Source organism: Humulus lupulus, chromosome 2, assembly GCF_963169125.1.
Source record: "Humulus lupulus chromosome 2, drHumLupu1.1, whole genome shotgun sequence".
Classification (NCBI taxonomy): domain Eukaryota; kingdom Viridiplantae; phylum Streptophyta; class Magnoliopsida; order Rosales; family Cannabaceae; genus Humulus; species Humulus lupulus.
In genome coordinates, this window is record NC_084794.1 from 276054444 (window position 1) to 276126532 (window position 72089).

At 35.9% G+C, this 72089-nt stretch overlaps 2 protein-coding genes across 2 annotated transcripts; both read left to right on the forward strand.

Annotated features, from left to right (window-relative positions):
* Positions 1-37714: 37714 nt before the first annotated feature.
* Positions 37715-49455, forward strand: LOC133819479 (glyoxysomal fatty acid beta-oxidation multifunctional protein MFP-a). Its single transcript, XM_062252744.1, has 18 exons — positions 37715-37997; positions 38925-38996; positions 39090-39158; positions 39239-39295; positions 39376-39443; positions 39524-39605; positions 40036-40091; positions 40209-40511; positions 40602-40688; positions 41350-41524; positions 47244-47365; positions 47449-47612; positions 47700-47954; positions 48065-48186; positions 48296-48417; positions 48530-48678; positions 48765-48903; positions 49118-49455. Exons 1-18 carry the CDS (start codon positions 37895-37897, stop codon positions 49151-49153), a joined length of 2181 nt encoding a protein of 726 aa, XP_062108728.1. The 5' UTR covers positions 37715-37894; the 3' UTR covers positions 49154-49455.
* Positions 41531-46977, forward strand: LOC133819478 (uncharacterized). Its single transcript, XM_062252743.1, has one exon. The coding sequence runs from the start codon at positions 42048-42050 to the stop codon at positions 44706-44708; it is 2661 nt and encodes an 886-aa protein (XP_062108727.1). The 5' UTR covers positions 41531-42047; the 3' UTR covers positions 44709-46977.
* Positions 49456-72089: the final 22634 nt, after the last annotated feature.

Sequence of the window (72089 nt, forward strand, 5' to 3'; positions counted from 1 at the left end):
CTATAGATAGGGTTGAACATTTTTTGTTTACAACTCGTTCGAAAAAATTGAATAGCTCCGATTAACAGAGCTGCACAACTCCAAAAAGCAGTATACGCCGAACAGTAATACACTCAAATAAAAGCCAGCTTATAGGTGAGTGTCAAAGGCTCGAGATTAAAGGTTGCTTGGCTCAACTAGGTTGTCTATACAAAAGAAAAGTGTTAGGTGCTCGAGATTAAAAGTTGCTCGGCTTAGCCACTTTGTTCAGGCATAAAGGAAAGAAGTTCAAGAACATGAAACATTAAAAGCAGAAAACAGATAGAGTTAGTTAAGAGCCCTGGATTTTTTGGTCGGGCTCAACGACAGGGGTTTTGGCTGGGTGGCTGCTGGACTGGTTGTCAAGGGCTGGAGCCTTAGTTGAAGCACTCAGACCGAAGGGCAAGGTATCCTCTTCAGGGTTCGTGATAATTGGCTCGGTGTGTGGCACGATAGACTCTGGCTCGGAGACTAAAGGCTGCTCGATCAAGACAGTCGAGGCCTCGTTCTTCTCCAGCTCAGTGCAGTAGTGAATGAGCTCATCATAGGCCTCTCCCAAATAGCTAAAGTCTGTTGCCTTGTTGCAAACCCAAAAATTGTAGAAGGTGCTCCTACTGAAGTCCTCCAAACTTTAGCATCAGCGGCCCTATCAGTTTTTCTTTATCAAGGGCCCCTTGGCATGGTGATGAGCATAGCTAAGAGCCAGCATGCCCTGCAACACAAAATGAAGGAATTTAGAACAAGTAACAGAGAAGAAAAATTAGTTGAACACCGAGCAGATCAATTACTTACCCTGGCAACATCCTGGAGGCCGGTACTAGTAATGTACTCCAAGGATTTGGTACCTAAGGCATCCATAAATTCATCTTGAGAGGAAGACACCATGGCCCTCTTCAAGGGCCCATGGACCTCTTTGGTAGGGTCCTCAATAACGCTTTCTTGGGCTCTACTCGAAGCGGAGGGGTCTTGTGCAGAGGTAGTATGGATAACCTCCTCGGCATGGAGTCCTTTGTTCTTGCTAGATTTGCATGATGGAGTTGCGCCTTTTTCCGAGAAGGAGTCTTCTCAACCTTCTCGGTAGCTTCATAAGGTAAGTCAATTTTCTGGTGCTTAGCTGGGGCAACCTTGCTGCTTAGACTGTTGGTGTGCTTCTGGGCGAATTTATTAAGAAAAGACGGATGAAATATCTGCAAAATAAAAGCAAAGGATTAGTGAAGGTGTCGAGTAGGGTTCGAACAAGCAAAAAATCATAATTAAGCAAAAGTAAAAAAAAAGTTATGAAAAGAGAGTTAAATCACCCTCTTCAGCTCCCCCCGAGCATCCGGTTGCCCCGAGCATGAGATCCTCATCACTGTCTGATGAGTCTGAATCTATGTGCTCTACTTTGGCTAGCTTCCCTTTCTAGGCTGGGGGCAGCGACAGTGTTGGGAGCACTATACTCGACAGGCTCCCTGATAATGACTCCAACCAAACTCCTTGTTTGGTGGACTACATTGGGTCTGGATGGGGGGATAAACAGTTTGGTCTGATTTTTACTGAGTGATGGCAAAGTGGGCAACCTAGTGTTGGGCGAGTGCTTCCTAGGCGACTGCCTGGTGGGGGTACCACACTTAACTTGCACCTTGAGACTGAGATAAAGCCCAGCATTGGTCAATTACTCTGCGGTGGTCAAAGCCACCAAATCTTTGAGGTTGGAGTTCATAGCGGTCAATTTACGGGCCCGCTTGGTCATCTCCCGGGTAGGGGCTAGACAGCTAAATAGGCCATTGCGCCAAAAAGGACAGATAGGTAGCGGTAATGTTTTTCGTAAGGAAATACTGGCTAGCATACTCCCTAACTTTGGAGATGCCTTCAGTATTGGCCAGATATACATTAAAGTCTCTATGGCTAAAATAGTAGTGCCCCGAACGTCCTTATTGGGGACTGGATTTGAGGTTAAAAAAGGTAGTTGATTTCATGGGTGGATGGTACTAGCCAACTTAAGGATTTATACAACACGTAAAGGGCAGAAAGAAAACTAATGCCCTTGGGACTGATCTGAGTAGGGAAAATCCCAAAATAATCTACCACACTTTGAAAGTATGGCTTAAGAGGAAGAGTGGCCCCGGCAGTCATATGGAACCTGCTCTAAGCACATAATTTTTCTCCAAGGTTATCAGCAGTCTGCGGGGCAGAGGGCTTGATGATGGACACTTCCTTGAGTTTAAAATGCTCTTTCACATTTTGGATTTGCATATCCAAAATGGTGTTCATTGGGGCCACATATAAATGGCCCTCCTCCTTCTTAGCTAAAGGGTTAAGGAACACCTCGGTATAGATCTTTGTAGCATACTCGATCTCAGGCTCCTCTTCTTGCCCTGAGCTGTTGGGCTCCTCTTCGGGAGGCAAAGACTCCTGGGTATCCCCGGCGACAGCACGCCGTGCTACATAGGGATCCTCTCCATTAGTACCTTGAGTCGTCTGCTTGGTGCAAGACATTTCTTGAAGAAAATCTTACTACACACACAAGAAAAAGGGGAAAGATGAGGTGAGAGCACCGAACAGTACTGGTTGGTATGAATGTCATAGACTATACCAACCTGCCCAGAGTAAACATGGTACAATGTACCGAACAGCAGGTAGATCAAATCCAAAGCAAGGAAACCCGAGAAAGTGAAGGGTTTTCCAAAAAAATTCTCAAAATATGTTCTTGGTGTTCTTCAAAAACACCAAACATAAATCAACAAAAATGGGACATCAAAACTCAATTTTTACGAAATCAAAGGCTAAAATAGGTTACCCATGCCGAGAGCTACTCAAAACAGTCATCTATTTATAGATTCAAGCAATATGCATTCAAGAAACCTAGGGATTTATCAAAAATATTACCCACGGCCACAACGAAAAAATGCAAAGAAAAAGAGACGCATCTTTGCATAGATTATAGAAATAGCATAGGGAAAAATGGAGAACTTACTGGTATCGAGCATGTAGAACGAACACAGAGCGAAGAACTATGATAGAGCACGGCTGGGCACTGGTTGGTGTGGGAGCTTGAAGTTTGAAGGAGCTCTAAGTGTTTGTAGTATCTAAGAAAAAGATAGTGCAAAGTGGTAACAGGGAAGGAGAAACCTATTTATAGGCCAGGCACAACACCCTCTCTTCTCCCACAAGAATTGATGAACTGTCTCTTCAACTGCTGTAAGCACGCCTCCCCAGACACGTCAACATGCCTGTCAACATATCTCTCCAGTCACCTCGCCTCAACCACAGAATAAGTCAGGCACTCTTCGGTAACTGCACAAACCGATGGTACAGTTAATGGGAGACCATTATGGCACTTTATGGTTTCAAAAAGAGGCGGGAAAGAGTGAAAAACCATTTCTGGTAAACTAGGAAAAGTGTAAAGGTATTTAGCTAAATCAAATGAAGACGCCACATGTCAAAGAGAACACACCCCCCCAACCAGGCTGGATGGTATGGTATTCAGAAGAAAAGTTTCCATGCTACTCATCACCACTGCAAACTTGGGGGGCAAATGTTATCCCAAAAAAATTGCACATATGATGTGGCATTACACTGTGGACACATTGTAACACCCAACATTTTCATAATACATTTTTTATTATAAATCAGAATTTCAATACATAAAATGTACAAGTTTACAAATTTAAGAAACAGTAATGGAAAAATAGTGTTTAAAATATAATTTTATGTTATTAACGAGATTAAAGAGAGAGAGAAACTAGAGTAGTCAAGTATTTGACCCAAATGTCATATAATTTTAATTGGGGATTTTTATAAAATTAAGAAAATTTTGTTAAAGGGATTATTGAAAAGAATTATAATATTTTGGGGTCCAAATATAATTTCAAAAAAAAGAAGAAAGCCTTCAGCCTTATTTACCCGTAGCCTCTCTCTCTCCCCTCAAAAAATTTCTTCTCTTTCTCTCTCCTTCTCTTCCTCTTTCTTTCTCTCTCTTTTTCCTCTTTGTGTGCTACTGTTACCGACGATGAACGACCACTTTTCGGCCGCCACATATAGCCACGCGCTGGACCGTTGGATTCAGAGGCCTCCGAACTATCGACTACGCGGGAATCTAGAGCTCACTCGCCAGTTAAGTACCTCAACAGGTCGATTTAAGTTCGGCCACCGTGCGACTTCAAAGTTGCGATTCGGCCACCTCGAGCATCCGTTTGCCGATCCGTCACCACCATCGTGTTCCTCGTGTTGTGGGCTTCAAAACCCAATAACTTGTTCCCACGTCTACAATAGTTGGGTGGTTGGCCCACCACGAGCCATCGTGATCCATCGTAGACTGACGGTCAAAACTTAGTTTCGAGGTTCCGGAGTTCGTTTTGAGTTTCAGAAAATCATTGTTTGGCTTGTTGTGAAACCCGATCATTGTGGTATAATTTCTTTGACGTGTATTGTGATTAATTATAATAATTGTTATTATGTGTATATATTCTTGATGTACTGAATATTTTCTATAATTATATTGGTTATCTGGGATTATATGTATTTTTTATACATGTTTTGATTTTGGGTTTGTCCATTTTATAGCTGTTGTGCTGCCCAATTTTATAGAAAATAATAGACAATTAATAAATTTTAAAAAGACATATTTAATTTATTTTCTATTAATAGGGAAATTATTACGATTAATTAATTTTAATTATTATTGTTATTATTTTATTAAGTAAATCAAGAATATTGTTTCATGTATACATATATATATGAAATATGTGATTTATAGTAAACCTATTATTTAATAATTATTATTGTATATAAATATTTTCGTTAATATTTGAATATTAAAATAATATCAAATATTAGTTTCTTACAGTTATTGATATTTGTAAGACCAGTGAATTTTGGAGAAAGTATATTTATTATATCACTGGGATTGATATTATGACTAATTAATAATAATATAAGTATTTATATTTATATTATTATCATTATATCGATTATTACAATTTTATGTTAAAAATATGATTTTTTTTATAGAATGACTATTTGAATATATACATTCACATATGTATTGTTATTGACGTATTTTGTTATTAATATTTAAATAAGTTTATTTATAGACAAAAACTATTATTATTATTATTATTATTATTATTATTAATGTATCATAAAAATACATTATATTATGAGTAAGGCCTAAAGCAGTGTTTTGTAAAGAGGATTATGATGCATGAAGAGTATTAGCAGTATGATGATAATAATTATTATTATCATTTATGTGGTTTCTAATATTGTTAATATGCACCATCAATAGTGTATATTTATGATTTTTATAAAATTTAATAAATGATGTACGTTGAATAGGATCTGTATGGATTGGATTGATTAACTCTTGGTGAGAAGTTTTAAAATAAGCTAAGGACCTAAGGTAAGTAAATTTCACATTTTGTGCTTAAGTGTGAGATGTATGAATACATTGATTGTGTATGTCTGATGAGTTAAGTATGGGATGATGATGCATATGATGAGTATGTTATGAATGGTTATACAAGTTATATGTGGTGCGTATATCATAATGGATTATATGATATATAATAGATGAGTTTCGTGATATGTGAAAGTTGTCTTAATTGGTTAGGTTTAATCTGAGTTATGTGCAAATATGTGTTCTCATGTTGATGAATACGTGGATTACCTTCTATGTTCATGATTTTGTTACATGTTATGATATATGAAGCCTTAAGTTTTTAGGCTGGAAACCTTAGACCTGAGCCATAACTCTACGTTAAGGTATAACAACGCCACCAACCCAAAGCTTCATGTATTATGACTATAGATGTTTTGAGTTATATGAGATGTGATACAATGCCTTGATTGAATACCATCAAACATGAATCATGAACATGAACATTAGCATTTCAGCATCAACATGTATGCATGGCATGTACAGTTATGTGATACATTATTATGTGATATAAGACCATGCATATGAATATGAGAAAAGTTATGAAATGCCTTGAAAATTCTTATGTAAAGTTAAACATTTTAATCACACAAGGCTTAAGCAAAGTGATAATAAGATGTTTAAAAAAAAAAAGGTGTCACTGTTTCGATGAAGCAATTAAGTAAGTTCAGTAAAGAAGACGAAGGTCTTTAAGGCTTATAGTGGCTGCCCACTAGTGTGGGCTAGGTCAGAGTTGACCATTCAGATATGTTTGTCGTGTTCCCATCTTTCTCCTCCATGTGTGTAATAAGTATGGTAGCTACGACAACGATGAAATGATCATTATGATGAGCCTAGCTGCGATGATGGCTAGCCGGAGAAGAACCCATGGGATTTTATATGATATGTGTAACAAGTCCTGCAAGCATTGGCCGAATCAAACAGTGTGCACAAGTGAAATTAGGCCCATAAAAATGTGAAAGTAAAAGAAAGAGCATAAAAGTAAAGTTTGAAAGTACATGAGCAATAAATGAAATGCATAAGTATATAAGTCAGCATATTAGTATATGTGCACTTCAAACTCGTGACATTCATGTGTATGTGTATGCATGAGATTTACTTACTGAGCGTTAGCTCATTATGTTATTTTCCAACATTTTTCTAGGTGTGGCTTTAGATGTTGAGCAACTTGTGGAGCACGGACTTAGTAGCAATGCAATAGTGGTTTAGGGTTTTTTTTCATATTGCTACATTAAATTTAAAGTATTCATACATGTAATCATTTTTATTAATAAGTTTATATAAAAGTTTTAAATTTTTATGTATTTCTTTCATTTTATTTAATTCATTTGGTCAAGTGCCTAACATACTCGTAAACCCTGGAATTACAAGTATGTGGCAGACGTACCCTACCTTAGGGGCGTCACACACATGGCATCCAATAGTCGGTACAGGCTGGTCAGAGTACACTTGACAAATGAATAACAGTCACTGCTCGGTGCGCTTGCCATGAGAGTAGCTGGTCAGTATGACGAACAGACACACCTGCACGGACGAAGACAGTTACACTCGCCCTGCGCCTAACAGCCATAAAAACTCGGTCAAAGCTCCTGAGGAATAGGACAACAACCACTTGCGAGAATGTAGGGATATTTCTCCATCAGTTATGCTCAAGCACAACCCTCGGATGAGAGGGACAGTATAAATACAAACCCTCCACCACAGTGGAGGGGGTTCACAAAAATATCCTACCGAACAGCACCAGAAACATACCGAGCAGCCTGGCTTAATACTTAGTAGTGATTCTGCCATTCTGTATTGTCTTTTACACCTAGAAATCTACATGTATTCACTGTTTATCTTGTGTAAACCCTTAAGATCAATACAAATCTAAGAGGAAGTAGGTCATTACCATTTCTTGGGGTCGAAACTCTATAATTATGGTGTTGTTTGTCATTTATTGTTCATAGTTATTAGGTTTTTGGCTTATTTATGGTTTATTGATTGTCTAATTGAAATCTCTCTAATTAATTAATTTAACTCCACGTTAGTTGACCAAAAAGACAATCAACAATAACTATAAGAAAACAAAGCTTGTTTTATCAAAATAAGTAATTTTACTCTGCTTAAAGGTTGTTTGGTCGAAAATATTTAACTTGTGATTCATCATACTTACTCAGTAACCTCGAGGAGCTCTAGTAAGGTGTTGGAGATCACCTCAAAACCTTCAAATCTACCTGGGAACAAGTTTAACAAAAAAAATAATAATAAAAACATAAAATAAATTCTCATTTCCGAGAGTGGATGAATCATCATGAAACTTCTAGTGAAACTTCTTCCAATTCATCTACCACTCATTCTGGAACTCCTTCTGCCATTCCTTAGTTGATAATAATCCATTCGCAATGGCTCACAATGATGAAATCCAACCAACAACTCTCAATGACTACCTCCATCCTACTCGCACTTCCACGCTTTCATGCATTATCTTCCCTCCTAATATGTTCGTGTTAGACTTTAAACCTGGCATGATTCAAATCTTTCCCACATTTCATGGAATTGAAAATGAAACCCCATGCGTGCATATTAGAGAATTTGAGGAGGTAGTAGCCACGTTCTATAACTGAGCTGAAAATGTCGATTCTGTGTGACTAAAGTTCTTCCCTTTCTCCTTGAAGGACTAAGCCAAAAGCTGGTTATACTCTTTGAGACCTAGGTCTATTGGATATATTTGGGATACTCGGCACGAGGCGATCCTAGGGAGCAAGTTAGCGGAAAATTCACAACGAGACCTAATACTCGACTCGGGGTGAGTCAAGGGGTATTTTGGGTATCTAGTACATTATCGGGCTATCGGGTAATGGGAATAAATATTCGAGGATATATTCAGAGTTAGTGAGATTAGGAGGGAATTCTGGGGATTTTGACCATTTTACCCTCGGGGACGTTTTTGGTACCCCGAGCCTCGGGATTTACTTAGAGTTACTTGAACTCTAAGTAACCTCACAAATATAGAAAACACAAAAACACTTCCACTCAACACTCAGCAAATACTGTCTCCCGTTCATACTCTCTCTCTCTCTCTCGATTTGATGGGAATTCTTGCGATCTAGGAGGAATCGAAGCTAGCTTAGGCTCGAGATCATTTGGGGAGAAGCTTAGCATCATTTGGGGCAACTGAGGTAACATTTTCTAGCCTCAATTCTCTATGTTTCTCTAGTTTTTAGCTGAGTTTAAGAGTTTTAGAAACTCAGTTCTGAATTTAGAGATTTGGTGAGGTTTTGGCCAAGTTTAGGCTTGGGTTTTGTGGGTATTAAGGTGCAAAGTTGATTGGGAACTTTTTTTTGGGGATTTAGCTATGTTTGGATAGGTTTTCAGTGATATTTGGCTTGAAAAATGAAGGGTAAAATTGGGTTTTCATGGCGAGTCACAGCCCTATTCTTGGGGCGTCGCGGCTCTCATGAACGAAGGGAGAAGGAGGTGTTGAACCTCCATTTGAGCCGCGACACTGGTAGGGGCGTGCCGCGGCGTGTGTGGTCCAAAGGAGAGCCCTTGGGCTCTCTGACTTGGGGTGGGCCGCGACTCTTTTGCCTTGGGCTGCGGTGCTTGAAGGGCTTTTGAGCCCCGAGAGGGTTTTGAGTGCAGGAACTCAAACCTAAGGGCTCGGGATCGATTCTACTACCCAGTTTAGTAGAATTCGATGTCTCAGAGGCTAGGACTTGGTATCGAAGCCTTTATTCGCTAGTTTTTGACGGGATTCTATATTATGGTTGTGACTAGGTTATCGCTAGGGGATGGGTACGGAGACCGTACTCAAGGGTCGTTCTTAATATACATTTCACTCGGATCTGAGGTAAGAAAACTGCACCCAATACCTGATATATGTGATTAGGGCTTGGCCTGGTTGTTAAATGTAACTGTGAATAGAGCTCGAACCCCTAAGAATGAACGTGATTAAGGTTATGTTTGTGCTCATTGATTAAGCATGCTTGAATGCTCTGCGTCTGGATAATTGTTTAATGATTGGTTGCTTTGTCTGCATAATTAGGGCTCGGCCCCGTTAAGGAACATGGTTATGACTATGTTTATATTCAATTGGTTGAGATATATGAGTAATATGTATGCATACTTGTATTGTCTGAAGTATGCTTATATGTATATGTATTGTATAGTTATGTGAATATCTGGTTAAGGCCTTGACTTATTAGTCAAGGGCGGCCTAATCAGGGACGTACTTAATGTTGGCTGACCCTATGCTCATTGGAAAACAAAGTGCTTGGCTTGCTCTATGGCTAGTTACTCAGAGTTAGGGCAAAGGGCCCTGGATGACTCTATGGTCACATAGCTAGAGTATAGGGCTCGGATTGACTCTATGGTCATCTATTCAGGGCAATGGGCCCCATAATGATCCTATGATCATTTATTTGTAGTTGTATGCATGCATGAGTAGGTTATTACTTCTGGGCATGCTAGATATGTATCTAGAATCTGTATTACTGTTAATGCACATGTTTAAGTTTTCTTGCTGAGCCTTGGCTCACAGGTGCTATGTGGTGCAGGTAAGGGGAAAGGAAAGTCGGACCAACCATGAGTTGGAGAGCTTCGATGGCGCATGTACATATGCGGTTGTTCGACCACCACGGGGAGGATATCTCGGAGGAACTAGGGTTGTATCTTTTATTTTGCCGCTTAGGCCGGCTGGTTGTAGCCTTTGACTTGTATATACCCTTTTAAACATCTGTTTATATCATTTTGGGATCCCATATATGTACTAAACTTTTAAATGAGAAGTCAACATTTTTTCTTGACCAAAATTTTTAACCCTAACCCTTGATATTAACCTTAGTTACATGTTTATAACCAAATGATTTGATTAGCAAGTCTGACACTATTTAAAGTACACAATGTAATGGTCCTGGGTTAGGAGGATGTTACAACTTTGTATCAGAGCTGCCAAGGTTTAAGGGTTCCTAAAGATTGGCCGGGCATGTACACTCGCCACTAAAGACAAGCTCGACTCAGGGTTTCATAACTGCTTATATGATTAAGTGCTTAGTTTTTTAAATAAATGTATACGCCTTATATGAATTCCTTATTAGGGAGCATGAGATATTATGATAGGGCCTGGCCCTTGACTGTTGCATGAACAATAAAGATATGCCTATTAGCGTTGTTAGTGTTTGATGCCCAAGGTCTTTCAAACTTAATGAGCATATAGGAACAAACTTAATACAGGCCCACTAACCAAATGTTTGACACCCATGGTCTTTCATGGGCATACTGCTCACATGGGTGTTGTCTTATTTGACGATATGCAGTTTTAGTGAGAGTCTGTGTTTTGTATTTAGTTATATTTGATTGACATTATTATACTACTTTATGTATGTTCAGTTTTCTGCATAATAAAGTGGATGATTTTATTATCTTTATTGCTCTGAATATGTTATCTTTCAATTGTTGTTTGACATAAAATTTGAAAATTTGAGGATTGATCTCACTAAGAAATAAATGGCCAATTGAAATAGGCATGATTAAGATCACATTGCATGTAATTTCTATTTACACATCCATTCTTGATCTATGTCGAATCTATTTTATATGGTAATCATTGATAGATCGAGTTACGATAAATGTAACAAATGTCACTTTGGTCTCATATTGGTATAGGAGATGTACCAGATTGATTAAATAAGATGTTTTAAGAATGATTAGCAAGTTTGTGCGCACCTAAGGTTATCAAATGTAATTGTTTGTGGAATTAATTTGTAGCCTAAGTGGGATATTGTTGGGTTATTTTTTAATAACCTAATGTGTGGGCTAACAAATTAAGACAATTTTATTTGAGCTAACATTCTAAATTGGACTAACTAAGTGATATAATTAAAGGACCCCAATTAAGAATCTTAAGTGGTATAAGCTTTGTAATGTGTAATACCCAATAGTAAACCTAATTAAGGTTAATGGGATTCTAATTAGATTACTATATAAGGAATGATACAGGGTTTGGTCCTCAAGGCTAATCTTTCATCAACTCTCCTCCTCTATTCCCATCAATTGATTGAGATTCATAGAGAGAAAAGATTAGTATGTGCATGACCCCTCCCCCATCGCCACCTTATAAAAATGAGCACCTAGGTGGCTCCCTGCCACCGCCAGCGAATGAATTGTTAAGGCAGGACCCACTTGCTTTCGATGAGAAAGGAAATGCTCAATGCTCAAGATGACTCCTAAAAATGGAAAAACCATGAACACTACCAACCAGGAGGCAACATACGGGCTCCCAAACTGCTTTCTTGAGCCCTTGTCGTCATTCAACACTCCACCAGCGGCGACCGTGCTCATCTACAGTGAAAAGATGTGAGAATCGAATCCTCTGATCATAGTTAGCCCACACGGGTACAAGCTGAGCACCCATCCCATCAACAATCCTAGGCATCGAGACACCCATCATTCATTGAGTTTTTGCATAGTAAAGGCAATATGGATATAGTGAACAAGGATTCGTGGCCTATAAATATGAGCTAGTTGTGCGCCATCAGAAATGCAACTTACCCCCAAGAATCCACCTTACGCTCTCAATGACTAGCACTACACAACTCACACAATCCTTGTCAAAGAAGATGATCAGAATACGGGCACGGGTTAGAAAGAGAAAATGGAGGAGAAGCCAACTCCCTCCATGAAGAGCAATCATACGAACAAGAGGCTAGCGGGTCGGGCGATAAACAAGCCATTATCACTCGATGGTTAAATCCTGACTCTCGACTGAGTGAGTGCCTTGGGCCAACCACCTACGGGTGCCCATTAAGGGATTCAGTGAGATGGGGCTTCGACCCGACTCTAGCGGTCCGTTGAAGCCTTTGATCACACTGGAAGTGCACTCCTGCCATCCCGGCCATTCCCCACAAGCGAAGAAGGATGGGGATGTTGGTAACTGGTTTACCATGCACGGGGTGGTGGGCTCAGGGATTTCAAATTTTTTTATTTAAACAATCTTTAAATAATGATCCATTAATATGCGTCATTAATCAAAGACATAGAAAAGATAAAGAATTTACCAGTTGTGGAACTATCAAGATTCCTCGCTATCTTTTTGTATCTCCTACGAACATCCAATTCTTAACCAACCTTCAAAATACTCAGACCAATATCTTCCAAGATGTATCTCTACACCTCAAGACGCGTGTGATCACGAGTTATGGTGGAAATTTTGTGATTCACAAGATATTCTCAACACATGAGATCTTGAAATTTTTCAGGTCTGAGTCAATTTTCAAGGATAGAGAAAAATAGTATGATATAATTTTTCTCTTCGTGAAAAGCTTAGAATTCTCTAGAATAATAATGAATTGTCTTATCTTGAAACTAATTTTCTATCAGATGGATTTATAAATGAATAATAAATTCAAAATTCAAATTATAAACCAATTATTAAATAAATAAAAATATCCAGACCTAGTCTTGGACTCTGTTACACACCAGTCATAGTGCAAACACATTGTGATTGGCATGTAACACATGCTTTTTCAGGGGATGTGTCTTAACCAATTTTATTTATTTGTTATTTCATAATTTATTTATTCAAAAATATTTAAACCTGATAACTAATCTTATCATATTAATTAATGAATAAATTCAAATTAGTTCAAACCAATTTTGAATTATCTTTTCACATTATTTGAATAAATGAAACTAATTAATTCATGATTAATTATTCTAATTATTTAAATGGCATTTTCAAAAATTACCATTTTATTTAAAAAATTATTTTCAAAATTTCAATTATTTAATTGATTTCAAAATTTAATATATTAATTAATTTATTTATCTCATTTACATATTTGACCGTGTAGAACAAATAACTTCCAAATATGTCATTTCCCTTATTTTTCCTGGTTTCAACTATTACCTTGAATAATGTTGATAGAGCCATCTCGGGGACCTATGGACCTATAATTTCAAACTCCAATAAATTTAGATTATTAATTAAAACTCTTTCATATAATAACCTTAATTTATTAATCTCAATATTATTCCACTAAAAATATGAGATTGCACTCTTGCAATTATAGACATTTATTTATTGAGTACTTTTAAAAGATAAAAAGCCTTCGATTTAACCATTACATACAATTTGATCCTCTATTAATGGTTCATAATTAAATTATGGATAAGGTATCATTTTACCTCTTTAATTATTTCTTTTTTCCTTAAGTACCATTAACTTTACTAGTGAAGGTTAATTTATAATTGTTTTATGAATTTGAGCTCAATAATCTTTCAGTTCCAAAGCTAACCCTTAAGAGAACCATTATTCAATTTCTCTTGGAAAGTTATAGATTCCATATTTTTATATTACGTCCCCAGCTATTAAATCAATGAACCCCCAAAATAAAAGTTTTCAGCCTGATCATTTTGACAAACCATAACGAGTAAATCAAAGGACTCAAATGACATAAACACAAGTTCATAATAACTTCAGGATTAAGATCAATTTGTATATGATCATCTTATTGATATTTTAATTAATATTTATAAAACAAATGATATTTAGTTAAGTATTAATAACAATCGGGTTCAATTCATGTATAACCACATTATACAAAGTACATCCACTAAGATGTCCTACTACATCAGTAATCCGGATCTAGATTACATGTATTCATAATAATAGTGAATTGTACTTACAGTATTTAATCCGAAGATTCCATATAACTTTGTTTCACTGCAAACTATTTAAATTCGTTCCTCACAATCTTAATTCTCTCGTACCAATACAAGATTGTAGTCACAAAAACGAACATGAGAATTTTATGATATTCATATAATATTATTCAAATAATAATAATAAACAATCAATAAGTGCAAAAATTCATCTTATTTATTTATTTCATAAAACATTGTCCAACACATATGCTTTCAAGGACACAATTGCAAACAGGGGAGTGAGTAGAAGTTGAGGTCCCAGCGACGAGGACAAGTTTTTTTGGTAGTCTTCTTGAAGAGCTTCAACTTCATCTTTTCCACTCAATGACTCCCCAATCGAAGAAGCCGAGTCCAGAACGAGCCCAAAGATGACGAAGTGATAGACTTCAACAAATGGGCCACCCCTCGGCTATGTAAGTCACCCCCACGCCAACGTGGAGCCTGACTTGGGGAGCAAATGTTATACCCAAAATTTAGCAATTCCACGTGGCGGCCCACGAAGCAATGACGTGTCAAGACAAAGTGTCATGGCACAACAGTCACCACTAGCCGCCGTGAGGAGTGGCCCTCGTCACTCTCCCATACTCAAGAAGAGGTAGGACTCGCCAGAGCTGACCTACTTCTCTCATCGCGTGAAGCCAAATGATCCCCAAATGGCCACGCCAACACCAATCATAAGAAGAAAAAAGCCATAGCCAATCGCCTTAGCCAGACACACAAGTCGGACGAACACACATCACAAGGATCTGCTAAAGTCGCTATTGGCCATAGCTAGACCTCGAGGCCCTCGCCGGTTGCCAAGGCCTTTGCTGATCTCCAGTGGCCCTCGCCACCCGAGTCTTTCCACACTAGAGTGCGCCTTCAACCATTAAATGGACAGGACACGTCGGATTACCATTTTTGGTGAGACACAAACCTGTCTCCAGCCAAGTGTACCAAGATTTAGCCTGATCGGGAAACAAGGTGCCACCATCAGCCCTTCCCATCTCCGCAACTATAAATAGTGTAAACCAAAATGTAACAAAGGGAGAATAACCAGAGAGAGGAACAAGTCAGTAACTGTTCATTTTCGGTGAGAGCTTCTACTCTCCATTACTGTAACTACCCCAAGAACAGGATCAAACTTAGCTTGCTCTTGAGGGTTCAAAGTTTATAAATAATACTGACTAAAGTGGATGCAGGTCATCTTTTTTGGGTCGAACCATTATAAATCTTTGTCTCATTCATTTATTACTACATTTATTTCTCTTTTCTTTAGCTCACTGTTCATCATTAAGATCTGCTCGGAGGTATTACACACAAAACAACTCTTTATTTATTGCTCTGTGCAAGTTGACGAAAAAACGAGTCAACACATGATGATATATTTTATAAGATTTAATATTGTATTGTTTTATAAAAATATGTTTCACTTCTATTATTTTAAATATATTTATTTTTTGACAAAACTTCCCGCAAACACAATATATCTTTTTTATTTTACTCTATTGTTGAATCATTGTTTAAACTTTTAAAATAAAATCGAATTATAAAATTATTATTTAAATATCAATTACTTTTAATACAAAAAATAATTAATATTTTAATTGTCAAGTCTCAACAATACAATATTATATTTGCGGCAAAACCTCCTATTTTTTTACAAAAGCTACGACAAACTCACCAATAAAAAATTTTGGTGGCAAAACCCCCTTCCATTAATGGTTTGTTGCAAGTTACTTATTTTAGGTGTTAAATGTCATGTAAGCAAGTTAAGTGCCAATTAAAATACACGTGACAATATTTTATAGGGCCACATGTCCAAAAATAATTAATTATTATTATTTAAAAAAATAATTTAATTATTAAAAAAATAGAAAAAAATAAATTTTAACTTTTTTCAATTTTAATTATGTATTGGAGGCAATAATACCCCAATTTTTTCTAAAGTTACACTTTAATACCCCAAATCTTTTTTTTTGCGGTAATAATACATAAATCTACAATTTGGGTGCAACTGTTAGTACTTACCGTTAACTGTCCGTTAAATATCCACGTGGCACATTTTCATACTTGTAAATTTAGGTATTAAAATGTAACTTTATAAATGATTTGGATATTATCGCTGTCAATATCCCTAAATTCCTTAAATACTGTAAAAATCATTTTAAAATTTAAAAAATCTAAAAGATTATTAGAAACTAATTAATAAAACTAAAATTTGCAAATTCGAAACAACCCAAATTAAAATTGAAACTCAAAATCATCCCAAAATCCATATTATTAATAAGTTTTTAATAATCTTTTAGATTTTTTAAAATTTAAAATGATTTTTATAATATTTAAATAATTTAGTCTACAATCATCCCAAAATCCATATGTGTCACGTGGATATTTAACGAGCAGTTAACGGTGAGTACTAACGGTTGCACCAAAATTGTAGATTTAGGTATTACTTTAAAAAAAATGGGTATGAAAGTGTAATTTTTGAAAATATTTGGGTATTATCGCTGCTAATTAGACTAATAAAAATGTATCACGTAGATACTTAATGGGCAATTAATGGTGAGTACTAACGAAAGCACAAAAATTATAGATTTATGTATTATTACCGCCAAAAAAAAAGATTTGAGTATTAAAGTGCAACTTTTGAAAATTTTTGGGTATTATCGCCGCCAATATCCTTTGTTTTTAAACATTAATATATTAGAAAAAATAATTAAAACAACTTAAAATAAAAAAAAATTAAGAACTTTTTTCAAATAAATCTAAGTTTTGAAGAAATTTTTTAAATTTATTCTTTGTATTTTAAGTTTTGTTTTAGAGTTTTAATTCTTTTTTCTATTATTTTAATGTTTTAAATAATAATAATAAAACATAATTAAAATTAAAAAAAAACTTAAAATTGAAAAGCTTTTTGACTTTATTTTTTATTAATTAAATATATTTATTTTAAAAATAATAATTAATTATTTTTTGACATGTGACCTTATAAAGTGTTGTCATGTGTATCTTAGTTAAGGTTTGTCACAACTTTTGTAAAAGAATAAGAGATTTTGCTGCAAATATCTCATATTATAACTTGGAAGGCTCGTTTGGCACACTGGACTGGATTGGATTATTAGTAAGGACCACATTGGATTGGATTGAAAGCACTCCCAATAGGTGTTTTACTCTATCTTTTAAAATACCTTACCAAAACGCATATTTCTCTACATCATTTAAGTATTCTATTTTTAATATATTTTATTAATTTAAAAAATAAAATAATTAAATATAATAGTATCACACACATATATATTGATCGTGAAAATATGATACGCAAGTGCACGCAATCAATTCAAGTAATATAGATGATAAATAGAGTATCGTTCCCACGAAGACTGTTTTCCAATTACCAACAATTGTTCTTTTAATTTCTATTTGGCAAACAAAGTTTAGATGAATGAATTTTAATTTTAAAATTATAAATAATTATGAACAATTCTAACTAAAGATGGAAATCAATATTAAAAAGGCCTAGGGTATTAATTTCATCAACTTTTCATTCTACTAATTTTATTAATCAGTTGTAAATTTCTTTCTTCTTATTCTAATAGCGCGTTAACATAAATCGATTCCTATTCTTTTTCAAGATATAAGATCTCATCTTATATGCAGGTTTTCTACATCTCTGTGATTAACTTAAACATATAGCATGCATTAAGCATAGAAACATAATTACGACACAAGCCATACACGTACTTTCGTCCAATATACAACTTATGTCTATATAATGATAGCATATTCAATTCTCATCTTTCGAATTTTGAATCAAAATCATAAATCAAGCAAATATTGATCAGTTATTTACTAGCATTAAGCAAACATTATATAGATTAGAATAAATAAGAAGAATCAATAGAACATCATAATAACATTAAATAGAAATCCAAGTGACTACATTAAACCTAGATAACAAAATTAGTTCATGGAAAAGAATAGAAAAAGAAGCTAAGAGAAGAAAGAGAGGAAATAGAGAGAGGTCAAGAAGAAAGAGAGAGAGAGAGAGAGATCTAAAATAGTCTAAAGCATTCTTTTTATAGTGATAAGGTTGTGAAAAAGAGTTTTCTAGATGTTTCCATTTGTTACTTGATAGTGCTCCAAAATATCTTTATTTGAATTTCAAATCTTGTAACTCTAGCTTGCGTAATCTTGTAGGTCAAATATCACCACATAACGTCCGAATTTAACTTTTCCTGTGAAACAAGCTTTCGTAGGTCTTTGAATAAGCTTTCCAAAGCCACCAAGAACACGTAAATTGGATAAGTGAACTAGGAAATATGGTCAAAATATCGAAATTGTCTCAGATTCAAAATATCTCATATTTTTCCAACAATTTAAGTTTGAATTCTCCTTTACTTCTCCAATCAATTCAAATAAATATCTTTTTATTGTTTTTCTCTTGATTAAAGATAATATTTCAAATAAACTTTTAAATATTTCTCAAATATCCATTTAACAAATGACAACCTGAAAAACACAACAACCGCATATAAAAAAAACTAAAAATATAAAATATTAATAATAAAACTAAGACTAAGACTAAAAATTATTAAAAATCTATCCTATCATACATATATATATTTTTTAAAATAGTAAAATATTTATAGCTCAATAAACAGTAGTTTTCTACATATGGAGAAACATTATTCATTTATGTAAAAAAAATGTATAATAGCTCCATTTTATCTCACCTCCCATTGGAAGATTACTTTAACTATTTTTTCTGTAAATTTTAAAAATATAGGTTGTAATGCCCCAAAATCCCTAATGCAGTTTAATGGCTGGATTAGTAGGCCGGGAGGGCCATAATTATTTTATTATGTCATTAAATGATTATATGGATGTTTATGTGAATTATATTATAATATGATGTTAAATGCATGCATGTGGGTCCACATTTGATTATAAGGGCATTTTGGTAATTTGGCCCGTTGAGGGCATATTTGTATATTTTGGTGCATGCTTGTGATTAGTTGTTGAGGCCACATTATAATGTGGATTTGTTCAAGCTATTTGGCATGAGACGATCTTTGATTATAAACTATCGGTTTGGTCATAACAAGTTTAAGCTCGGGGCTCGCGATGAGTCTCGGGGTGTTTTAGTGATTAGAGTGTTATCGGGAATTAAAGGGTAACGAGATATGAATTATTGGTATTTGAGCATATTGAGAATAACGGGAATTGGAGGGTGTTAATTATGATTAACGAAATAGGTGGGAAAGGACGGTTTTACCCTTGGGAGTCTTTAGAAACCTTTAAATGACCTAGGGGCAAAATAGTCATTTCACCCCTAAGATATATATCAACTTTGTAGATTGTAGAAGCTTACCAAAACAGAGCCAAGTTTCCTTCCTCACGTTCATCATCTTCCTCTTGTTTCCTTTGGAGTTTTTTATCCCAATTTGAAGAACTAAGCTAAGGAATCAAAGTTTTGAGCTTAGGACTTTAGTTCAACCATTGAAGAGGACTTAAATCCAGCTTGAGGTAAGAATCTATCCATAAAACCTTAGTTATGCTATGTTTTTCTTATGGTTTTCAGTTGTGAAATCTAAGGTGTTAAGTTGAGAATTAATGGAAGTTTTTGGAGGAAGTTCACTTGGGTTTTGATGCTTGTATGGTGGGTAAGTTGTGGTAGTAGTTGGGGGCTTTGCTTGGTGATGTTGGGGGAGTTTTAATGAGGTTTTGGATTGATTTCGAAGGGAGGAAAACAAGGTTTTTGACTGAGTTTCAGGTGGGGCCGCGGCTCTGTTCTAGAGTGCCGCACCCCAAGCTTGAGAAAATGGGAGGAAGTGGCTGAAGGGCCGAAGTGCAGCGGCATGGCCAGGGAGAGCCGCGGCCCATGCTGGGAGCTGAAGGGAGACCACCTCTGGTTGAGGAGCGGGCCGGCGACATGGACAGGGAGGGCCACGACCCTTAGTGGCATTTTGGCCAGAAATAGGTTTTTGGCTTGGGGATTCAAGCCTTAGGCCTCGGGATCAATCCTACTACCCGGTTTAGTAGGATTCAATGTCTCAGAGGCTAGGTTTTGGTTTGGGAACCTTTGTTATTCATTTTATTGATGGAATCCCATATTTAGTTATGACCAGGTGACCGTCAAGAAACCAAAAGGTTGATCCTTCTCAAGGGTTGTTCTTATATTAATTCTCACTCGAACTAGAGGTAAGAAAACTACACCCTATATGTGACATGCGGGGTTATTATAGAGGCATGTTGGTTGTTAAATGTGGGCATTGATTGCATATTAAATGCTTAGCAAATCTTGCTTACTTGTGTATGGCACTGACTATTCAGAATCGACACTGATCGCGTATTACTAACCTGAGAGTCAGAAACGGCATAAGCGTCATGAACGCAGAGCCAATAAAAGATTAGGTCTAATCGATATCAGCGTTGAATGACTCTAGGAGCATTAATGCTGGACCGACCCTAAGGTTGATGAAAATTATAAGCGATTGACTAGTCTAAGACTAGTTACTCAGAGCCAGAGCCAAAGGCCTAGGTGACTGCTTGTCACGTGGCTAGGGAGCGGAATCCCATGGTTGTGACTTTATGGTCATGCGGTAGGTTATGTTGGTGACCAGTTCATCAAACACCTATCTTGATAAGCTAGTGAAAGGATCGCTTATTTTTAAAGCCCAAGTGACCCTATCGTCATATGGCTAATGGGAACGGAACCCACTTTAGTGGCTTTTCCAACTGTCACACCTTTATTTTTGGACTGAAAGTCATGAATGATTATTATGATCATTGTTGATATTATATTCATGCAGTTTTGTGTTTTCTTGCTGGGTTTTGGCTCATGAGTGCTATGTGGTGCAGGTAAAGGGAAAGAAAAGCTCACCGAGCCTTGACTGGAGATCTTAGGTGGTGATGTGTACATATGCGGCCGCTTGACCACCACGGCCAAGGAGTTCTCAGAGGAACTAGGGGGTTTACCCTATTTTTGCTGCTTAGGTCGGCGGGTTGTAAATTTAAACTGTAATGACCATTTTGAGTTGTAAATAACTTGTAAATGTTTTGATGGGCCCATGAACAATTTTATGTTTTAAATAAAATATATCATTCCCTTTTGATTGGTTTTCCACCTTAACCTGTTAATAACACCTTTAAGCACGTTTTTAACCAAATAACTCGAGTAGCGAGTTAAATTCACGGTTCAAAGTTCACCGTAACAGTCTTGGAGTAACCAGGGTGTTACAACTTGGTATCAGAGTGTGCCAAGGTTTAAAGTTCCTGTAGACTGGCTAGGCATGTACACTCCCTACTAAAGACAAGCTCGATTTGGTAACTATTTATGTAGTTATATATTTAACTGCTTAAATATAGTATAAATGCTTTACCTATATACATGAGACACCATGTTAAACATGTGCCCTGAATACTGCATCTTCAGCAACCGTGTGCTAATAGTACTGAAATTGATGGAACATACTTATTAGTATTGTCGATTGTGAACTATTATCTGATACATGCTAAGTGTTAAATGTTATAATCATGTATTTATTTGCATATTTTTATAACTGTGGAATATGATAGCTATTTGCTTGTTCTTGGACCGTAAGGCGGCAAGAGGTTTAGTTATCACTACCTGACTCGCCGTATTGACTATTGTTTCAGCAAGGTATAAGTTGATAAGAACGAATCCAGGACAGACAGATACATCAGCTGGCCAGAGTGATCAAGGCCAGAATAATAATAATCAGGGTCAAGAGAATGACCAGGGATAGATTCCACAGCCAGCTCCTACAAACTGGCAACAGTTGTTTAACGATCTGCAGGCTACAGTGTTGAGACAGGGAGAAGAACTCCGCCTCCTGAGACAGCAACAGGTTCCTACAGTGGCCAGTGTATCTGAGGCACCTCCTGTATCGGTGCCAGCAGCTGAGCAGCTGCCAGAGATTGGTAATAAATGGGAGCCTCTCTATGAAAGGTTCAAAAAGCAGCAACCTCCAGTTTTTGAAGGCAGTGCAGATCCTGCTAAAGCTGAGCAGTAGATGAGCATGATTATCACCATCTTGGATTTCATGAGGGTGACTGATAATGAAAGGGTGGCCTATGCCACTTATATGTTTCGGGAGGATGCCTGAGTTTGGTGGGAAGTTGTAACCCAGACCAGAAACGTTAATGCCCTGAGTTGGGAAGAGTTTCAGACTCTGTTCAATGAAAAATATTATAATGATGCTATCAGGGCGGCAAAGGCTGAGGAGTTCATCAGGTTACTTCAGGGAGGTTTGTCAATGACTGAGTATGCCCTGAAGTTTGATCGTTTGGCAAAGTTTTCCATAGAACTAGTGCCCACTGATGGGACCAGGAGGGAGAGATTTCTCCAGGAGCTACAGCCTAGATTAGCCCGTGATATTCGTATTATCACTGTGGCTGGGGTTACTACCTATGCACAGGTGGTCGAGAAGGCACTCACAACTGAGAGTGCAGAGAATAAGATCTGGCGAGATAGTGTAACCAGAAAGGAGTTCAGGAGGACAGGTCCTCCATTTGTGGGTTTTGGTAGGGGTAGAGGCCCCAGTGAGTAGAAAAGGAAGGTTCCTGACACCTTCCCAGTTCCAAGTCCTGATAGGCGACCCCGTGGTATTTCAATGGGTTGTCTAGGTGGTAATGAGGCCTGGAAATCTTATCCTGGATGCCCTAGATGCAAGAGGCGTCATTTGGGAGAATGTAGGGCAAGGGCCTGCTTCTCATGTGGGGCAGTGGGTCATCTTAATAAAGACTGCCCTAAGGCAAGAAGAGAAGAACCCAAGAAAGCGGACAGCTCGGCCCCAGCTCGAGTGTTCGCATTGATACAAGCAGAAGCTGAGGCTTCTCCCTCAGTAGTTACAGGTCATCTTCTAAGTGCTGGAACCCCTTACAAGAGTAATGATATGTGCACTCAAAATATACACCTAAACATTACACACAGTGATGTGGCAGTTTGGCCTAGCCAATCACATTTATTAAAACTGGGACCCACTGTTTTAAAAAGCAGTGACACGTCACTGTGTGTAATGTTTGGGTGCACATATCATTACTCCCCCTTATAATGGTGTGATTGATTATGGTGCTACACATTCTTTTGTTGCTAGTAGAATTATTGATAAACTGTGTAGACCCTGTGATTTTTATGCTGTGAGGTTTGGAACTTTGTTACCCACTGGGGAATTAGTGGTATCCAGGAGATGGGTCAGATCTTTGCCAGTGACAGTGGAGGGCAGAGAGTTATCAGTAGATTTGATAGAGTTAGCTATGACTGACTTCGACATGATATTGGGTATGGATTGGTTGGTGAAGTATGGGGCAACCATTGATTGTAGAAGGAAGATGGTCACCTTTGAGCCTGAAGGTGAGGATCCTTATGTGTTTGTTGGTACTGTGCATGGACCTCGCATACCTATGATTTCTGTTTTGAGGGCTAGAGATCTATTGCAAGGAGGTTGCATTAGATTCTTAGCCAGTGTGGTTGACACCACTCAGGTCGTGCCAGTGAGACCAGAAGAGACCAGATTAGTTTGTGAATTCCTGGATGTGTTTCCAGAAGATTTGCCAAGGTTGCCACCACACAGAGAGATTGAGTTCGTGATAGAATTGGCACCAGGGACGAAGCCAGTGTCTAGAACACCTTACATAATGGCCCTAGCCGAGTTGAAAGAATTGAAAGTACAGCTGCAAGAACTGTTGGATTTGGGTTTTATCAAACCTAGTTTCTCACCTTGGGGTGCGCCAGTTCTGTTTGTGAAGAAGAAGGATGGTTCTCTGAGGATGTGTATTGATTATAAAGTACTGAATAAGCTAACAATCAAGAATAAGTATCATTTGCCAAGGATAGATGATTTTTTTAATCAGCTGCAAGGTAAGAAAGTATTCTCAAAGATTGACCTTCGTTCTGGTTATCATCAGTTGAGGGTCAAGGAGGGAGATATACCGAAGACTACTTTTCGTACTAGGTATGGGTATTATGAGTTCTTAGTTATGTCATTTGGATTGATTAATGCCCCTGCTGCTTTTATGGATCTGATGAACAGAGTGTTCAAGGATTATCTGGATCAGTTTGTGATCATCTTCATCGATGATATCTTGGTGTATTCTTAGTCTGAGCTAGAGCATGAGAAGCATCTGAGGTTGGTTCTACAGAGACTGAGGGAACATAGATTGTTTGCAAAATTCAAGAAATGTGAATTCTAGTTATCTCAAGCATCCTTTCTTGGACACATTGTCAGTAAGGAGGGGATTAATGTAGATCCAGGGAAGATTGAAGCAGTTAGAGATTGGGCAAGGCCAAAGAATGCTTCTGAGGTTAGAAGTTTCCTTGGATTGGCAGGTTATTATAGGGGTTTCGTGGAAGGGTTCTCAAAGATTGGTACTTCGTTGATTGAGCTGACACGCAAGAGCCAGAAATTTGTGTGGTCAGATAAATGTGAGAACAACTTCCAGGAACTGAAGCAGAGATTGATTACAGCTCCAATTCTGAGTCTTCCAACAGATCATGAGAAGTTTGTGATTTACTGTGATGCTTCTCATCAAGGTTTGGGCTGTGTTCTGATGCAATCAGAGAAGGTCATTGCTTATTCTTCACGTCAGTTAAAGGAGTATGAAAAGAGATATCCCACTCATGATTTCGAGTTGGCGGCTATGGTCTTTGCTTTAAAAATATGGAGGTATTATCTTTATGGGGAGAAGTGTGAGATCTATACAGACCACAAGAGCCTGAAAAACTTCTTCACGCAGAAGGACTTGAATATGAGACAAAGGCGTTGGCTGGAGTTAGTGAAAGATTATGATTGTGAGATTTTGTATCATCCAGGAAAAGCCAACGTGGTAGCTGATGCTTTCTTACGGAAGGGTCCGGGGCAGATTTATGGTGCGAGGCTGATAGCCAGAGAGTTAGTTGATGATATGACCAGAGCTGGTATAGAGTTACTGTGGGCCAGTTGGCCATATTACGCTATAGTCTACACTGTTGGAGAGAATCAAGGAGGGTCAGTTGAGTGATCCACAGCTGATCAAGATCAGAGAGGATGTGTTGGCTGGAGCATCCAGAGATTATACAGTGTCTGATTTAGGCTTGCTACGATATAAGGGGCGGATATGTGTTCCGTTAGACACTGCTATGAGGCGAGAGATTCTGGATGAATCTCATAATACACCTTACTCTTTGCATCCAAACACCACAAAGATGTATCAGGATGTGAGATCGTTGTATTGGTGGCCTGGGATGAAGAGGGATGTAGTGGAATATGTGGCTAAGTGCTTGACATGTCAGCAGGTCAAGGCTGAGCATCAGAGGCCAGTAAGGTTATTGCAGCCTCTGGATATCCCAGAGTGGAAGTGGGAAGACATCACGATGGATTTCGTGGTGGGATTACCCAGAAAAGTTGGTCAACATGACTCTATTTGGGTGATAGTGGATCGCTATACCAAATCAGCTCACTTCTTGCCAGCGAGGACTGCATATACAGTTGATCAGTATGTAAATCTCTATGTGAGAGAGATTGTGCGCCTTTATGGAGAACCGAGGTCGATCATGTAGATCGTGACCCTACTTTTACTTCCAAGTTCTGGGGGAGTTTACAGAAGGCCACGAGAACACAGTTGAAGTTCAGTACTGCTTATCATCCTCAGACAGATGGGCAATCTGAGAGGACGATCCAGATATTGGAAGACATGTTGCGAGTAAGTATCTACCTTTGATAGAGTTTTCCTACAACAACAGTTATCAGTCTACCATTAGAGTTGCACCTTATGAGATGTTGTATGGTAGGGAGTGCATATCTCCCATTCATTGGGATGAGACAGGTGAAAGGAGATACTTGGGTCCTGAGGCAGTTCAGAGGACCAGTGAGGCCATTGAGAAGATTAGAGCTCGGATGCTCGCTTCTCAGAGTAGACAGAAGAGCTATGCAGATCCCAAGTGTAGGAACGTGGAGTTCCAAGTGGGAGACAATGTCTTCCTTGGAGTCTCGCCATGGAAAGAGGTGAGAGGGTTTGGGAAGAAGGGCAAGCTGAGCCCTATATTTGTAGGTCCATTTGAGATCCTGGAGAGGATTGGGCAAGTGGCTTACAGGTTGGCCTTACCTCCGGCATTGTCAGCCGTGCATAACGTGTTTCACGTTTCAACTCTTCGAAGGTATGTATCTGATGTGAACCATATTTTGAGCTATGAAGATCTGGAGCTTGAGGCAGATCTCTCTTTTGAGGAGCAGCCAGTCTAGATACTTGACAGAAATGACAATGTCCTTAGGAATAAGACGATACCTTTGGTTAATGTATTGTGGAGGAACAGCAAGGTCGAGGAAGCGACCTGGGAGCTGGAGTCAGATATGCAGAGTCAGTATCCCGAGCTGTTCAGGTAAATTTCCAGGACAAAATTTCTGTTAGGAAGGGATAGTTGTAATGCCCCAAAACCCCTAATGCGGTTTAATGGCTGGATTAGTAGGCCGGGAGGGCCATAATTACTTTATTATGCCATTAAATTATTATATGCATGTGTTATGTGAATTATATTATAATATGATGTTAAATGCATGCATGTGGGTCCACATTTGATTATAAGAGCATTTTGGTAATTTGGCCCGTTGAGGGCATATTTGTATATTTTGGTGCATGCTTGTGATTAATTTTTGAGGCCACATTATAATTTGGATTTGTTCAAGCTATTCGGCATGAGACAATCTTTGATTATAAACTATCGGTTTGGTCATAACAGGTTTAAGCTCGGGGCTCAGGATGAGTCTCGGGGTGTTTTGGTGATTAGAGTGTTACCGGGAATTAAAGGGTAACGAGATATGAATTATTGGTATTTGAGAATATTGAGAATAGCGGGAATTGGAGGGTGTTAATTATGATTAACGAAATAGGTGGGAAATGACAGTTTTACCCTTGGGAGTCTTTAGAAACCTTTAAATGACCTAGGGGAAAAATAGTCATTTCACCCCTAAGATATATATCAGCTTTGTCGATTGTAGAAGCTTACCAAAATAGAGCCAAGTTTCCTTCCTCACATTCATCATCTTCCTCTTGTTTCCTTTGGAGTTTTTGATCCCAATTTGAAGAACTAAGCTAAGGAATCAAAGTTTGGAGCTTAGGACTTTAGTTCAACCATTGAAGAGGACTTAAATCCAGCTTGAGGTAAGAATCTATCCATAAAACCTTAGTTATGATCAGTTTTTCTTATGGTTTTCAATTGTGAAATCTAAGGTATTAAGTTGAGAATTAATGGAAGTTTTTGGAGGAAGTTCACTTGGGTTTTGATGCTTGTATGGTGGGTAAGTTGTGGTAGCAATTGGGGGGCTTTGCTTGGTGATGTTGGGGGGAGTTTTAATGAGGTTTTGGATTGAGTTCGAAGGGAGGAAAACAAGGGTTTTTACTGAGTTTCAGGTGGGGTCGCGACTCTGTTCTAGAGCGCCACGACCCAAGCTTGAGAAAATGGGAGGAAGTGGCTGAAGGGCCGAAAGGCCGCGGCATGGCCAGGGACGGCCACGGCCCGTGCTGGGAGCTGAAGGGAGGCCGCCTCTGGTTGAGGGGCGGGCCGGCGACATGGCCAGGGAGGGCCACGACCCTTAGTGGCATTTTGGCCAAAAATAGGTTTTTGGCTTGGGGATTCAAGCCTTAGGCCTCGGGATCAATCCTACTACCCGGTTTAGTAGGATTCAATGTCTCGGAGGCTAGGTTTTGGTTCGGGAACCTTTGTTATTCATTTTATTGATGGAATCCCATATTTAGTTATGACCAGGTGACCGTCAAGAAACCAAAAGGTTGATCCTTCTCAAGGGTTGTTCTTATACTAATTCTCACTCGAACTAGAGGTAAGAAAACTACACCCTATATGTGACATGCGGGGTTATTATAGAGGCATGTTGGTTGTTAAATGTGGGCATCGATTGCATATTAAATGCTTAGCAAATTTTGCTTACTTGTGTATGGCACTGACTATTCAGAATCGACACTGATCACGTATTACTAACCTGAGAGTCAGAAACGGCATAAGCGTCATGAACGCAGAGCCGATAAAAGATTAGGTCTAATCGATATCAGCGTTGAATGACTCTAGGAGCATTAATGCTGGACCGACCCTAAGGTTGATGAAAATTATAAGCGTTTGACTAGTCTAAGACTAGTTACTCAGAGCCAAGGCCAAAGGCCTAGGTGACTGCTTGTCACGTGGCTAGGGAGCGGAATCCCATGGTTGTGACTCTATGGTCATGCGGTAGGTTATGTTGGTGACCAGTTCATCAAACACCTATCTTGATAAGCTAGTGAAAGGATCGCTTATTTTTAAAGCACAAGTGACTCTATCGTCACATGGCTAATGGGAACGGAACCCACTTTAATGACTTTTCCAATTGTTGCACCTTTATTTTTGGACTGAAAGTCCTTAATGATTATTATGATCATTGTTGATATTATATTCATGTAGTTTTGTGTTTTCTAGCTGGGTTTTGGCTCATGAGTGTTATGTGGTGCAGGTAAAGGGAAAGAAAATCTCACCTAGCATTGAGTGGAGAGCTTAGGTGGTGATGTGTACATATGTGGCCGCTTGACCTCCACGGCCAAGAAGTTCTCAGAGGAATTAGGCGGTTTATTCTATTTTTGCCACTTAGGTCGGCGGGTTGTAAATTTAAACTATAATGACCATTTTGAGTTGTAAATAACTCATAAATGTTTTAATAGGCTCATGAACAGTTTTACGTTTTAAATAAAATATATCATTCTATTTTGATTGGTTTTCCACATTAACCTGTTAATAATACCTAGAATAATGTTTTTAACTAAAGAACTCGAGTAGCGAGTTAAATTCACAGTTCACCGTAACGGTCTTGGGGTAACCAGGGCGTTACATAGGTATTTTACCTCACCTATTGAAAGTGATCTCGGTTGTACTATCTTAGTACTATACTATATTTGTATTAGGTGTTGTAAATAATTTTTTTTATATATAATAAAATTTTATCAAATAATATATATTTTTTAACAAAATCAAATAAATAAATTTCAAAATAATTATTATACTAATATTTTAATACTAAAAATTTATTATTTAAATATTTACAAATATATATATCATTAAAATTATATATTTTTAAAAAATATAATATATATATGTGATTTATAAATAAAAAGACCAAAAAGAAAAAAAAGGTCTCGACTATTACAACCATCTAATTAATGGGTTAAAGTAAGTAGTCTTAATAGTAGGTGGTGGGACTGTTTAGACTTGCTCAGTCTAATTAGTTTGTCCCACCTAACAATGTTATCTTGATGTCAATTATATAAATGCTTTATAAATGATAAATCTAACATTAATGCTAAATCAAAATAAATAATAGTGTTGGCATCGAGATATTATTATATTATTAAATAAAAAAACCAAAACAAAAAAAATTACTTTCATTTTTCAATTTATTAATTTTTTTAATTTAATAGGATCAAGCCTAAATGTTTTCTTTTAAACCATTTTTTTAGTCTATTTAAATAACGAAAAATGGGTAGATAAGACATAAGAAGAATTAAAGTTTAGAACTTACACGATGTTGTCCAATTTTTTATCTACTCAACTGCCTGTACAGTAGAGTTTATTGACTTGACTTTTTTATTTTCGAATTTTAATGTCATAACAAAAATTAGGTGTAAATGGTCTAAATCTAATCTTAAAATATTAAGTGTTGTGAATTGATATTTGACCATCCAACATCACCTCTTTATGGTGTTGGACATCAATAATATTCTTAGTAATTTTCTTTCGTGTTAGATTTTGACTAATCATATTTATTAGTAATATTAAATGTGTGAAAATAGCAAAAGACCACCTCTATGCACCATCCATACAAATAATACCTCGTTAATTCTACTTGTATATTTGTGTAATAAATTTTTTCAGGAAAAATACTAGTTTGGCTTCTGTATTTTTTCGAATATACGATCGACCCTTATGTTTTGTTAAATGACAATTCAGACCACGTGTTTTATAAAATGAGTCAAAATAGTACCTTATGCCCAATTTTAGTCAAAAAAATTCCAATATAATATTTCATTCTCAGCTCCTCGACCACTTTCTCCACTTCTCTAAACTCATCGCATCACTAACGATCCAAGAATTGATCTTATAATTGAAAATATTTGGACCAAAATCAGGTCTAGGGTACTATTTTGATCAATTTTATAAAACATAGGGTCTGAATTGTTATTTAACAAAACACAGGAGCCGATCACGTATTCAAAAAAAATTCAGAGGCCAAAATGGTATTTTCCCATATAACTATTCTTGAATTATAATTTCAAATAACAATTTGTTCAAAAAGTTGTAATTAAAACATATTATACATTTTTTTCCACTTTATTATATGATGATTGACATATTAAAAATAAATATAATATAAAGTAAAATCTCTTTATAGTAATAATGTTGGGACTAATATATTTTATTACTATAAAAATGTTATAACTTAATAGAATTATATCTATAAAATATTAGTTTTATACATATTTAAATATAAATTAAATAAAAATTGATAAAATATGTTAAATCCAATGTAAAACATTGATAAATGAAAAATGACATAAAAATTTAACTTAATTTACATATCTATATAATATTAGAAATATACAATAATTAATTTTATCATGAATTTTTAATATGTAAAAGATAGCATATGTATAAATATATTTAATATTAAGATAATTATTAGTATGTAGATGTATATATTTTAGAATCGGACCAAAAGTATTACAATTTATTATAATATAAAGATTATTCTTATTTATCATTCATCCTAAATTGAGATTATAACTTTTTATTATTATATAAAAGTTATTCAAATATTAGATAATATTTTATGGAGGTTTTACTCTAGCTATCTCAGTTTTTAATTTGAAATAAATAAATGCAAAAGCTAGCCCAAAATTAAAAAAAAAAAAAAAGTGAAAATCCAAATTTGGCACACACATCGAAATGTGAAATATAAACTAAAATCCAAGGTATCATCCACTTATCACAAACTCCGTTTCCCGCGGAAATAATATCCTACGCCACGCTCTAGATTTTGCTTATATATTTACCAATCATATAACGCTAACTCATGTTCGGGGGCTTCTTTGTGTTGACTGACCAATGCATATGAAGATTAGATATCCACGTGGACGTGGCATTGATAATCCCGATGTATATTAACTAATATTATCCTTTAAATGAAAGTAGATAAGTCCTCCTACAATCACTTGCAACAAAAGTGCGTGCAATACACGCTCACTTTTTTTTTTTGCTAAAATGCCAAAAATTAAATATCACCCCTTAAATGTAGGGAACAAATAAAATAAAACTATAGAATAGAAATAATAATTAAATATTATATTAATTAATGTGAATGCTAGTATATTCACATCGAAAAATATTTTCAAACACGGAAGATTATATAATATCTCTATTATGTATGTAAGGCTTTGAGATTATTTAGTTTGGCTTATCATTTTATTTTATTTTTTTTTAAATATGACTTTTATATTATCATTGTTAAAAAATATAATTATATTTTTACTAATTTGCATAAGAAAATTTATTAAAGAAAAAAAAACATAAGAAACACAATTACTAGCTAACTAAATATAGAAGTGTTTTTACTTAGCTTTTGTTTCTGGTGTTTTTTTGTCTCTTTGTTCTGTTCTGGCCGTGTATTTGGCCTTTTCTTTCAAAAAAAAAAAAAAAATGGAAGTTAAATTTAAAATCAAAACGCATAAGTCAAACAGTGGTACTATTGTAAAATTAGCATTCCACACTTCTCTCTCTCTCAAACCCCAGCCACACAAATCTTTTCTCTTTGTGTGTACATTTCTGGGAGTAATTGTTACATTTACGTTCTGATCTGTGTGTATATTTATAGATTTTTTATGTTAACTGGTTATCTATGTTACTAAAATCATAATTACTTATTCATTTTTTTTTAATAAAGTGTTCTTCCTCTTTTTCCTTCAAATTTGATGTTTTCTTTTCATATTTAATATGGGTAACCCATCACCCCTCTTATAGTAGAAGATTACTTCTCTCATGTAAACTGATTACCCCTCTTAGTATATGTTATTTAATCTAGTTTTATAATTTTTTTTTATATAACTGCAAAGATCAATTAAGTAACTGGTTATCTTACTTAGGATTTGAAAAAAAATGTACAATCTAAAAAAAAAGAAAACAAATGTTTACAATAAATCAAAAATAATAATAAACACAATTCATATTTAAAAAAAAAATTGCAAAACAATCAAAGAAAAATTTAATATAAAAAACAAATAAGCTAAAAAATAATAATTAAATTAAAAACATATCCTTCAAAATTAATAAACTTGATTAAGAGTACAATTATGACATAAACCAATTTTTATAAAAAAAATATAGGAAAATAAACTTATAAAAATGAAAATTCTTAAAAAAAAAAACTCATACTTTTTCACTCTATTATTTAAAATTCATATAAAATCTAATTTTCTCTTTTTCTTTTTTTGACAAAGATTATTATCCACTTTTAGGAGTTTAGAAAAGACATGAGTTTATAAAAAAAGAAAATTAAAAAGGGATGTTCTACGTTTTTTTTTAATTTGCAAATATTAATTTAAAATTTTATAATTGGAAAATGATATAAATTTTTGTGTTTTTAGATATTTAATTGATTGGTTGTTACGAAATAGAAAATACGAAGAAAATAATATATAGCGTTTTCAATTTGTAAGGTTTTAACATTGTATTTTTTTAGATTTAAGTTTCTAACATTTCTAGAAATAAACATTCTCATTTTTATTTATTTATAAAGTTATGCCCAAATTTTAAACAAATCAAAATAATAAAATATTCTAGTTATAAATAGGTAGTATAGTTCACTATAGTATGTTATATTATAAAATAACATGATATTAGATTAAATAATAAAGAGATTTGTCTGGCAAAATGAGTTTGTCATATTTTGTAACATATTTTTTTGGAATCACAAATCTTACAAATCATCATTAACTATTTGTAACATTTAAAATATCATCTATTAATCTGTAAAATAAGAGTTACACATTTTAAAATTGAATTTTATGAGTTATTATATTAAATAGCTGTTAGAGAATTAATTTTGACTGTTATTAGGTGTGTAAAAGTTACAAAATAAAAAAAAATTGAATTGAGACGTTTTTGTGGTAAAATACAAAATAGAGAGGTTACAAAGCGCCCCATGCTGCTACTTAGAATGATTCAGGTTGCAGGTTAGGGCACTGACAACTAAATTTCATTTTGCATTTTCAACAATTTGAACATGTGGAACACTTCTAGTAACTCCCAAATATTTTTTTTTAATTTCACAAACACCCAATTAATCATTGGTAACCGTTAAGAGTGTTTGTGGAGTTTGAAATTCAAATGGTGAACCAGAATTCTATAAATAGAGATTATTTTTCTCACTTGCATGTATGTGAAAAACTTATATTCCATAGATTAGAACACTTACGATGATATGCTTATTTTTAAAACATTAAGTTGAGTATGAGAAAATGCTTGATAAATCTTTAGAAGCATTTCTAGAGAATATTCTTAAAATGTTCTTATAACAGAAGAAATAATTTTTAGGACAAAAATTTTGAACATTGTTAAACCTTGAGATCTCTATCTTCTACTTCCTATCTTTATGATTAATTACACAAATTATGTAATCCCTTCTTATCTTTTTCCTTTTTTTATATAATATTATTAGTTAATATTATATATATTTTGTATTAATTTTAATTGTAATCATCTTGTTATATATTTCTAACATGAGGTTTAAAAAATTAATATTATCATCTATATGGTGTTGATGTATCGAAGAAAACAGAGGTTGGATATTTTTGTAGTGTAGAAAATATTTTTGTCTGAATATTTGTGAAATATTGGAGAAAAATCATAATTTCGAATTAGTTTAGTTATAAAATTCACAAATATTAGCAATATATCGAATTTTTTTATTATGTCGGTGGGATATTTTATTAAATTAATAATAACTTTTGAAAAAAAAGCAAAAATGGAATAAATAAATATTTATGTATGATATGTGAATTTTGTAAGAAAATATATATTTAATGTTATATATATGATTTCTAAATAAGTGTGAATGCATATTTCTATAATTATTATGAACATGTTATAATATATAAATAGTGTTTGAAATAATTGTTATTAGATTTATAATTTTTTGTTAGGACCAACTATTTCAATTCACATATTTATTTTAAATTTTTATTAAAGGGTTTTATATTTTTACATAAATATTTATATATGAGTTCATTTGAGGGAAATATGGGTATTTATGCATAGTGTAGGTTGGTATATCAAAAAAAAAAAATCATTATCTACCAAAATTCTAAAATAATCTACTATTTGCATGGTTTCCAAAAACACTATTTTCATATTTTTAGCATCCATTTCTCTTCTCTCTCTCAAGTTACCATTTGATTATTTCGAGAATCATGACAGCCACCACAAAACCATCATCACCATCAAATTTATTTGAAAAAACGTCCCAAACTTTGGCATCCTCCTCCATTTTTTCTTCTCTCTTTCGTCTTCTCTTTCAAAGTATCAATGGAAACTAAAATAAAATGCCCCAAGATAGTTTTTGATGATATAAAACTTAAACTCACTAAAAGTTCAATTAAGACACTAATTTATGCATTTCGAATAGATATGTGCATGCTTTTTTGAGTATTTTTACAATTTTTAGATATGAAATGTAAAAATTTGTAGAAAACTCGATATACCTTGATACACCTCGATGAGTCCTTAAAAATCATGATTTTTATGAAAAAAAATCATTTGCCTCGACACACATCGATGCCACATCGACATGCATCGACACACCTAGATGCAACTCGATGCAATTCATAGAAAGTGCATAACTTTCTACTCAGGTGTCTGTTTGAAGTGATTTGTTTTTTGAATTTTGGTATTTTTTCTGTGATCTACACGTTTGAGATGTGTACACATTTGGGAAGTTGAAAGCTTGAAAACATACCAAACTTTAAAAAATATAGGGGTATTGTTTTGAACTTTGGGATGTTTTCAAGCTTTCAACTTCCCAAATGTGTGTGCACATATCTTAGATGTGTAGATCTAAAAAAAATACCAAAATTAAAAAAAAATCACTTCAAACAGACATCCGAGTGAAATGCTATGCACTTTCTATTAATTGCATCAAGTTGCATCGAGGTGTGTCGAGGCAAATAGTTTTTTTTCATAAAAATCGTGATTTTTAAGGGCCCATTGAGCCGAGCATTGAGTCACATCAAGGTATATCATAATAAATCATGATTTTCATGAGAAAAAACCATCTGCCTCGATATCACCTCGACTTGCCTTGATACACCTCGATGCAATTTATAGAAAGTGCATAATCTTTCACTTGGGTGTCCGTTTGAGGTGATTTTTTTTAATTTTGGTATTTTTTTTGTGATCTACACATCTAAGATGTGTACACACACATTTGGAAAGTTAAAAGCTTGAAAACACCCCAAAGTTCAAAACAATACCCCTATATTTTCAAATTTGGGTTTGTTTTCAAGCTTTCAACTTCCCAAATGTATGTGTACACATCTCATATGTGTAGATCACAAAAAAATATCAAAATAAAAAAATCACCTCAAACGGACACCCGAGTGAAAAGTTATGCACTTTTTTATGGATTGCATCGAGTTGCATCGATGTGTGTCGAGGTGGCATCGAGGTGTTGAGGCATATGGTTTTTTTTTTTCTATTTTTAAGGGCCCATCGAGTTGGGCATCGAGGTACATCGAGGAGTATCGAGGTATATTGAGTTTTCTGCAAATTTTTACGTTTCAGATATAAAAAATTGTGAAAAAAAATTACAAAAAACAACAACAAAATCATGGATAGATCTATTCGAAAATGCATAAATTAGTAGGGGTGCACAATAAACCCGCTAATCCACCCCACCCGCCCAACCCATCAAAACCCGCCTGCTTTGAATCTGCCCATTAAAAATCCCACCGAAAATTGGGTTGGGTTGAACCCAACCCACCACAAGATGAGTTGGGTATGGGTCGTAATGATATAAGGAGGGTCCAACCCGCACTCCCTACTTTATTCTTTTTCGTATATACATTTATAGTAATAGTCTAAATCTAAAAATACAACCCATAAATAGTTAATTACAAATTATAAAGTTTTTGACCCTTTTAATATGTTTGATGGAGATATTGGATTTTGAAATGTGAATCGTTGCATTCTTTATATTATATATATATATATATTTATGGTAGTCCAAATATTTAACATTTTTTGATGAAAGATTTCGTTGCATGAGATTAATGATGGTAACTTAGGAATTGTATATAAAAACTTATTTATGAAAAATAGGTGAAAAAAGAAATAGTGTTACCTGTATTGATGATTTAATATTAGTGAAATTTTTCATAACAAAACTCAAATTGTTGAAATTATTAATGTGTGTATTCATGAGTTTAATACCATTTATAATTTTTTTTAATTTAGATAATTATTATAATTTTATTTTGTAAAGTTTAAGATTCAAGTTTGAGATATGATAATATTTTATCAAGTTATTATTCATGATGACATTGATGGGTAAATATGGTACAAATTTGAACTTTATGGTCTACAATTTTTTATTTTTTTTAAATATCATTAGTAGATAATTTTTGAATTTTAAATCAACCCAACCCACCCATAAAAAACCGCCCAAACCGCACACTTGTTGGGCAGTTATAAATTGCATTTTTCTAAAATCGCCAAATAAAAAAACCGCACAAATCGCCCAAAACTCACCCAATCCGCCCGTCGTGCACCCCTATAAATTAGTGTCTTAATTGAACTTTTAGTGATTTTAAGTTTCATATCATCAAAATCTATCATGAGACGTTTTATTTTAGTCTCTATTGATACTTTAAGAGAGAAAAAGAAAGAGAAAAGAAAAAAATGGAGTAGGATGCCAAAATTGGGGACGTTTTTTTTAAATAAATTTGGTGGCGATGATGATTTTGTGGTAGCTGTTATGACTTTCCAAAAAATTAAAGGGTGACCCAAGAGAGAGAATAAAGAATAAAGAGAGAAGAGAGATGGAGGCTAAAAAAATGAAAATTGTATTTTTGAAAACCAAATAAATAGTAACATTATTTTGGAATGTTGATAAATGATAATATTTTTTTGGATATATGAACATACATTATGCATAAATACCAAAATTTTCCTAATTTTATTTAAATTTTTATTGAATCCAAATTTTCTTCAAAGGTTCCATAAAACTAGAGTATCTATATTTCCATAAATAACAATATTTTCATCATGACTATAATATATATTTTTTTCAATTTTTTTTACTATAATATTTGAGTGCATCTGTCATTAAAAATTACTTTACCTTAAGGCAAATCAACATCCTTTAGAAGGATTTGAGTTCTAAACGACAAGCAAGGCGAGTGGTGAGTGAGGATGGGCATGCATAGAGCATGAACATACATTCATATATAGTTGATGAGTCATCAGTGATGAAACTCCATACAAATCCGAAAGCTGACATTTTTAGTTCCAAAAACGTTTCATTTCGAACGTCACAGTACGAAGTCGGGTCTGGCACGACACCTATTGCCACGGCTCCTACAATAAATCATAACCCAACTACCTCATTCATTCATTCACTCCACTCCATTTTCGTTACTTTCAATTCAAGCTTCAAACACCCTTTTCTTCTTCACTTCGAGAACGAGAATTTAGAGAGATAGAGAGTCATGGGTAGCAATGCAAAGGGTCGGACTGTCATGGAAGTCGGTGACGATGGAGTGGCTTTGATCACCATCATCAATCCTCCTGTCAATTCACTATCCTTTGATGGTAATTTTCCTTTTCGATATCTTCTTATCGTTTTTCTGGCTGATTTTTCAAGTGCCCTTTTCATTTTCTAGCTTTGATTTTATGTATTTGGCCTGATTTTGGGCGAGGGGGATCAAGATGTCATCTTTGGAGTCATATTAATCCATGTTTGTCTCTTTTTTTATGTGAGTATATTAAAATTTGTTCGTGGTGTTGCCAAATCTTTTTTGGGTTTCTCTACTTGAGTTGAATCCCGTGCAATTTTCAATTAAAAAAAAAAGATTTTTGAGTTATTATAATTGTTTTGTTGATATGATTCCTTTCAAAAAGAAAAAAAAAAGAATTGTTGATAGGATTTTCCCAATGTGGTTTTGTGTGGGAAGCACTGGTATCTTCTTAAACTATATCAAAAGGATATTTGAGAAGTAGAAGAAAGGAACAAAAGTACAGCGTTAAAAAAATGACTGACTGAATAACATTTCCCTTGTTTTGACTTTCTTTGTGTTCACCAGGAGAACTAGCCTTAGTGTAACTATGTAATGTAACTGATTTGATTTTTTAGACTAATAAGCTTTTGAAATGTTTTGACTTGGTCAATCAATTGCATTTGAATTACTCGGACTTAGAATGAAGCGAATGGCTTATAAGCAAACTTGCATTATTATGTTAGTTATAAGGGGTATTGCTTCAACGTCTCTGGTCTTAGCGTTCAGTGAACATAGGTAAGTGCAGAATGAGTCTCAAATTCAAACATAGACTAAACAAATACTGTCTAAATTTTGTCTATTGATTTTGACATTTTCCCTGAACTTGGGTCCTTTGCAAGCACTTTGGTTTTTCTAATTTTTCAAAATTGTGATGTGGAAGAAAATTTAGTTAGCTGTATAGTTTTCTCAAAAAGTGCAGCAGTTTTGTCAGATAAAATAATCCTCTTTCATTCTCTCTCAGTGTTATTCAGCTTAAAAGAAAATTACGAGCAGGCTTTACGAAGAAATGATGTGAAAGCAATTGTAATCACTGGTTAGTATGCTGAGCTCAATTTATTTTGGCCCTGTTTATGCACTGCCTACATTGTTTTAGATATTAAGTTAAATTCTCATATTACCGGTGCAGGTGCAAAGGGAAAATTTTCGGGTGGCTTTGACATTGGTGCTTTTGGTGGTCTGCAAGGGGGACAAAAGGGTCTGCTCATTTTTCCTATGTTGTATACTTTCGTTTTTCTTGGTCTTATATATTTGACTAAATTCTTCTATATTTTGCAGCTGAGTTTTCAAGACCTGGTTTCATAGCAGTGGAGGTTCTGACTGATGTTGTAGAAGGTACTTTATGTTACATTATTTTCTTCTTTACTTACAATCACCTGGAAGATTTATAGTTGACATTTCTCTTTATATTTCAGCTGCAAGGAAACCGTCTGTTGCTGCCATTGATGGTCTTGCATTAGGTGGGGGGCTTGAGATTGCAATGGTAAGTCTGCCTTTTTATACCAAAATCTTCCGTGTATGAATGCTGGAAATTTTACTATTTCTGTATTTTTGTCATTTCAGACATGCCATGCACGGATTTCAACTCCCACGGCACAATTAGGCTTGCCTGAACTTCAGCTTGGACTAATTCCTGGGTTTGGAGGTATAGATACTCTTTTTGATTGGAGTTGACAAGTTTATTGTTAGTAATTATATTAGAAAACATGAAACATTTGAACTCTACTACTAAAATGGTCTAGAAATGTCTTTGGTTCTAATATGAGATGTTGGATCCTGTAATTATGTACTCTAATACTGATGGTTATTGATTCAACTTTCAGTTATCTCCTCCACTGACTAGATTATTTTCCTAATAATTCTGATGATAACTGATAATCAGTAATAAGATATTGTCAAGAGAAAGGGTTGATAGCATTTAGGACTTGTCATTGGTTATAATGTTTCTGAGGAAATCCAGATTAATATGATTTCTGTTGATGCACGTTTCTATTGCATGAATTAGAGGGAGGGAAAGTGTTGATATGCTGTTCTTCTTTTCCCTTTTTCAAACTAATGCTCCTGAAATGGCTCAGGGACACAGCGACTGCCTCGACTTGTTGGTCTCCCAAAGTCACTTGAAATGATGCTGGTACGTTGTGGCTAGCCATTTTGGTTTCTGCTTGATCTAACAACTTTTACAAGAGTAGAACTTTTTCATTTAAGTAAGTACAAATCTAATTTCCCCCTCTCTAATGTGTCCATGTAGACATCAAAGCCAGTTAAAGGGGAAGAAGCTTTTAATTTGGGTCTTGTTGACGCCCTTGTTTCTCCTAATGAGCTGGTAAGTACTGCACGTCGATGGGCCCTAGAGATCCTGGAGCGTAGAAGACCTTGGGTTGCTAGTCTTTACAAGACTAGCAAGTTGGAATCACTTGGGGAGGCAAGAGAAATACTCAAGTTTGCAAGAGCACAGGTCCGCAAGCAGGCTCCAAATGTCAAGCACCCATTGGTTTGCATTGATGTCATTGAAGAGGGAATAGTTTCAGGTCCCAGGGCAGGACTTTGGAAGGTTGTTATCCATCTAAATTCTGTATTATTCTTCTTCCCTTCAAAATTATGGTGAATGTAATTGTGAGATGTTTCTATCTGAAATTGACAGGAAGCTGAAGCTTTTCAAGAGCTATTGCATTCTGATACTTGTAAGAGCTTGGTTCACGTCTTCTTTTCTCAACGTGGAACATCAAAGGTTTGATATCCAATTTTTAGCATCGAATTTTTCTGTATTCATTCATCTAGTCCTCCCCTTTAACAGGATTTAAGGTGCATAGGCAGAGGGTCTTATCTCTTGTTTTCGAATCAACTTAGATTTGTGTTCATTTGAGCATTGTTTCTTCTCTAAGGAAATTTCTTTGTGGATGGTCATTGGAGAAAGATTCTTCAAAATGTTGATGTGATTTTGAAAATGTGGTGGGAGATCAAGGAATCTCTATGATCCTAATAAAAATTGGACGACACAGATAAATTTTTTGCATTGGAATAATTAACTATTTTATGCCTCTGGTTCTTTCTGTTTTTTGTGGAAATCCTGTTGGGCTACATTGTTATAATAGAAATTATGTATGTAAAAAGTAGGGGATGGTGTTTTAGCTCGTGAATTTAATTTTCTTAATTATTAGTTCAAACTTCTAACCTTTGTTAAGTTACAGGAGTTATAATGAATCTGCATGTGTATTAATTTGAAATATTCTTGTCATTATTTCTTTTAAGTAATTACACCTGGCCTCAAGGATCTAGAATAAATGACTTCTTCACTCTTGAAGTTGCTTTTTTATTCAATCTTATCAATTTTTATCATTTACAACGTTTCATCATTTGTCTGATTCTTGTAATTTTGTGACTTTGATCAGGTACCCGGGGTTACTGATCTTGGTTTGGTTCCAAGACATGTTAAGAAGGTTGCTATAATTGGAGGAGGATTGATGGGCTCTGGAATAGCGACTGCGTTGATTCTTAGCAACTATCCCGTGATCTTGAAGGAGGTAAATGAGAAGTTTCTGCAAGCTGGGATTGATAGAATCAAAGGTAAGGCTATAATGTACTACAAATACACACATATTCATATAGCTTCTGTGTGAATGTACCCTTCAATATGGGGGCATATCATTAACAGAAGGCGAGAGGGAAAAGAGAAATCCACATTATCTTTGTGCATAGTATTAGAACTGCTAAATCACTTGATATGTAATTGATAGACCACCGATTACATTTGTGTACTCTAGGAGGCAGGGTAACAAGGCTGGGGTAAAGGGCAGGGGATAGTTAGTTATGTAAGTAAGAATACTGTGAGGTGGGGTGTAGAATATCCAGCTGGGGACTAGAGTTTAAATAGAGGAAAAGGACACGTGAATGTGTGTGGATTGTGTAACCAGTTATTGGGAGAGACTAGGCTCTCGAATTCCTAGTGTCTTAATTGAGGCTGATTTCCTTTTCATATTCTGGGCAATTCTTTGCTGTATTTTTTTCTGTTTTCTGGTTCTTTTGGCTGGCATTGTTATCTGTTGCAGGAGAGATCTACCAATAGTGGTATCAGAGCAACACGATCGTTATGGGACCAAAGAAGGATTTCCAATTGGAATCATTGGAGGAGAAGATGGAGGAGATACAATCGGAAGTTTACAGAGAGTTGCAGGAGGCTAGGTCTGAGTTTCAGCAATTCCCCAGAGAAATTGATTTGCTGAAACAAGAAATCCAACGGCTGCCAGTAATGGAGAAGAAGATGGATTATCTCGTAACTCACCTCACGAATTTGCTGCGAACTCAGGGCCAACACACACCAGATGAGACAATCGGGAGTGCTGAAGGGCCGGCCACAAACGGATTGGATGGGAGCCCAGGGGGACCGTTTCCTCACGCTTCACCTGAGAAGAGCATTCCGCCGGGCATGGGTTCGGCACCACCACCACCTCTGACGCAGGGAGCTTCGCACTTCGGGGATGTCAACACCGGCCACGATTATCGGCCAGTAAGAATGGAGTTGCCGCTGTTTTCGGGAGAGAACCCCGACGGGTGGATATCACGGGTGGAGAGGTATTTTCTTTTGATGCGCATGACAGAGCCGATTAAGCTAGAGTCGGCCATTGTGGGTCTAGATGGGGATGCCTTGACTTGGTTCCAGTGGGAACATCACAGACGACCGATTACCTCTTGGGCATCTTTGAAGAGGTTGATTTTGCAGCGGTTCAGAGAGGCTCCGGTGGGGTCAATTTCCGAGGAGTTGTTGTCGTTGAATCAGACCACATCCGTGAAGGAGTATCGCGTCCGGTGGGAGACGTTAGCAGCTCGGGTCCTCGACGTACCGGAGCATATTTTGGAAGGAAGCTTCATGAGGGGCCTCAAGGATGCGATCAAGGCAGCCCTCCACATTCTCCAGCCCATTGGGCTAGCCCACATAATGGATACGGCCCAGAGAGTGGAAGAAGGGCATCAACTCCTCCACTCGGGCCCTATATTCCGGCCCAGTTCCAACAAATCCAGCCCAGGGCCGCCGGCCCAATCCAGAAATGCCGTAGCTCCTGTGTCTTCACGCACGCATCAGCACCCTTCGATAGCAGCATCGTCTTCTTCGACAACCACCACTCACCAGCGCACAGGTACATCGGCGTTCGGCGCCGGCCAGCAGAGCAAGCTGCCGGCGTTCCGCCGCCTCACGGAAGCGGAGTATCAAGAAAAACGGGCTCGGGGCATTTGTTTTAAGTGTGACAAGAAATTTTTCAGAGGTCATGAATGTGAGCAACGAGCCTTACAAGTTCTGTTATTATCCGATGAGGATGACGCCCCACTTACCGAAGAATCTCCTCCACTGTCGCCGGAGTCGAAAGAGACGGTTGTCACTGAAGAAACTTTGGCCACCTTGTCACTAAATTCTTTGGTGGGCATTTCTTCAGCCCACACAATGAAACTGGCGGGGCACATAGGGCAGCGACCAGTCACGGTTCTCATTGATAGTGGGGCAACTCACAACTTCATCTCCATGGATGTCGTTTCAGCAGCGGGGCTTCCAATTACAGCGACAACTTGTTATGGCGTGTTGTTAGGTACGGGCGGGAAGGTGAGAACGGAGGGCATATGTGTGCAAGTGGAGTTGGATTTGGGGGCGTTGCGCGTAATCATAGATTTCTTGCCACTTGAGTTGGGGGGAGCCGATGTGATATTGGGCATCAAGTGGTTGGAGACATTGGGGAACATGCAAGTCAATTGGCGAACAATGATTATGAAATTCGAGATGGCGGGAACATGGATTACTTTGCAAGGCGACTCAAGTTTATGTAAATCCCCAGTCTCATTGAAGGCTATGATTCTTTCCGTTGAAAAAGAAGCACAAGGATTTTGGGTTCATTTTGGCGCATTTTCTACGGCAGAGGGAGTGAGCAGCGACGCCCCGCCCACACAAATTAAAGCTGTATTGCAGCGATTTGACGCTGTTTTTGGGTCGCCGAAGGGGCTGCCCCCTAGCCGTGGGAGAGAACATGCTATTGTGCTCAAGACGGGAACGGAACCGGTATCGGTGAGACCATATAGATATGCACAGGCTCAAAAAGATGAGATCGAGAGGTTGGTTTTGGAGATGTTGCAAGCTGGGATCATTAGACCAAGTACAAGCCCTTTTTCGAGCCCGGTCCTTCTAGTTAAAAAGAAGGATGGCAGCTGGCGGTTTTGTGTAGATTATCGGGCTTTGAATAGAGAAACGGTGGCGGATAAGTTCCCAATACCCGTCTTTGATGAATTGTTGGATGAACTTCATGGAGCTCGAGTGTTTTCGAAGCTGGATTTGAAGTCGGGGTACCATCAAATCCGGGTGGCAGCAAGGGATATAGAGAAGACGGCATTCCGTACTTATGAGGGGCACTACGAATTTCTTGTCATGCCCTTTGGATTGACGAACGCTCCTGCCACTTTTCAAGCTCTTATGAATGAGGTTTTTCGTGATTATTTACGCAAGTTTGTGCTGGTTTTTTTTTGCGATATTTTAGTTTACAGTTCCTCTATGGCGGAACATACACACCACCTTTCGCTGGTTTTGGAAAGACTGCAGCAACACACACTTTATGCCAACCAAAAGAAGTGTTTATTTGCTCAAAAACAAGTGGAATATTTGGGTCATGTGATTTCTGGTCATGGAGTGGCAGCGGACCCAAGTAAGCTTGCGGCTATGGAGGATTGGCCCACCCCAAGGACGATTAAAGAGCTGCGTGGGTTCTTGGGTTAAACAGGTTATTACCGGAAGTTTGTGCAAGGTTATGGGAGGATAGCAAAACCTTTGACGGATCAGTTGAAGAAGGATGCTTTTGGATGGACATTGGAGGCACAAGAGGCATTCCTACAGTTGAAGAAAGCCATGTGTTCGGCCCCGGTTTTGGCCCTGCCCAATTTTTCCGAGCCATTTGTGGTAGAAGCCGATGCATCGGGAGGAGGATTAGGGGCGGTTTTGATGCAATTTGGAAGATCCATCGCTTTTTACAGCCATGTTTTATCCGCTAGGGACTGTCTCAAATCAGTCTATGAAAGGGAGTTGATGGCCATCGTGTTGGCTATTCTTAAATGGCATCCTTATTTTCTTGGAAGACGGTTTGTGGTGCGAACGGACCAAAAAAGTTTGAAGTTCTTGTTGGAGCAGCGGCTTGTCGCTTGGGAGCACCAAAAATGGCTCACAAAGCTTCTTGGATATGATTTTGATATACAATACTGTCCGGGATTAGAGAACAAGGCAGCGGATGCCTTATCTAGGCTTCATGGGGACGCCACTCTTGCTGCCATTTCAGTTCCACACCTCATTTCCATACTGGATTTACAAGCACATGTAGCAAGGGACCCATTTCTAGCTAGAGTGATTGCGGAGTTGTCGATGGGTAAATCGTGTGGCGGGTTTTCTTGGGTACAAGGCTGTCTTAAGTTTAGAGGCAGATTAGTTTTACCATCTTCCTCACCTTTTATTCCGTTGTTATTGCAAGAGTATCATGGCAGCAAGGTAGGGGGACATTCGGGGGTTTTTAAAACATTTCAAAGGCTAGCGGCGAATCTATATTGGAGAGGAATGCGTAAAGATGTGCAGAAGTTTGTGATGGAGTGTGCGGTGTGCCAACAAAACAAATATTTAGCCCAGTCTCCAGCGGGTTTATTGCAGCCATTACCCATCCCGGAACAAGTTTGGGAGGACATTTCCATGGATTTCATTGAGGGGTTGCCAGTGTCCAATGGGTTTGACTCTATTCTAGTGGTGGTGGACCGGTTGAGCAAGTATGGTCACTTTATACACTTACGACATCCATATTCAGCGGCATCGGTCGCGGCTGTTTTGTGCAAGAGGTGGTCAAGCTTCATGGGATTCCACGATCTATAGTGTCGGATATAGACAAAATTTTTCTCAGCTTGTTTTGGAAAGAACTATTTAGGCTCCAAGGGACTGCATTAAAGCAAAGTACAGCATATCACCCACAATCCGACGGTCAAACGGAAGTGGTTAACCGTTGTGTAGAAACATACCTTCGTTGCTTTGTGAGCTCCAAACCCAGCCAATGGGCGAAATGGCTACCGTGGGCGGAGTTTTGGTACAACACTTCTTTCCATACAGCTGCTGGAATGACTCCTTTTCGAGCCCTTTATCACAGGGACCCTCCCCCTTTAATTAGATTTGAGCATGGCAGCACTAGAGTCTCGACGGTGGAGCAAACTTTGACGGAAAGGGATGACATTTTGGAGCTGTTACGGCAGAATCTACAGCGTGCCCAGCAGAAAATGAAGACTCAAGCGGACAAGAAACGGCGTGCTGTCACATTTGAGGTAGGGGACATGGTATACGTGAAGTTATGTCCTTATAGACAAAGATCGGTGGCTAAACGCTTGAATGAGAAGCTATCTTCACGGTACTTTGGCCCGTTTGCTGTGGTTGCACGAATCGGAGCTGCCGCGGAGCTGCCGCCTATCGTTTACAGCTACCCAATGATACCGCAATACATCCAGTTTTTCATGTATCACTCCTCCGAGCGGCACTGGGACCAAACTAGCAAGCCACTTCCCTTCCCACGGGCTTAACGGCAGATTTAGAGTGGTTGCTCGAACCCGAAGAGGTCCTGGAAGTTAGGCCGGGCACGCACACGGAGTCTCCCCAAGCTCTCATTAAGTGGACCAACTTACCAGCTTTTGAAGCCACTTGGGAAGATTTTTCAGTGATTCAAGAGCAATTTCCTCATTTTCACCTTGAGGACAAGGGGAAACTTCTAGCGGGCGGTATTGATTGACCACCGATTACATTTGTGTACTCTAGGAGGCAGGGTAACAAGGCTGGGGTAAAGGGCAGGGGATAGTTAGTTATGTAAGTAAGAATACTGTGAGGTGGGGTGTAGAATATCCAGCTGGGGACTAGAGTTTAAATAGAGGAAAAGCACACGTGAATGTGTGTGGATTGTGTAACCAGTTATTGGGAGAGACTAGGCTCTCGAATTCCTAGTGTCTTAATTGAGGCTGATTTCCTTTTCATATTCTGGGCAATTCTTTGCTGTATTTTTTTCTGTTTTCTGGTTCTTTTGGCTGGCATTGTTATCTGTTGCAGGAGAGATCTACCAGTAATTTTTCAAATTATACCTCACCTATCATATGATTCAGTTAAAATAATGAATGGACTAAGTCATATTTTGGTAATACTGGACAAATTCATGTTTTGCTAATACTTAAGTATCTAGTAAAGCTATAGTTAGTTTTTATGTTATAGCACATATCTTTTATTTTATTCCCTATTAATGTCCAGCTAATCTTCAAAGCCGCGTCAAGAAAGGGAAAATGACACAAGAAAAGTTTGACAAAACCATCTCTCTTATTAAGGGTACCTTGGGCTATGAGAGCTTCAAAGACGTGGACATGGTCATAGAGGTAAAAAAATCTTTGTAATTGCTCATCATTTCAAAGCTGAAGAATAAAATCTTTACATGTGTTGTTCTCATTGCTTGAAACAGGCTGTTATTGAGAAGGTCTCATTAAAGCAACAAATTTTTTCTGAGCTTGAAAAATATTGCCCATCACATTGCATACTTGCCAGTAACACTTCCACAATCGACTTGAACCTGATTGGAGAGAAGACGAAGTCCCAGGATCGGATTGTTGGAGCTCATTTCTTCAGGTAATGTTTAGCGAGCTGTTTCCTTTTACCTTTCTTTTGTCTCAATTAAGAAAAAAACACTCAATCACTGAGTTATTTATGATACAGTCCTGCTCATGTCATGCCACTTCTGGAAATTGTTCGTACAAACAAGACATCTCCCCAAATTATAGTTGACTTGCTAGATGTCGGGAAAAAGATAAGGAAAACACCGGTAGTGGTTGGAAACTGCACAGGCTTTGCTGTCAACCGAATGTTCTTCCCTTATACTCAGTCGGGTCTTTTGCTTATTGAGCGAGGTGCAGATGTCTACCAGATTGATAAAGTAATCACCAAATTTGGAATGCCAATGGGCCCATTCAGGTTACTATTTCTTCTGAAGAAATTTAGTTTGGTCATCTTGTATTTGTTAAGTCTTAAAGTAATTGATTTGTTACAATATTATGATCATTGTTGTTTCTTTTGTGATGCAGGTTGGCTGATCTGGTCGGATTTGGTGTGGCAATCGCGACTGGCACACAATTCATTGAGAATTTTCCTGAGAGAACATACAAGTCCTTGCTTATACCACTCATGCAGGAGGATGGAAGGGCAGGTACTTAAATTTACACTATGAAAAATCTGGGTAGCTACTTATTTTTATGTGGACTAACATCTAGTAACTTGATGGATCTTAAGTGTTTTCTTTTTTGTACCTGTTTCAGGTGAAACTACTCGGAAAGGATTCTATACTTACGGTGACAAACGCAGGGCCAACCCGGATCCTGAATTGAAAAAATACATTGAGAAGTCAAGGAACATATCTGGTGTTGATATCGACCCTAAGGTGTCTCTCTTTCTATCTTATGCTTCCATGCATTCAAGTTATTTTCTGTCCTATTCTCTGCCTCACTCACTCAAATTTTCGGTCATATTTACGTTATTGAACCTGGCAACAGCTAGTGAAGTTATCTGAAAAGGATATCGTAGAGATGATATTCTTTCCCGTGGTGAACGAGGCATGCCGTGTCCTTGCTGAAGGAATTGCAGTCAAGGCAGCAGACCTCGATATCGCTTCTGTCATGGGCATGGGTTTCCCTCCATACAGGTTTGTAAAGTGTACCTGATCAACCACACCTTCATACTTAAAACTCCCCAGTCCCCACATAAAAGTTAATGTATTCTGTACTTCAGGGGTGGTCTCATATTCTGGGCTGATTCTCTTGGTTCCAAATACATATACTCAAAACTGGAGGAATGGTCAAAGATTTATGGGGAATTCTTCAAGCCTTGTGCATATTTAGCCGAAAGAGCAGCAAAGGGAGCTCCTCTGGTAAAAATTCTGAAACCATGCTGTGTTCATTCTAATATTTTAATAAGTAGTTAGTCCATGCTTCTACCACTTAAAGCTAGCTCAAGTAGTTTAGTGTGTGTGCGGGATTAACTAAGGGCTAGCTTTTCTTATTTTCCATGCTTCCAAACAATTTTTTTTACTGATCTTTTCCCAGTCTGAAATGTAAATCTTGACTATGCCTTTCTACTTGCAGAGTGCTCCATTGGATCAAGCAAAGTCTCGGCTATAAGAGAATGTGGTCAACAATGTCACAAAGCTGGTTTTGAGCTTCTTTTTATAGATTATATGTTAACCAAAGCCTTCTCTTTTCCTAAGGTGAGAACAGTGGTTTAGCAAAAGCAAAATAATGCATAAAATGGACTGAAAGCAACATATGACAAAATTAGTAGTCATGGTTTAATCAAAGGGTCCTTCAATCTATAGGAATTCTCATGGGATAAAGGTGTTATTATCATTGGTCTCGAGTATCGACTTTGTAACGACTTTTATGGTTGACCCTTATATGGGATAATAAGGATTTTTTTTATTCAATTTTTTTAGTTTATGTCAGATGCTATATTAATTAATGTATGTTATAAGGTAAATAATTGATACATGTAATATATAATTGATATACTTTTAACATAGATATCAAAGAAAATGTTTTTTTATAATATATTAAAATCGACCATATAATTATATAAAGACCCTTCTCTTTAGACATAATAAGTTACTTATTTGACTACTTTTATGTTATAAATTTTGTTTTTAAAAATTAAATGAATGATGAAACTATGAATGTGTTTGTCCGCCAATATCTTTGAAGATTTCTTAAACATTTACTATGCCCATCTCTTTATATATTGAGGAAAATTATCCGGCTGTGATTGATTTTAATTGCTATCTAGGTATTTCAGTATTTTCAGTATATAAATAAGTTATAATTTTATTTTTTTATATGATGGTGTATAATGTAATTGCAGAGGTGTTTCATAAATTTTTAGAAAATTCTAAATAATTTAGAATGACAAAATCAAAATTTAAACAATCTGTTGAACGATGCTTCTTTAAAAATTGATGTGTATACAACAAACTATTTCAATTATGATTTCATTATCCTGATTTATCCAAAAAAATTTAAAAATTTGTGAGAGGTCCGCTGTAATTACATTATACATTCTCATGTAAAAAAAATTTGCAAATTATTCATATATAGGTAGTCGTTACCTATCCATATGATTATGAAAATTATAAATTAATGAATTTGTCTGTGTATATACTAATAAATAGTTTTAACTTGTATTATTATCTTTATCACCTAATATGCAAATACAACCACTTAATCCACTTTAGCACATATCCTCACTTCCTTCTTAAAATACAAAGCTTAGGGCAACTCCAGTGGCAAATATCATTTTTGTGTTAGGCAAGTATCAAAATGCTAAAATTTTAGCACCATATTTTTGTTCCCATTCCAACCATAACACTAAAATTTACACAAAAAAATATATTCTATATTATTATATTATTTTATCTTATAAATAAAATAATATAAATATATATTTATTTATAAAATATTAATATAAAAAGCAAAAAGCAAAAAAGAAAAAAAGAAAAAAAAAAGTAAAAAATGGATTATGCAGTTGGTATAGTATCCCACCATAGCATTTTTAGCATAATGGTGTGATGTTTGTGGTATGGTTGGGTTTAATTTAGTGCTAAATTAGCACCAAAATAAGTATATGTTGTTGCATTGGATTTGACCTTATGAACCAAGACAATATTTTAAAAATAATGTTGAACGTGTTTGGATCTAAATTCTCATATATATATATATATATATATACTAAGTGCAATAGGCACGTTTGCTTAGTTTTTTTTATAGAATTTATTCATTATTTTTATTAAATTTATATTAATGTCATATAAATCTCAAATAAATATCCTATTTTAATTAAATAATTTATTTATTTTTGTTATAGTTTTTGAATTTGGGAGTAACAATAATAGATTATATATTACATGTTTATTGTAATATTAAATATTATAAGTGGATTTTAAATTTAAGTTTCTTGCTAGTTTTTTTTTAAATAATTTGTTGCTAATTCACAGTATATTATATTATATGTTGAATATGATATTATTATAACAAGTGAGTTTAAGTTTAATTAAATTTTATTTAAGTTATAAAACTTATGATTTTATTATTTTTAAATAATTATCATTGTAAAATATTTCAAAAATGTCATATTTTAATTTGTTTGATTATTTATTATTTTAAAATATCTCAAAAATATCACATTTTAATTTGTTAAATTATTTATTATTTATAAATAATTATCATTGTAAAATATCTAAAAAATATCCTATTTTATTTTTTTAATTATTTATTTTATTTTATTTATGTTTAAGTATTTACAAACTACCGTTAAATATAAAAATATTATGTTAAATATAAGAATATTCCGTTAAAGTTAACATTAAAAAAAATAAAAAACCGTTAAAACCAAAAAATTTCGTTATCTACACACTTATTATATAGAAGATATATATATATATATTTATATATATACTAGTGAGTCACGTGTGCCTAGCTAAGTCACTTAGGTACACGCAAAAACTAAATTATGTTTTTATTTATGTATATTTTTTTAAAAATAATAGTTTATTACTATCAAAACCAAGCTAATATTTTATCTTGTTTATACATAAGTCTAATATCTAATTATTACTTAAAGGGACATTTGCGGTAATAATATCTATGTAGTTAATTTTGTTGCACTTAAATGTTTATGTAAAAATTTTGGCGGCAATGATGCCTATCGTTACGAATTTGGTGCAGACGTTGGTCCCTTGCCGTCAACTCTGATTAAGAACCAACGTGGTAGCCATGTGGTGGCACCTGATTGATCCACTCATTTTTATTTTAATAAAATATTATAAAAATATTTTTTGAAATTTAGTTAATTAAAATTTTAATTTAAAAATATAAAAATATGTTATCATGGTTTGTTATCATGAAAAGATGGTTCAACGCCTAGTGCAACCAAATTTTCGACAAATTTTGTGATAATTACACTATAGTAAAGTTCAAGTTGAAAAACACTTTATTTTATGCACCAATGCAATGATTCCTATAAGAGAGTTCTTATTTAATCAAGTGGGGGATATGTTATATTTTAAAATATAATGAATGATTAAATAAGTGTTACAATAGATAACTATTTAATCTAATGGGAGAATGTTATATTATTTTATAATATAATGTAATATTATATTATTTTATTATATAATATTTTAGATTAAATAAATGTGACAAAGAGTGTCACATATTGTAACATATAATAGAGAGTTACAATATTTAGATATATGTGAAATATCCAAATATGTAACATATTTGGTGTTACAAATTCAGTCACAAATTTGTAACTTCCAAATATTGCCCATTATTGTGTAGATTTGTTGTTACACAATATTGAGATGAATTTATTAAAGTCATATGTGAAATGACTGTTATAGATATGATTTTGACCTCAATAACGTGTTTTGGGGGTTACAAAATCAATTGGGAGGGTGTTGGAACCGTTTCGAAAAACAGCACATTTTTGTGTGCTGAAATTGGTCAGTGGTTGTGGCCACATGATGTTGGTGGTCGCGGCCTGGGGAATAGAGGCTAGTGGCCGCGACCACTGATGTTCCTGGCCGCGGTTGGAATTTAAAATTCAAAGAGTGTCTCTAAACTCTATAAACAGGAGCCTATTGCCCACTTGAAAGACACAACTTTTCTATCCATTAGAGCACTTGGCTAGAAAACACCTTGAGGCTTGATTATTCTAGAAAGCATTTCCAAAATCTGTGAGAGATCCCTTAGTGCTTGAGTTAGGGGGAAATAAGCTTTTGGACAAAGGTTTTAAACCTTGTTCAAGTTGGTGATCTCCAACACTCTTCACTTTGGTTGTGTGAGTGAGAGTTTCTTGGTTTTTGTTCTTGTTCTTACTTTTTCTTCTATTGCTTTTCTTCTCATTATTCTTGTCCTATTTACTTGTACTTTTGTTTAAGAGTTGTATTTCTCTCATTTCCTTTGTTCAAACACTTTTACTTTATTTGTATCTTCTTACTTAGAGTTGTATTTCTCTATCTTCTTCTTCTAATTCTTCTATTGTTTATTTGTATTTTTAGTCATAGAGTGTAACACTTTTTAATCAATAATTATTTATTTGTAATGTTGACGGTGAGAACTCGTCAATGATATAAGGTTAGAAAACTCATACTGTATTGCAAAAGATATCTTAGAAGAAGATGGAAAGAACTTGAAGGAGCAAATATGCAGAACTACAATGGAGCAAAAATCGTATATTCCTTAATTGTCTGTGTATACAACGAATTTTCCAACCTCTTAACCTGAGGGGTTGAAGCCTATTTATAGATGGGCTCTAATGGCCCCTGATACAAGGTGGTCCCTAGGGACAAGAACGTACGCAGGTGCATTGTCAGGGTAGTGGCGCAGGACGTTGTGGTGTCGACTTTGGCATATGGTCAAGGGTGCTCAGGTATTGCCTCCACTCTTCGTGTGGGTTTGTACCGCCACTACTTGTCAGATGCGGATGTCAGGGCCATGCCTCTGTCCTCCTCAGAGTTGTACACCCCGTACTCATATACGTACCTTGTACCTAACGATCCATTTTATATATCTGAGACACATCATTTCTCCAGGATTTCCACCATTTTGCTAAGTGTTGTTGATCTTGGGAATTCATCTTTACAGTATAGTGGGTTTCCCCTGGATGTTTAGCCATATAGTGGATGTCATGTCCTCATAGGTGCACGTTATACATATATAAACGAACCACCATATCCACTTCATGAGTAATAAACATGCCATGTGAGGGGTTCGTTACACTGGAGATGCACATGTGTACAGACCAATCCATTGACAGGTGACATTGGTGCCCAGGGGGCCTAGCCGAGATCTTGCATAGCTAGACTGGCCCTTACGGGTGCCTTCATCCGAAGACCTCAACACGTGACGCATGTGGAGCCTTGTGAGGGTCTCGCATAGCGAGACCTTCCTTCGGGTCTTCTCAGCAAGACATCCTTAGCAAGCGACTCCATGTGCGGGTGTCCGAGCCTCGCGCTTCAACCTCTCACGTGACGGCCATCGTGCCTCGACCCCTTGCGTGACGGTCCTCGTGCCTCGGCCCTTCGTATCGCAGCTGTCCTTCGCATCTCGGCCCCTCGCATCGCGGCTGTCCCTCATGCCTCGACCCCTCGCGCCTCGGCCCCTTGCGTGACGGCCTTCGTGCCTTGGCCCCTCGCGTGACGGCCTTCGTGCCTTGGCCCCTCGCGTGACGGCCTTTGTGCCTCGGCCCCTTGCATCGCGGATGTCCCTCGCGCAGCAAGCCTTCCCTCGTGCCTCGGCCCCTCGCGTGATGGCTCTTGCGCCTCGGCCTCTCGCATCGCGGATTTCCCCCGCGCCTCGGCCCCTCGCATAGCGAGGCCCTCTATAGAATTGGCCTCACTTGGAGGCATTTAGGAAGGTAACTCTCCACATAGCGAGACGCCTCCATATACAAGGCCTTCCTCCCAGTGGACCAACTAATGGAAGGCTTCTCTTGGGCGAGGGGTTACGCCCATGACCCCGAACATAGCAGCCCCTGTGGCTTCGATCTCGCTATGCGAGACAAGGGCATTATGGCACCTATGTATCCTTGGTTCTCATTTAGTGAGGCTATTTCATCCTTCGTCGTGACGACTTGTGAGACGGTTTACAAATGGCTAAGCATATGACCCTTCGATGATGATCTCTACATTAAATTCTTCTTGGGAAATTATCCCACATTCACACTTGCCCCCAAGTCTATAAATACACTTTTAAGTGTCCTTGTAGACTTTTTCTCCTTCCCTTGTTTGATATGGATGGCAAGTTTTGGGAGGCTCAATCTTGGTGCGTTATCCAATGTTGCATGAAGAAACACAAAGTGGATTTGGATGGTTCGTTATAGTGTCCAAAGAAATACAAAAACCAACCAACTTTTGTGATGATCCAAGTGTGTCCCTAAGATTGAATAAAGGCCAATCATTTCCAAGCGTGGATCCCGAGGTTGCCAATGCTCTTGATCTCCACCATTCATGTAGATTTGATCCAATGGCTAGGAAGCCTTGAATTTCCTTATAAATACCCCAAGACTTGAACCCACTTCTCCACACCAAAACTTGTTAGCCTAGTGGTATTCCTTCTAAGTTATTTCCAAGAGCTCCAAGCTTCTATCCTCCATAGAAGCATTCTTGTGGTAATTTTCACCCCTTTTCATTTATTCGTCCTTTTTTTTTTACTTATTTCTTTTCATATCTGGTTTGCATTGTAGTGGCGCTAGGCGTTCTCTTGCTGCTAAGGACCCACCCTCGCTTGTCGCTTGGCTGACCTTACGCCCCTAAAAGTCTGTCCTCGCACACCTGCGGATCCATACATACACACCCAGGTATACCTTCTTCCTCCAATGATATGCATGTTTCCTTTATCTATTATACGGGGGTAAGGTCATTGGCTGTAATGCACCCATTATTTAGAGGTTGTCATTCTCTTTTCTTATGGCCCTTCAAGTACATACGTATAGGTCCTTTTCTTATACCCTCATACTCATGTTGTAGATATAGGGTTATCCTTACGCACATACGTCCTCGAGTCTTAGCTGGCCCATGGCGTCTAGGCGGTGTCCCGAAGGTTCATCTAATGTTGAATTCATCGAGTTGTCATCCTCCGCCTCTGAGGTCGACGTTCACAGACCCTCTAATCGTGGGGGTGTGTGAATGCTCTACCTACAGAGACTGTCCTATCTCAAGCAGAAGGCGAGTGGCCCGGAGAAGGAACTAGTGTTATATTATTTTATAATATAATGTAATATTATATTATAATATAATGTTTTAGATTAAATAAATGTGACAAAGAGTGTCACATATTGTAACATATAATAGAGAGTTACAATATTTAAATATATGAGAAATATCTAAATATGTAACATATTTTGTGTTACAAATTCAGCTACAAATTTGTAACTTCCAAATATTACCCTTTATTGTGTAAATTTGTTGTTACAAAATATTGAGATGAATTTCATAAAAGCCATATGTGAAATGGCTGTTAAAGATATGATTTTAACCCCAATAATATGTTTTGGGGGTTACAAAATCAATTGGGTGGGTTTGGAACCGTTTGGAAAAACAACACAAAAATATGTGCTGAAAATGGTTAGTGGCCGCGGCCACAGGAAGTTGGTGGCTGCGGCCTATGAGACAGAGAGCAGTGGCCACAACCACTGATGTCCCTGGCCGCGACCACAGGTGTATTTTTGACCAAATTTTCAGTTTTTCCAATTTTTGTTGAACGGCTCCAAAAACCCAAATAACTCCCAAATCTCACTTTTAATTCTATAAACATCCAATTTATCATTGGTAAGAGCCATGGGGGTTGATGGAATTTGAAATTCAAAAGGTGTCTCTAAACTCTATAAATAGGAGCCTATTGCCTACTTGAAAGACACAACTTTTCTATCCATTAGAGCACTTCGCTAGAAAACACCATGAGGCTTGATTATTCCATAAAGTATTTCCAAAATCTGTGAGAGATCCCTTAGTACTTGAGTTAGGGGGAAATAAGCTTTTGGACAAAGGTTTCAAACCTTGTTCAAGTTGGTGATCCCCAATACTCTTCACTTTGGTTGTGTGAGTGAGAGTTTGTTGTTTATTGTTCTTATTCTTACTCTTCTTTTCTGTTGCTTTTCATCTCTTACATTATTCTCTATTTACTCTTTTATTTGTATCTTTTGCTTTAGAGTTGTAATCTCATCTATATCTTTCATTCTACTACTTCTACTTTATTTGTATCTTTTTGTAATAGAGTTGTACTTTCTATTTCTATCATCTTCCATCTCATTCTCTTATTTATTTGTATTTTCAGTTATAGAGTTGTAACACTTTATTTAATCAATCCTTGTCTATTGTATTTTTTGCATAGAGTTATAAATTTCTTACCATTTCCATTGAGACAAATATATATTTTCCTAACATTCAAAAGCTTACTCTTGTTTGTTTCAATGGAAGGTGAGACCATCAAGATTATGAATCAAGACCTAGTGAGGTTTGATAGGTTTGATGGGTCCAATTTCACTAGGTGGCAAGACAAGGTGAGATTCATTTTGACCACTCTCAAAATCGCCTACATTCTAGAGTCCACTCTAGAACCTCTCCCAACGCCATCTGACAAGGACACTCCCGAGGAGGTGGAGAAAAGAAGGAAGAGGGAGGAGGAAAATCTCCTTTGTAAGGGTCATATCCTCATTGTGCTTTCTGATAGGTTCTATGACCTCTACATCAAGACCAAATCGACAAAGGAGATATGGGACACACTTGAGACAAAATTCAAGGCGGAAGAGGAAGGTACCAAAAAGTTTTTGATATCTCAATACTTTGATTTCAAATTTTTTGGTGATAAACCTATTCTTCCTCAAATACATGAATTACAAATAATTGTTAACAAATTGAAAGTGCTAAAGATTGAGCTTCCTAAGGCCTTTCAAGTTGGTGCTATAGTGGCTAAATTACCACCAACTTTGAAGAGCTATAGGAAAAGAATCCTTCATAAAAATGAGGATTATTCTTTGGAGGAAATCCAAAAACATATTCGAATCGAGGAGGAATCGATATGTAGATATAAACTTGTGGAGGGGTCTAATGGAGAGACTTCCAAAGCAAATGCGGTGTCACAACCAAAACATCCCAAAAAACAAAGGGAAAAAGGGTAACGAGAAATCCTTGGGACCAAAACCAACCCAAACAAGTTTAAGGGCGAGAAAGGTCCTTGTTTTGTGTGTGGGAAAAAGGGTCACTATGATAGAGAGTGTAGGCATAGAAAAGACCAATAAGGACCTAAGGTGAACGCAACTCAAGAGGAAAACATAGTTGCTACCCTTAGTGAGGTGAATACGGTTCAAGGCAAGGTGAAAGGATGGTGGTATGATACATGTGCCACCGTCCATGTCACCTATGACAAATCACTGTTCAAGACCTTTGAAGAGTCAAATGGCAACCATGAGATTAAAATGGGCAATGAGGGCAAATCCAATGTACTTGGAAAATGTACCATTGAAGTCTTTTTCACCTCCGGCAAGAAAGTTACATTAGTGAGTGTACTTTATGTTCCTGAAATGAGTAGAAACTTAGTAAGTGGTGATTTTCCTGGCAAGCCCGACATTAAAGCCGTTTTTGAGTCCGGTAAACTTATACTTACAAAATCAAATGTATTTTTGGGAAATGGGTACTCTTGTGAGGGTATGGTTAAATTGTGCACCAATGATGTAACTTTCAATGTTATCAATAAAAATGTTAATTTCGCCTATATAGTTGAGTATGATTCTTTATTTTTGTGGCATCTTAGACTATCTCATATAGATTTTTCAACCATGAAAATAGTAGTAAAATGTGGTATGATTGCATGCAATATTAAAAACTATGGTAAATGTGAAACATGTGTTAAGGCAAAAATGATTAAGAAACCATTTCCTAGTGTAGAAAGATCATCTAATTTACTAGTTTTAATCCATAGTGATCTTTGTGAATTAAATGGTGTTTTAACTAGAGATGGTAAAATGTATTTTCTTACTTTTATAGATGATTTTAGTAGATATACCTATGTGTTTCTTTTAAAGCATAAAGATGAAACTTTTGATGCTTTTAAATTATATAAATTAGAAGTTGAAAATTAACTAAATAAAAAGATTAAGGTGCTAAGAAGTGATAGAGGTGGAGAGTACTTCTCTAATGAATTCAATACATTTTGTGAAGAAAATAGTATAATTCATGAGTGCATCGCACCTTATACACTGCAACACAATAGTGCTGCCGAAAGGAAAAATAAGACTAATCTAGAGATGATAAATTCTATGTTGGTGTTTTCTAAGTTGAATTTCAACTTATGGGGTGAAGCGCTATTAACTGCTTGTCACATTCTTAATCGAATGCCGATGAAGAAAAATGAGATATCTCCATATGAGCTATGGAAAGGAAGAAAACCCAACATAGGGTACTTCAAAGTGCGGGGGTGTCTTGCATATTGCAAGAAAAATGAACCTAATCGAACAAAGTTAGGTTCAAGAGCCATAAAGTGTGCTTTTGTTGGTTACACCAACAATATTAGAGCTTATAGGCTATTAGACTTAGAGTCTAATATTGTGATTGAATCTAGAGAAGTTGAATTTTTTGAGAATACGTTATGTGACAACAATTCTCAAGCTTCAACATCTTTAAAGGAGAATTTGTTATATGAGAACAATTCTCAAGCTTCTACATCCAAAGTTGATTCTCAACGAATTTCATTCTACATGGTAGAAGGAAATAGAGAGGAATTCATTAGGAAAAAATCCTATTGTACTTCTCGTTGAAGATGATCCCAAGATTTATAGAGAAGCTATGCAATCAAGAGATAGTGCATTTTGGAAAGAAGCCATCAATAATGAGATGGATTCCATTCTTTCCAACAACATTTGGGAATTGGTAGATCTCCCACCGGGGTCTAAGCCAATTGGGTATAAGTGGGTATTTAGGAGAAAATACCACATTGACAGCACTATCCAAACCTTTAAAGCTAGATTAGTAGCGAAAGGGTTTAGGCAAAAAGAGGGTATCGATTATTTCGATACCTATGCGCTTGTTGCAAGAAAAACTTCTATAAGAATATTGTTCGCTTTAACTTCTATACACAACTTGTATGTTCATCAAATGGATGTCAAAACAACATTCCTTAATGGAGACCTCAATGAGGAGGTCTATATGGAACAACCTGAAGGGTTTGTCCTACCAAAATATGAACATAAAGTATGTAGACTTGTAAATTCCTTATATGGATTGAAACAATCTCCTAAGCAATGGCATGAGAAATTGGATCTAGCCATTATGTCTAATGGGTTTAGACATAACAATGGAGACAAGTGTTTGTATTCCAAAACTTGTAAGGGATATGTGATCATTGTTTGCTTATATGTGGATGACATGCTTATTTTAAGTAATAACATGAAAGGGATAGACGAAACGAAGATGTTTCTATCATCAACCTTCAAGATGAAAGATCTTGGAGAAGTTAACACCATACTTGGTATCAAAGTAAAGAAACATAGTGGAGGGTTTTGCGTTGGGGCAAGCCCACTATGTTGAGAAAGTATTGAACAAATTTAACCATCTCAAGGTTAAAATACTCTATTCGATCATAGTGTAAAACTAGAGAAGAATGAAGGAAGAGCGGTGGCTCAATTGGAGTACGCTAGTGCTATAGGGAGTCTAATATATGCTGCCCAATGTACTAGACCTGATATAGCATTTGCGGTGAGTAAACTTAGTTGGTTTACAAGTAATCCAAGTGTGGATCACTGGAAGGCGATTGGAAGAGTCCTAGGTTATCTCAAGAAAACCAAAGGACTAAGCCTTCACTACTCTAAATTTCCTTCAATCTTAGAAGGATATACAGGTGCAAGCTGGATATCCAATCTTGGGGACAACTTGTCCACAACTGGTTGGGTATTTACACTTGGTGGGGGTGCAATTTCTTGGGGTTCCAAGAAACAAACCTGTATATCTCATTCCACTATGGAAGCAGAGTTTATAACTCTAGCTGCTACCGGCAAAGAGGCCGAATGGTTAAGGGATCTATTGATAGAGATACCCCTAATCAAAGAGAATGTATCCACTATATCAATACATTGTGATAGCCAAGCGACATTGGCTAGAGCATACAACGGAGTGTATAATGGGAACTCTAGACACATTAGTCTAAGACATGGATATGTAAGAGAATTGATTCAAAGAGGAGTCATCTCAATATCCTTGTGAGAACAAGTGAAAATCTGATGGATCCTTTCACTAAGCCACTAGTGAGGGATTTAGTGGCTACATCATCTCGAGGGATGGGACTTAAACTCCCTAAAGAGATTCATGATTCATGGTAACCTATCTTAACACTAGTTACTTAACTAATGTTAGGTTCAATAGGTAACAATAAGTCAATCAAGTGAATATTAGTTGTACTCAAAACAAGTGCCATCTGAGATTGTTGAGTACTTGTCAGTTACCAAGTTGAGTCGAAAGGTTTTTTAATAGAATTCAGTCTTGTGAAGACAAGTATTTTTGGTAACAAAATACTATAAGAATTCTACCTATATGGACCTAGGGGTGGTGCCGCCTCTCATGAGAATTGGGAGCATTCTCAAGACGTTCATGAATGGAAAGTGCACATGGCCATTAACGGTGCAAAGCAAGACATAGAGGTCTCAAGTGAACATCGCAAAAGTGTGTGTGTTATCACTGATTTGTTATCATGAAAATATGGTTCAATCCTAGTGCAACCAAATTTTTGACAAATTTTGTGATAATTATACTATAGTAAAGTTTAAGTTGAAAAACACTTTACTTTATGCACTGATGCAATGACTCCTATAAGAGAGAGTTCTTATTTAATCAAGTGGGGGATATGTTATATTTTAAAATATAATGATTGATTAAATAAGTGTTACAATAGATAACTATTTTATCTAGTTGGGGAATGTTATATTATTTTATAATATAATATTTTAGATTAAATAAATGTGACAAAGTGTGTCACATATAGTAACATATAATACAGAGTTACAATATTTAAATATATGAGAAATATGTAAATATGTAACATATTTGGTGTTACAAATTCAGCTACAAATTTGTAACTTCCAAATATTACCCTTTATTGTGTAAATTTGTTGTTACAAAATATTGAGATGAATTTCATAAAAGCCATATGTGAAATGGTTGTTAGAGATATGATTTTAACCCTAATAATGTGTTTTGGGGGTTAAAAAATCAATTGGGAGGGTTTGGAACCGTTTGGAAAAACAACACAAAAATATGTGCTGAAAATGGTTAGTGGCCGCGGCCACAGGAAGTTGGTGGCCGCGGCCTGTGGGACAAAGAGTAGTGGCCACAACCACTGATGTCCCTGGCCATGGCCACAGGTGTATTTTTGACCAAATTTTCAGTTTTTCCAATTTTTTTTTGAAGAAATCCCAAATAACTCCCAAATCTCACTTTTAATTCCATAAAAATCCAATTTATCATTGGTAACAGCCATTGGGGTTGATGGAATTTGAAATTCAAAGGGAGTCTTTAAACTCGACAAATAGGAGCCTATTGCTCACTTGAAAGACACAAATTTTCTATCCATTAGAGCACTTGGCTAGAAAACACCTTGAGGCTTGATTATTCCAGAAAACATTTCCAAAATCTGTGAGAGATCCATTAGTGCTTGAGTTAGGGGGAAATAAGTTTTTGGACAAAGGTTTCAAACCTTGTTCAAGTTGGTGATCCACAATACTCTTCACTTTGGTTGTGTGAGTGAGAGTTTGTTGTTTATTGTTCTTATTCTTATTCTTCTTTTCTGTTGCTTTTCATCTCTTACATTATTCTCTATTTACTCTTTTATTTGCATCTTTTACTTTAGAGTTGTAATCTCATCTATATCTTTCATTCTACTACTTCTAGTTTATTTGTATCTTTTTGTAATAGAGTTGTACTTTCTATTTCTATCATCTTCCATCTCCTTCTCTTATTTATTTGTATTTTTAGTTATAGAGTTGTAACACTTTATTTAATCAATCCTTGTCTATTGTATTTTTTGGATAGAGTTGTAAATTTCTTACCATTTCCATTGAGACAAATATATATTTTCCTAAAAACTAGAATCTAGTACTAGTGACGAGGGTTTAGGTTTCTCCCCATGGCATGCAACGTACGTTTCCCAGCTACAATCAACCCTTCAGGATTGCCTTTCTGAAATCGCCTACCTAGAGGAAAACTTCCCCCCCACCCTGAGCCTTTTTCCTTCTATGGTGATGAGTCTTCTAGTCATAGGGAACCCCTCCCTGAGGGCGTTAACTGTGAATCCATTGAACTTGAGTTTCTTTCTATGATCTCCCCCACGCTTCCTCCCTTGGCCCCAGTCTTACACCCTAGGGTCAAGCAGAGTGCTGGTAGATGTAAGACACGTAAGGGATCTTCCAGGGCCTTGAGAAAGTCTATAGCTCACAAATTGCATGTCTCTATCCAAGTACCCGAGATGCCGAAGAGGACTTCCGACACTTTCGAAGACGCGGGCAGGTCTACCCTTACTAGCGTTAAACTTGCCAACATGCTAAAGGCTCATCAGCTATCGTCAGATCTTAAGTTCATAATCCCAAAGCGCGAGGACCGCGCGTTTGAGTCGCCTGAAGAACTCGTGGCCTTCAGTGACTCCATAATCAAATCTGGTGGGGCTCTGCCGCTTCACCCCTTCTTCGTCAAAGTATTTAACTATTTTGAGCTGGCGCCTCTACAACTGTCCCCCAACTCTTGGGTGATGCTTAGCTGCTTATACGTGTGCTGTACCAACAGGTGCACTCCAGAGGGCCTTCCATGAGTGAGGTCCATTACCTCTACACCCTTAGGGAAAATCCATTTACTCCCGGCTTCTATCAGCTCCAGAATGCCGTGGCCCATACAGAGTCTCCTTTTGTGGAGGGCTCTTTGATCATTTTGCTCATGCACTTTGATAATTCCAATTGGTGATAAGTACATGGGAGTTATATAGGTGCTCACGTAATTGAGGAGTATGTCATTCCAATAAGAAACATATTCATTAAAAATAAGCAGAGTACATAGGTATCTATGGAAAAATTGTTCTTACTACATATCAGGGCATTTAGGTTACCCCTCTAATTCATAGCTACTTTTAAGGGGAGGACTCACAACTATGCTGTGGGGATAACTATGGTAACCCTTTTGATTTAGCGTACTAAAAGTGGAGCTTTACCTGATGCTCCCTTCCAAGCGCGTATGCCCTGTTGGTTTTTATTGATCAAATCAGAGATTATGCGAAGCGGAACAACAATCAAATTGTTAGATTAATCCCATGAGATTTCTAGATCTATTTCTTCACATTCATATATATATTGAATCAAGGACATGAATAGAAAAATTACCTCAGGTCCTTCCTTGCTGCTATCTTTTTGTATGGCTAAATTCCTTGAGATCTCACACCAAGATCTTCCAAAATGTTCTCAGGCACACAAAGAACGAGTGTGGGCTCGCTATACAAATAATAGGCAATAACTATTTATCAGATGTTCTCAACACATGAGATCTGATAAAGTTTGGACCTAGGTTTTGTGAAGAACAATGACTTTAGTTTTGTCACTGTTCTCTTTTCTCTGAGAGAATCCTAGATATTTTTCTATCCCTGAAAAATTACGTTCTGTGAAAAATGATATCCAATATTTAATAATATCCAATATATTAAAATATTTGTTATTTTAAACAAATTCACAATAACTGATCAGTTATTAGATTTTTGTTTAAATAATAATATTTTAATCATATTAAAATATCTCATTATTTATTTAATATTTAAATAACTAAAATTGTGGAATCAAGAGACTAAGTCCATCTGTTATGCGTGTAGCACATGCCTGTGCAGGCATGTGATTTTTCCCAATTTTTATTATTATTTAAATACCGAAAATCCAAAAAATAAATTAATTCAAAATTAATTATATTTTTGTTAAATCAAATAATTAATTAATTCTTAATTAATTAATTACACATAATTAAACAATAATTATGTTTGATACATAGAAAAATATTTTACTTATCACATAAGTCATTTTTGCCCATTTTTTGTATTTGCCTTTGACAGTGATTGTTTGAGCCATTTCGGGGACCATGGACCTATAACATTAAGCTCTAATAAATTGAAACTAAATAATTAAACTCTTTAATTATAATAGTTAATTTATTAATTATGATATTACTCCACTATAAATTCAGAATTGCACTCTTTATGTTATAGATATACTTTTACATAAATCTTTTTCTTAAGTCGTCCATTGATATAATCATCTTACAATAGTTCAACCCTCTAATTAATTAGTTCATAAATTAGAATGGAAGAATTACCATTTAACCTTTCTAATTTACTTCTTATTCCTTAAGTACCATTAATTCACTAGTGAATAATTAATCTATAATCTAATTATAGATTTGAGCTCAAAATCATTCAGTTCCAGAATTAACCCTTAAGGGAACTAATATACGACCCGTCAGGAAAGATTAGATTCCGTATTGTTGATACATGTTCCCAGCCATCCATGATATTAAATCTCCAAAACAAAAGTCATTAGCCTCATTCTTTGAAGAGACCTTAACGAATGAATCAAAAGATTTAATAAACATGAACATGAGTTCATGAACACTCAGGATTTAGGTTGATTTATAAATGATCATCAGTTATGATATGAATTACAAGTCTTTATTGTTAAATGCTTTTTGGATAAAGACTTTAATTCATATCGGTCCATGTCATATATAATCATATTATATAAAGCACCTTTACCGAGATGTCTTTCCACATCAATAATCCGAATCTAGATTATTTGTATCATTATGATACTCAGTAAACCATACTTACAACTCCAATTAAAGAATTCCATAACTTTAATTTGTTGTTGTTGACTATTTTTATTCATTCATGTGATCTTAATTCTCTCGTACTAATACAAGATCACATCCTTAATAATGAATATGGAATTTTTCTGATATTTACAAAATTATTCAAACAATAATTTAACAATCTAAATATGACAATAATAATAAAACATTGTATTTATTTATTCACAGAAAAAACAAATGTCTTTACATGCTTTTAGGACACACTCCTAACAATCTCCCACTTGTACTTAAAGCAAGTGAGGCATTTCTCTCAATCCCATATTACGTACATGACCCTCGAATTGCTTTGCTGGAAGCGTCTTCGTGAACGGGTTTGCCAGGATGTGTTCTGATGCGATTTTCAGAATGGTCACATCTCTTCTATGTACGATTTCTCTGACTAAGTGATATTTGCGCTCTATATGCTTTCCCCTCTTGTGGCTTCTTGGTTCTTTAGAATTGACCACTGCTCCACTGTTGTTACAGTAAAGAACAAGTGGTTTCTCCACTTCTGGAACAACTTTCAGATCAGAGTAGAACCTTTTGAGTCACAGAGCCTCCATAGCTGCTTCACAAGCCGCTATATACTCGGCTTCCATGGTGGAGTCTGAAATGCTGGTTTGCTTAATGCTTTTCCAGACTAATGATCCTCCTCCAAGAATAAACATTGATCCAGAAGTCAATTTCTGACTATCTCTGTCTGATTTAAAATCAGAATCAGTGTTACCAATGGGGTTCAGGTCTCCACCTGAATATACTAGCATATAGTTTCTCTAGTATTTCTAAGATACTTGAGAATATTCTTCACTACAATCCAATGACTCAATCCAGGATTGGATTGATAACGAATGACTATCCCTACTGCATAACAAATGTCAGGTCTTGTACACACATGGCATACATCAGACTGCCTACTGCTGAGGCATAGGGATACTGTCTCATGTTTTCCTTTTCCTGAGGTGTTTTGAGACACTACTCTTTGGAAAGTAATACTCCAGAATGGGTTGGCATATCACTCTTTTTGGAGTTTTGCTTATTAAAGCGTTCTAGCACCTTATCAATATAAGTTGCTTGAGACAGTGCCTAAGTTTTGTTCTGTCTATCTCTAAGACTCTTAATGCCCAGAACATACTTGGCTTCTCCCAAATCTTACATTTGGAATTGTTCAGCTAACCAGTTCTTTACATTTGATAATGTCTCCACATCATTCCCAATGAGTAGGATATCATCAACATAAAGAACGAGGAATACTACTATACCATCTTTGATTTGTTTATAGACACAAGGATCATCAACATTTTCTTCAACAACCAAATGTTTTTCTTGTGTCATCAAATCTAAGATTACAAGACCTAAGAAGCTTGCAAACCTTTTGCTCTTGATCTTTTAATTCGAACCCTTCTGGTTGAGACATGTAAATGGTTTTGTCAAGGTAGCCATTCAAAAAATCTACTTTGACATCCATTTGCCAGATCTCGTAATCCATGCACGCAGCTATGGACAAGAGTATACAAATGGATTTTAGCATGGCTAATGGAGAAAAGGTTTCTTCATAGTCAACCCCTTCTTACATGAGAAAAGGTTTCTTCATAGTCAACCTCTTCTTTTGTGTGTAACCTATGGCTACAGGCCTTGCTTTGAAAGTCTCTACTCTCCCATCCGCTCCTCTTTTCTTCTTGAATATCCACTTGCAACCAATGGGTTTGATATTCTCAGGTGGATTTTCAAGAACCCAAACAGAATTGGAATACATCGATTCCATTTCTTGGTTCATGGCTTCTTGCCATTTTTCTTTGTCAGAATGATTCATTGCATTTTCAAATGTCAATGGATCGTCTTTGTTTGTGTCAAACACAAGCATTTGAACCTCGTGTTCACAGTACGTGGGTTACTTACTAACCCTCCCACTACGATGAAGTTCTCTACTATTCTGACTAGAACTAGCAGTTTCCTCTTGCCGTTTTTCATTGGTTATTGCTAGTGACTTTGCGACTTTATTTGAGACCATCTTCTCCAGTACAATCTTACTGCGAGGTTTGTGGTTATTAACATAGTCATATACAAGAAAAGTTGCATTTGTCAATACAAATGTTTTATTTTCTTTTTGACTATAGTAAGTTCCACCTCCAGTCTCTTTGGAATATCCCACAAACATACATACTTCAGAGCGCGTTTCCAACTTCCTGGTCTTCCTATTGAGCACTTATGCACGACACCCCCAAATTATAAAATGATGTAAACTAAGTTTACAACCATTCCATAATTCTATGGATGTCTTTTGGATAGACTTAGGTGGAACATCATTCAATGTGTATAGAACACATTGAATCATATAGCCCCTGAATGACAGTGGTAATGATGAGAAACTCATCATTCATCTAACCATATCTAATAACGTTCTATTCTGACTTTCTGAAACATCATTTTACTGTGTTGTTTCAGGTGTAGTGAGTTGGAATTGAATGCCATGCTCACGTTGATGGTTCTTGAATTCACAATCCAAGTACTCTCTTCCTCGATCAGATCGAAGTGCTTTTTAGTGATTTACCTAATTGCTTTTCAGCCTCTGCTTGGAATTCTTTGAACTTTCCAAAAGTCTCAGATTTTCTTTGCATTAATTATAGGTAACCATATCTCGAATAATCGTTAATGATAGTGACGAAATATTCACAACCTCTTTTTGCTTGTACATTAAGTGGATCGCTAAGATCCATGTGTACTAGCTGAAGTGGTTCTGTGGCTCTTGAACCTTTAATAGAGAAAGGTCTCTTGGTCATTTTGCCTTCTAGACAGGATTTATAAACAGGGAGAGATCCAATAAATGGTTCTCTTAAAGGACTATCCTTTACAAGCCTATTTATTTTGTCTAGACCAATATGACCCAATCTCAAGTGTCACAGATATGTTTCACTATCAGAATCAGTTTAATAGATCTAGGATTAGTTGTTTTTAAATAATTCAAAAATTATAAAAATTTGTCATTCAATATAAGTATGTAAACTTTGTTTATCCCAATGAATTTGCATAACAAATAAATAGATAACATCTTTAAATAATAACTACTTTATTAATAAAAGAAATAAATGTTATGCAAAAATAGAAATAAGTTTCCAAACATTAATAATCAAAATTATTAACAATAAACTAAATTTCTAGACTGTAGTTTTCTTTGTTTAAAGAAATCTAAAATTTCTAAAACAAAATAAAGAAATTTAAATTGTTCAACTAACAATAAAATTACTAAATAAAAACTACTGCTCTTCAACTTCTCCAGCTCCTTACTTGCTACCAAAATCCTCATCAGTCTCTTCCTCCTTTTCAGGGTTCTGATTCTGCAAAAGGAAAGACAAAAGAAAAATAGATTAGTGGCATATATTTTGAATCTACTATTCAAAAAATTTGAATATGATATTCATAATCTTTGAATCAATTATTCAAAGTTGAAAAATATATGTAAATCTTATTTATCTTTTTCGTTTGATATAAACGATGACACTCAGCATAGACTTCCTCTGTCATTGCTCGCCACATCTCACGGGCTGAGTCATAGTGTATATATTTTTCCTTTGTTTTGTCAGACATGGTTGAAAACATGTAATAACGTGCCATACGATCGGATTTCATCCAATCTGCATATTTTTCTTCTGCTTCATAGCTAGTATCCAGAGGTGGTTCTGTTGGAGGTTTTTCACAGACAGTTGACATCATCTTCTTATAAGAAAAAATAGTCAACATGCCTCGAAACCAGTGTTGCATATTTCCAGGTTAAAAAACCAAGGATTTGAGAAAGGCATCGGTGTGTAATTCACGAATAGACATTTTTCTGGTAATAAATAAGTACAAATAAATATTATTATTATATTTAGAAAAATAAATATCAAAGTTTCAGAAATTAAACGTGATGCATGAGCACAATTAAAACATATAAAATAAAGAATAATTTCCACGATAAAATTTTCTAACAATTAAAGTGCCGCCTTAGGGTCGGTCAAATTAATTTTAGAGAATTTATAAGACATTCTTATCTTTATTGTTTAATACTTAAAATAACTCTTTATTTTCTCTTTTAAACATTAAAGTACCGCTTAGTTTGGTCAAGTTATGATTATCCACTCTCAAGCTTAATCATAACTTTGTGAGTGTAACCCATTATTTCGGAGTTCATGACTTAACTTAGGACATGCCGCCTTAGGGTCAGTCAAGCCTAAAATACATCATTAGTTCCTATCTATGTAAGAAATATAACCTTGCTATTGATATGTCCAGACACCTTCCTTAGGGGGACGAAAACAAAGCCGTCGCGAGGTGCTATTCATATCTCACGGTGTCATATTAATAATGGAGACCATGGGTTATGTTTGAGATATCAACCCTCTCCCACTCACTATTTTGAAATAAGTGTTTTTAACCTAATTAATTCCAAATTAATTACAGTTTCTTTAAACTTTATGAACATAATTAAAATTGGAAAGAAAGCGAGTTTCTAGGTGCATATCCAATTTTAAATTACCAATCATGTTCATCTAAAATTTACTAAAATACACCTTTTAAAATAAAGTTGGTTTAAAGAAATTAAGTCATAAAGACTTAAAAATTGGTGTGATATTTTACCAAGTTTTCAAAATAAAACTAAGTAATTTACATGCAACTAATTTCTCAAAACAATTCATATAAACATATAGGACAATCCTAATAATCATGTTTCTACTAATGAGATGCATGATTATGACTGTGTGGGTTTTCATGTATGGCATACAATGCATGAACATGTTATCAATCACATTAACCACATGAATATAATTATTTAAATAAATAAATAAACAATAAATGTTGAACCGGGTGCTTTTGGGTATTTCTAATTTTACAACCACTTTATAAAATTAAAATAAATAAAATAAAATGCCTTGATCTCCATCGGGCTTCTTTACTTTACTGTCGGTAGGATTTGTGGCATTGTTGGTCCAGAATAATAATAAGAAAACAAATTTCAAATTATTTTGATTAATTAAAACAAACTTTTAAATAATCATTATTTTTATTTTTCTTTTTAATTAAAACAACTCTTTATTAAAACTGAAATAAATTTAAATTAAAATCTATTATTTTGAAAAAATAAATTTTAAATAAGATATTCAAAAAAAAGTTTGTTAAGACAACAAAAATATCTCATTATTTAAATATCAAATTTCAAAAATAGGATATTTAAACATTTTAAAAATTAAAAATAACAGATTAATTTCAAAAAAAAAAAATTTCTGGACCAGTCAGGCGGGGACACGTGGCGTCAAACGGGGCCACCGGGTTGGACTGTACGAAACCGTACGGATCCGTACGGCGTCCGTACGACGTCCGACAGCGGCTCGGAGGTTGGCCTCGGAGGTATGGTGGCTGAGTTCTGAATCCCGGGCTCTGTTCTGACTTTTGTGTGATCGAAATTACAATTTTATGGTGTCGAAAACCAAATAAAATTACATAAATCCTATGTCCTTTAATGGCTTACACAATGATCTAATCATAAACAAATCCTAACCCAAAAACACCATACAATTAACGATTCAACATTCCCACGCATTCAATCACATTAAGCCATCCATTCATTCATCAAAATAAATAAATGCAAAAAATTAAACCCACACAGATTCAATACATATATATGTGAAGATGGCTCTGGTACCATTTGTTGGTTTTTATTGATCAAATCAGAGATTATGCGCAGCGGAACAATAATCAAATTGTTAGATTAATCCCATAAGATTTCTAGATCTACTTCTTCACATTCATATATATATATATTGAATCAAGGACATGAATAGAAAAATTACCTCAGGTCCTTCCTTGCTGCTATCTTTTCGTATGGCTAAATTCCTTGAGATCTCACACCAAGATCTTCCAAAATGTTCTCAGGCACACAAAGAACGAGTGTGGGCTCGCTATACAAATAATAGGAAATTACTATTTATCAGATGTTCTTAACACATGAGATTTGATAAAGTTTGGACCTAGGTTTTGTGAAAAACAATGACTTTAGTTTTGTCACTGTTCTCTTTTTTCTGAGAGAATCCTAGATATTTTTCTATCCCTGAAAAATTACGTTCCGTGAAAACCGATATCCAATATTTAATAATATCCAATATATTAAAATATTTGTCATTTTAAACAAATTCAAAATAACTGATCAGTTATCAGATTTTTGTTTAAATAATAACATTTTAATCATATTAAAATATCTCATTATTTATTTAATATTTAAATAACTAAAATTGTGGAATCAAGAGACTAAGTCCATCTCTTATGCGTGTAGCACAGTGCCTGTGCACTGTGCCACACGTGTACCACATGCCTGTGCAGGCATGTGATTTTTCCCAATTTTTATTATTATTTAAATACCAAAAATCCAAAAAATAAATTAATTCAAAATTAATTATATTTTTGTTAAATCAAATAATTAATTAATTCTTAATTAATTAATTACACATAATTAAACAATAATTATGTTTGATACATAGAAAAATATTTTACTTATCACATAAGTCATTTTTGCCCATTTTTTGTATTTGCCTTTGATAGTGATTGTTTGAGCCATTTCGTGGACCATGGACCTATAACATTAAGCTCCAATAAATTGAAACTAAATAATTAAACTATTTAATTAT

Bases quoted from the DNA above. Each gene is read 5' to 3' on its own strand.
- LOC133819479 (XM_062252744.1), top strand. From the start codon at position 37,895: ATGGGTAGCAATGCAAAGGGTCGGACTGTCATGGAAGTCGGTGACGAT. The intron at 39,159-39,238 runs GTCTGCTCATTT...TATATTTTGCAG, and splicing joins TCTGCAAGGGGGACAAAAGG to CTGAGTTTTCAAGACCTGGT. The intron at 39,296-39,375 runs GTACTTTATGTT...TTTATATTTCAG, and splicing joins TCTGACTGATGTTGTAGAAG to CTGCAAGGAAACCGTCTGTT.
- LOC133819478 (XM_062252743.1), top strand. From the start codon at position 42,048: ATGGGACCAAAGAAGGATTTCCAATTGGAATCATTGGAGGAGAAGATG.